The sequence below is a fragment of the Onychostoma macrolepis genome, chromosome 01 (assembly GCF_012432095.1).
Source record: "Onychostoma macrolepis isolate SWU-2019 chromosome 01, ASM1243209v1, whole genome shotgun sequence".
Classification (NCBI taxonomy): domain Eukaryota; kingdom Metazoa; phylum Chordata; class Actinopteri; order Cypriniformes; family Cyprinidae; genus Onychostoma; species Onychostoma macrolepis.
The window spans coordinates 17,380,975-17,453,063 of NC_081155.1; the positions used below are offsets into that span (position 1 = coordinate 17,380,975).

Here is a 72,089-nt window from a genome sequence, read left to right on the forward strand (position 1 = left end):
CTGTAAAAGTCATATATTTGGTCTTTGTTTGCTGTGTAGACTCCTATTATTTGCACATCTTAAATCACTTAATTATTTGTTAATGTTTTTGCATACCCAATCTAAAGTGTAAACTATTCATCAATTGTAAAGGTTTATAAACATTTACTAATCATTAGTACCTTCATGAGCAGTCATTTTGATGGCAATAAGTTTCCCAAATGACCAGAATTCACCCTATTTTCACATCTTTACAAATAATTTATTAATCATTTGTTCATGTTTTTGCAGTACCCAATCTAAAGTTGAGACGATTCATCATTTGTAAATGTTTATAAATATTTACAAATTTTTTAGTATCTTTATTGTCACTGGACTTTTAGCTACTGTAACTATGTTTGTGTAAAGGGTGGTTAGTTAAGTTTAGCTAAATGCTTGGTAAAGACATAAACACATTGTAATTTTGGTGCAAAACATGTTTTTATTACACTTATATTAGTATACTGGTGTGTATCATTAAACAGAATATTCTTTGAATCATACATCAACAGGAGGGGGGAAACAAATTTTCAGGAAAATATATGTATCATTTACCAAAGCAATGAAATATAAACGGATTGAATCATGTTCCCTTATCAAATTGACCCCTGTACACTGCTGACCCCTTACCCAACCTTAAACCACCAAACCTGTCCCTAACCCTACCCGTATACCTCAACAGCAGCAAAAGTGTTGTACATTAAGAAAAGCTATTAATGATTGAATAACATGTTAAAATCCTTTGTAGATTTTCGAGATGTCCATAATCATATGAATAACTCATTTTAGTCAATCTCTGCAAGACAGACTTTTTAGGATAGGAGATGGAATAAAACTGAGCTCCTAAAACTTACTGCCAGATTCTGGAAGATACATTTTTCAAACAGTGGTACAAGAGGATGTGATGCTGGTCCTTCAAGAGTCACTCCCAACTTATCTGTCCATAAAGCCTATACAAAATCAGTCTTCATGTATTTCACAACACTTCAGCATGTTATTCATATTAAGTGAGGGTTATTTTTTAGCATTTTTTACCCAAGCAAGGTCTCTGAGAACCTGACACATTGCACTTCTGGAGACTCCAGGAAGGTTGCAGTTCTGGAAAATGCTGGCGATGGAGACTAAATGATTCCTGATGGTTTCACACCTAATTCTTCACCTTAATTCTTGTGAAGTTAACGTGTCTTTTCTTCTCCACCTGTTTTTTCTGACCCTGCTGACCCAATGAGCATTTCGCTGCCCGATGGTCATGCCTTAACTTTGCTAATTCTATTATTGAATTAGTATTGCATCCTTCTCATGGGCATTTAATTATTATTATTTAATTTTTTTTACTTGGTCTGAGTTCAATCTCTTTTTTTGGCTCATTTTATCTGTAAAAGAAAGCCTGTCTAATAATTCAGCACACCTGAAATAAGGAGTTTTTGACTTTCAGCCTTCATAGACAATTATATATAACTTAGAAATTATTAAATACAAAATCAATAGTAGTTATTAAGATTGATGTGGTTTGGAATTGGTAAAATGTTCTTGGGAAAAAAAATACGACCAGGATATTAACTTGCCTAATAATTCTGCACACAGTGTACAGTTATTAGTAAACATTAACAAGCACGTTATTTCACGTTTCTTTATATGTGAATTTACGTAAACTAATGATCTGTTAACCATTAGGCCTATATAATGTTTGTTAATGATCTATTAATAAAAGTTATTATAAAGTGTTACCCGGTGAATGAAAAACAGTGATTAACCTACCTTACAATTGTGTCTTCCACAATATCGAGGTCCGGGTTTAATGTTGACAAAATATGACGATAAAAGTGATCCTGCACTGTACCAGAATTCTGTGAGCCATGGTGGTCATCTAGGTGCTACATGGTGCTATAGAGGTAACATTACACAGCTGCTAAAATGAACAACAACTTACATCCCTTAGACATCACATAAATTGTACCACACCACTGATCTAGAATAGAGAGTTTATCAGACCCATTTCTTTAATGAACCTTAACCACATACAATTAAACATGTTTAATATTTAATATGTTTAATGTGTTTTGTGGGGGAAAAAATAATACCTATGTGGCAGCAGTGCCTTACCGTAATACCCCAAATCCTATGGACAAAGCATGACAGACTCAAGCCCTATGAAGTGAGCACATGCTTTGGACGTGCCATTTTGAGAACACTAGAAGGGAGCACGTTCTTTTCGCCTGTCTAGATACATCAGACAGGCGTTTGCACTGCCAGATTGGTTTACCTGTTTACACGTTCATAACGTGCATTTTGTCGGACTCAAAACGCGAGTATTCGACGCCCATTTCTGTTATGATAAACGCCCGTCAAAAACGCGCGTTTTTGGTGACTCCAAAGCGCGTGTCAACAACGAGCGTTTTTACAGCAAATCACACGTCGTGGATGCGCGTTTTGATTAAAAGAAACACACGTTTCCGTCGCGCGTGTTCCAAGAACCCAAAGCGCACGTCAACAACGCGCGTTTTTATGGCAAATCACACGTCGAGGACGCGCCTGTTGCTGATAAAACGCACGCTTTTGACGTGTCAGTGTGCAATCAGACGCCCGAGCAGGCGTTTATGAATACTTTGGCTTGCCATAGTAATCGCCCTAGGCCAGTTATCATTCAGTTCGCGCTCCGAGTTTTCAGAGAGAAAGTTTGGAGAGCTGCACGGGAGCATCCTGCACTTAAGGAAAGAGGTGTTCGTCTGACAGACGATCTGACGTTTGCAGAAAGACAACAGAGGAGGTTGCTATGGCCAAAGGTAAAAGCGGCGAGAGAAGAGGGGAAGAGAGCCTACTTTCGTGGAGCAGATGCCTTTATAGATGGAAAAAAACTGTCTGTCGAGTTTCAAGATGAATACTGACTGAAAATAGTTTATGAAATTGTACACCCAGTCTTCAGTCCACAGGTGATGTGACTCTTCTAAGCTAGGAGTTGATCGATATCTGCTTTGTGAATTTCATTGTTTCAGGGTTCTTTATATAATATTGTTCTGACATCCAAATAAGATCTTTTTATGTCTGATTTTGTTTTTAGTTGTTTAAAGATTGTTTCTCTTAACGTTAGGAGTTTACGAGACAGCACTAAAAGAAAATCTATGTTTATTTTTGTTAGACGTACTAATGCAAATATGATTTTTTTTTTTTTTTACAAGAGACTTATTCGTGTGAAACTGATGTTAAATGGTGGCGTTCTCAGTGGGGAGATCAAATCTTTTGTCATGCTTTTCATCATTCGGCAGGTGTCGCTATTCTTTTAAATAAGTTTAAACGTTCTAGAATCGGTTCGTTCAACAGAAGGGAGATGGTTACTTATAGTTACATTTACATTTACATTTAGTCATTTTGCAGACGCTTTTATCCAAAGCGACTTACAATTTGGGGAACACATGAAGCGATTCATCTTGAAGAGGCAATCCGACAAAGGAAGTGCTTGTAACACCAAGTCTCAGGCATTGTTTAAATAAGTACAAGCTAGCAAGGGAAGGAATAAGTAAGGAGAAAGATTTTTTTTTTTTTTTTTATGTGTAGGTTGAAGTCAAGTAGTGTCGAAAGAGATGAGTTTTCAGCTGTTGCTTGAAGATTGACAGGGATCCAGCACTCCGAATATGGGTGGGAAGATCATTCCACCAGCCAGGAATGGTGAACGAGAATGTTCTGGAGAGTGATTTTGAGCCTCTTTGTGATGGTACCACGAGGCGTCGCTCACTAGCAGATCTCAGACTTCTGGAGGGGATGTTGATTCTTAATAGTGAGTGCAGATAGGCGGGTGCTGAGCCTGTGGTTGTTCTATGAGCAAGCATCAGTGTCTTGAACTTGATGCGAGCTGCGATTGGTAGCCAATGCAATGAGATAAAGAGAGGTGTTACATGGGCTCTTTTGGGTTCCTTGAATGAGTTGTCAAGTTTGATAATTCCGTTTTTATTTTAGGTAATGTTTATGAATATAATTCTTCTGCCCAAACCAAGAATATGTCCACGGAGGTCACCCATTCTATATCAGTGTTAATGAAGAAATATCAAGGTGCCCTTTTGATAATGGGTGGTGACTTTAATGATGCCCCAGATTACTTTTTAGATCGTTTCCCTCCACATACGTCAACCTCTTCAAAGTTTAAATTTACTACGTTTTTGTCTTCCCATTTGTCTATTGTGGATATTTGGAGATTCTTAAATTTTAATGAAAAATGTTACTCTTGGAGTAATTCATCTAGATCCCTACAATCAAGGATTGACCTATGGTTGGTCAGCCCTGACTGTGTCCAATATGTAACAGAAGTTGCATATTCCTATGCACCCCTTTCAGATCATAAAATGGTTGTTTTGGCACTTTCTGGTTGTACAATTAAAAATAATAGTTTAAGAGTTAAGTTAAATAATAATCTGCTTAGTAATGAGAGTTTTGTAAATCAGGTTAGAGAAATAGCACAACACTTTTAGAAATAAGCAAATGACATATATTAATAAATGGGAGTTATTCAAGTTTAAAGTAATAGCCTACAGAGGATGAACCTTACAGAGGATGAAAAGGTTAAACTGGAGACTATTAAAACTCAAATTGATCAAATATATATTGATACAGCAAAAGGCGCATTTATTCGTTCAAGAGCTAAATGGTTAGAGAAAGGAAAAAAATACAAGCTATTTTTTTTCGCTAGAAAAACGAAACTGTAAAAGTAATGATGTAATTACTTCAAATCCAAAATTAATTTCAAATTATGTAGAATCCTTTTACTCTCAGTTAAATAAATCTGTATTTCAAATAGATAAATGTTCTACATTTTTTGAGTCAGTTGAGCTATTTGTCTCACCTATTTCAACTCAATTTAAAGACCTTTGTGATGAAGAACTAAGGAAATATGAGATGGTCACAGCTATCCGTTCAATGAAAAAAAAAAATAAGTCGCCAGGTACAGATGGTCTTTCAGTGGAGTTTTATCTTTGTTTCTGGGATATAATAGAAAATCCTTTATTTGAGATGTATAAGGAATGTATTGAAACGAATGAACTAACAACTTCTATGAAACAAGGATTAATAACCCTATTGCCTAAACCTGATAAAGATCATTTGATTTTAGACAACTGGCATCCTATAACATTATTGAATGTAGATTATAAATGATCTCATATTTATGCAAATCGCTTAAAAAAAGGTCTAAATGAAATCATTAGTGAGTGTCAAACGGGATTTATGGCTGGTTGACACATAAACTGGAACATTAGACTAATTTTGGATTTGTTAGATTATTCAAATCTGGTGGAGTCAGAGGCTTTAATGGTCTTTCTAGATTTCCACAAAGCATTTGATACAATCGAGCATCACTTTATGTTTAGGGCTTTAAAGTTTTTTGGTTTTGGGGAGAGATTTATCTCTATTATAGAAATGTTTCATAAAGGTATTAATAGCTCCATTAACTTACAAACAAATACTTCTAAAAGATTTCCTATTTGTAGAGGAGTGTGTCAAGGTTGTCCTATATCCCCTTTTTTGTTTCTTATAGTTGTAGAGTTTCTTTCCATTAAAATCCTGAACTCTCCAACTGTTCAAGGAATAACCATCTTTAGTAGATAAATTAGATTATCTCAGCTTGCGGATGATACTGTTCTTTTTTTGAGAGATAAAGAACAGTTGCCCGCAACGCTGCAGTTAGTAAATGAATTCTCTGGTGCTTCTGGATTAATGCTAAATGTTACGAAATGTGAAATAATGGGCCTTTATGATTCAAATGAAAAAATTTTGTGCAATATCCCAATAAAAAATAAGATCAAATATTTAGGAATAAGTATTACAAAGGATCTAACAGAGAGGCAAGAATTAAATTTTTCCCTTAAAATAAAAAAGGCTCAAAGTATATTTAATAATTGGCTTCAAAGAGATTTGACTATTATTGGCAGAGTTCTATTGACCAAAGTAGAAGGGGTATCTAGATTTATTTATCCAGCATTATCTCTTTTTGTTCAAGATTTTACTTGTAAAAAAAATTAATGATTTGTTTACACAATTTGTTTGGAAGAATAAGCATCATTTAAGAAAGGAAATTCTTCAAGGGCCAAGAAATGAAGGTGGATTTGAACTTTTGGATTTTTTAATTTAAATTATACCTTTAAAGTAAAATGGCTTAGAAACTGCCTACTTAAATCAGACTCAGTATGGTTTTTTATACCATACAGTATTTTTTAAAAGGTTGGAGGATTGCGTTTCTTGTTACTGTGTGATTACTCCGTTAATAAATTACCTGTGGCATTGTCCAATTTCCATCAACAAGCTCTTAAGGCTTGGAAATTATGTTATGTACACAACTTTTCCCCACATAAAGTAATCCTGTGGAATAATGCTTATATTACAGTTAACCGGAAATCTCTTTATTTACAAAGCTGGATGGATAAAGGTATTTATTATTCATGCAATATTTTAGATCAATCAGCGCATTTGCTTTCCTATGAAAATTTCATGAACAAATGGTTATTTCCTATTAAATATAAAGAATACAATTCTGTAATGAAAGCCATCCCCACAGGTCTACTGATGTTGATGACAAGTCATATGTTGTCATATAATATCTGTCGATCTGAACCTGTAATTTGTCTAAATGGGGTTGACATTAACAGTAAAAAGTGTATAAATAAATTTATTAGACAAATATTTTATAAAAATAGATCCCTAAAGCCTAGAGGGAAATTTTTCTGGAATGTTTTCTTCACAGATATTATGTGGAGAAAAGCTTGGTTGCTCCCTTATCGATTCTGTATTTCTAACAAACTTAGGGAATTACATTTGAAAATCCTTCATAACATTTATGTTAGTAATTATACTCTGTCAAAATTTATGAATATTGATGGAAAATGCTCATTTTGTTCAGATCAGCCAGAAAAATTGGTACATCTTTTTTATGAATGCTACCGTTCAAAAACGTTTTGGGGAGACTTATCCTTGTATGTCCAAGAAAAAACTGGTTATAGTTGTGATTTGAATTCAAAAGATGTTTAATTTTATTTTGAATCAAAAAGTATATCTGTTAACTTTATGCTGAATCTTATGATTTTATTTGGTAAGTTTTATATCCATAAAAGTAAAATAAATAATTCTAAACCTTGTTTGAAGGTTATGATTGATGCACATTCATATATGGATTCTCTTCAGTTTATTGATACACAGTAAATTTTGCAGTGTTAAAATAACTCTTTAAGAGTTAAATTCAACACTGGACTCGAGTGTATTTGGTCCCACTCAGAATAGGTGATAAAATTACTCTCGTCATAGTGTTCAATTTTCAGAGTAAAATTAACTCCGTTTGGAGTAAAAAATTAACACTGCTCAACACTGAATAGTGTTACTACAATTTAACACTAAAGGAAATTAACACCAATTAGTGTTAATATTTTACTTTTGTAGAGTTACTTTAAAAAGAGTTTTTATTGGTGAAAAAAAATCCCACTCAGGGAGTACAATTTTAAAACCCATTTGGTGTTGCAATAGGTTAAAATGTTGATCAAACAACAGTAAGTGTCAATATTTCACTTTGTGGTGTAACTACTTTTCTCTGCTATAGTGCAAAGTCAACTCTTACAGAGTTTTTTTTTTTTTTTGGGGGGGACATTGAATACATGGAATAGAACAGAAAACAACTTCATCAATGTACCATTTAAAACATTTATTAAAACACTGTCAGGCTTAAAACAAATACATCACATCTGAAAAAAAAACATCACATCTGCATAAAATGGCAATAGGGCACTATATGCAGTGCAGAATCTGTTGTGCCATATTTCATTTGAAGATCAAATGGTTTGAAATAACAGCTCGTTAACATTCGCTACCTTTAAAACTTGGTCTGGATGCAGTCTAACTGTAAATGCATGGTAATGGTCATCAAAACAGAGTGTTTCCATCAGTGTTCCACATAACAGTACATTTTCATCTTTCACAGCAATAGTCTTGATCTTACAAAACACAGGCATCTCGCATGCTACTTCAGTACAGATAATAAAGTTAGGGCGATACTCTGTGCCATGATGTTTGATCCATTTTACAGAATAGACAAGTTCTGATACTTCCACTCCTAGTTTGGAAGCCATGTCCATCCCACCTTTAAGTTCACTGAGTTCCATCATCTTCCCTGGCCCAAGAGTCAATCTGTACTGGCTAAAAGACTCCCAGTGCATTGCCATACAACTCTGGTGCTTTTTGGCTAGTGTTTTAGTGATGTTTTTGAAGCTTTTTAATTGTGTTTTAAAAAACTTGTGTTTAGCCTCATAACGCATACAACACATGTGCAGAATTGGTCCAATTTTTCTTATACACTGTGGGTAATGTATCATTATGTGATGCTTTGGCAACAGATTTTTTTCGGGAAATAATTTTTTGAATAGCTGGTGATGTTCAATTATTAAATGTTTAAGATAAATGGTCATGCCTTCTGTTAGGACTGGTGAAAATACGATGTTAACAATCTGCAGAAGTAAAAGCAAAAGATACCAGTGTTTATCATCTCTCTGCACTAAATCACCAAATAACAGAGGCATGTTGCGCAACAAGCACCAAGATTGGATGGCATTTAAACCCAAATCGTTACTGCCACCAAACAATTTGACCATTGGAGGACGGTTTCTCTGCTGATTGTAACCATAATCAAAAGCATGTATTCTACCAGCAAGATCATCAGCACTCAAAAAATTATGCTGAATGTACTGCAGAACAAGTTTTACCTCTAGCTGAGCGACACCTTCTAAAATGTTGTGCATTATATCCACAGCAAAATTGTTTGCGGTGTTGAAATACTTGAGTGAATTTAGCAAACACACCCGTTTGACGCCATAGACATGAGGTAGTGTAGAGTCATCTTGTAACCTTTTACAGTGCATAGCATGCATCTCAGTTGTTCTTAGTACAACCTCAGGGTTATCTTCAGAAAACACAAACTGAAAGCGATCTTTCTCAAGAACACAGAAACGACAACAATATTGAGCCCCAAATGACTCCAGAAAGCCTAATAAGCTGTGTAAGCCAAGGTTATCCCCTGTGACTTGAACAATTGTACCCCTAACACAACTTCCAGATACTGGATTCTTAACCCCCTCAATCTCAAGCACTTTTAGATCGTTTACTAGAGGCTCAATTATAGAATTAAAACCATACCGTCTAATATCCTGTGCATGAAAGAGGGCACATAAATGAATATTATCCAATGAGGAGTTAAAAATGGGGGGGAAATTCCTTAACGTAAAATAGATAGCACCCAATTTGTGTATACCTTTTTTGGAACCCAATGGATTAGCGGTCTTGAAATCATCGTAAAATAACTGAATTTGTAAGGCATCTTTTTCTGTGCAAAATAAAAGATTACTTTTAAAATGTGCCGCATCACTTAAGTCAACATAAACACCTTCCTTTGGAACATGCCTGGGTTTAAACAAATCAGTAAGATGCGGATTTTGCAAAATTGAATTTAGTGTTTCTAAAATTGGTATATAAGCATATTTATCTGTTACAACAACTTGATCAAATGTTCCAGTGGTTTTATTTCTCCTGCTGTCAAATCTTGTGCCAAGCACTATTTCGGTTGGTTCAACAGTTCCCCATTTCTCTGTAAAAAGTCTCTTTCGTTTGGCTTCAGAATTTAACAAAGTAAAAGGATTTTCCAAATGTTGAATTGAACTTTCTATTTTCCTTTTAGTAGCAATGTCATGTGGAGACAGACATAGCAAAGCTGCATCCTGGGCCTGATTGTGAATCTCAAAAACGACTTCCTCCATAGATGAAACAAAACCACTTATAGCAGACTGACTCAACCCAGCAACTTTTAGTTGTGCAACAGCAGACGCACACATATCCAAAGTGCTCTTATTTGACTTTAACAATACAGATGTTGTGGCCACCTCTCCAACAGTGCCAATCTGATCAAATGTTTGAGCACTACTTTGTCCTTCTGCCTCAGCAGTCTCACGATTGTCAATGGTGTCAAAATTCTGGTCACTTTGCTCAGTATGTTTTGTATTCAAGTGTTTTCTAAAACCTGAAAAAGTACCAAACACAGAACTACACCCTGCCTCTACACATTTAAGGCGAAGATTCTTTCCAGGAACAAAACCATGAACTAATCTGAAGTGCCTAAGAAGCAATTTTGAACCGTATAACTCAGCCTGACAAACAAAACACTTCATGAGGACAGAAAACTTAAAGCACCTAGCTAAGCAGCCTTGCTCTAACCTCAGCAACACGAGGACTCTCTTTCACTTTGCCAACATCTATGTTGTACACAGTGGTCTGAATGAAAGTGTACATGTTGTGTAGCATAATGTTGTAAGATGTGCCAAAAACAAAGTGTGCCTTAAACAGCTCGTCAAAGGCACCAAGAGAGGAGGTTGACTTGCATGGAATGGCATGCTGATCAAGAACGATGAAGTACTGGTGAACTGAATTCTTCTGAGGTCCCACGGCCAGGAGGTAGGGCTGAGCAATAGCTGTCATTTCTCGAAGATGCTCCTCAATGTTTGTTCCACTCTGAGAAAACCAAGCAAATTGAAGAGAACTATCACTGATGTGTTAAATATAAAACAGAAAAATAAATAAAAAGAAAAACAAACAAACCTTCTTGAATACAACAAGGTGTTTTTCTGCTTGAGAGGCAGACACCTTTCCTGGTCTTTTCCGGCCTTGGGCAGAAGGTGGGATCAGATGCAACAGAAGTATTATGGAAGAGAGGTCGCTGTCCCAAGCTGTTTAAACACATTTTATGTTAGCAAAATCTGATCAATAATGCAAACTGGAAGTGAAAAATAGAATAAAGAACATAAAAAAAAAAGGCATGGGGAATAAATCTTTCACCCTTAAATTCCTTAGATAATTTGTTCAATATTTCAAATTAATATTTAAAGTATAAAATTAATCTTAAACATTTTACCAAAATTAACACCCTCTTCTGAGTCAACAGTAGGAGATTCAGCTGCTAGCAGTAGTTCTTCCAAATCACTGGTGTTTGGAAGCTTTTTGCACTGCTGAAGCACTTTTTTCTTGAATGCAGTGGTCCACTTCTCCAGTAGCTTGCCTGACACTCCTTCTCCAAACATCAGAACAAAGTCTTGCTCAATCTAAGAAGAGGCAGAAAAGGATGACCAACATTTATTTTTCTAAGTACCAGACAAATCATTATGGATATAAACCCATGTAGGCATTGAATAAACTTGTATTTAAACATTAGTACATTTTATTGTATTGTTAAATTGTTAAAAGTATGATTATAAACACTTTACCAAGCCTTTAATGTCTTTGAATCGTGGAAAGATTGTCAGTATCTCATTTGACTGCATGGGGTCAAGAACCATGTTGCGGCGATAGTCGAATGTCAACTTCATTTTCTTCTTGATGGCGTCCTCATCAGAAGAATGGCGCATGAATGCAATTGCTTCTTTGCATTCATCCTCATTCAAGATGGTCTCTGGATTAAACTCTGACTGCCGTCTTACAGTTGGTCCTCCAGACCCCACTTCAGCAGACGTTCCTTGTCCTGATAACAACAAAAACATTCTAAAAGCTTCAACACTGCTTAAAAGAATGATAAATGAAGTTAATCCTTAAAAAGGAAACTTAGCAACAGAACTCCTGTGAAAGATGGCAAAATGAGCTATATAAAAAAACAAAAAGGTAGAAGATTTCAGAATTTCATTGTGTACCTTCAAATGATGCACGTCGTTCTTTAGCTAAGCCTCTCTGTATAGTTTTGACTCTCCATGCTAAGTACCCAGTACCGCTTTCACCATCATAATAATGTTCCTTAGAGAAAAATACAGATAAAAAGTCTTTAAATTCAACAGCAAAATACACCACCTGTAGTTTGGGTATGTGAGACCAGCAGCATTTAAAATATCAACACAGAATTAGAATTCAAAGCTGACTTACGTAGCCATTTTTGGAAAAGGGGTCACTGAGGTAAGGGAACAAAGCCACAATTCCTCTGGCATATTTTTCTTTCACCTGCCTTGGTGGTGATGTACTGCAGTACAAAAAAAAAAGGAAAAAGATTTTTAGTGTCCTTTGCATGAGTTTAAACAACAACAACAAAAAAGGTTAGAACTAGAGATCATATACACCAGATAATGATTATAAAGATTACCCATTATTTTCTATCATGTCAGCTGCCAAGATGTTAACCATTTTCCTCCTCGTTTCATCCCCCAAAGACTTAGTTCGGTTGTATTCATTTATTACACGCTCTCCACCAGGTTTCTGGACAAGAATGGTTTCCACCAACTGAAAGATTACAATAAAAAAATAAATATAAATCAGTCTTAAAAATCATAACTTCAATCAGAAATGTCAAATTCATGTAAATTTTTAAAAATAGATTTAATAGTTTCAACAGTCGTTTTTCTTTCTTTTTTTTTACTTTTTCCCCCCAAAATGTAAAAGTACTAAAAATTGAATACCCACCTTTTTAGCTTCGCCATCTAGCCTTATTCGTTTGCTGGAGGTGCTTTCTTCAATTATGACTGTATCCTGTGAGTCACTGGAGTCAACGGGTGAAGACAGGATTGACTGCCCATGAGAGGCTTGTGGAGAGGCAGAATCCAAGTCTGGTTGCAGATACATTTTTATGGGGAATTATTAATTAGTAGTATTAAATAAATGAGTAATGTAATAAATACAAACCTGCACCATGTTTTATGGTAAGAACTCCAACTGAGGGATCACTGACTACATCCTCAAAAACATCATCATCCACCTCAGTCCCTGATTCATCAAAAACCTTCACATTCTCAGGTACAGCTGGGACACCAAACTTTAAAAATGCTTAAAAAAAAAAAAAAAGTATTACATTTTATGAGAAAGGATACATGACTTGCAAGGTTTTACATAGCGATGATGAACTTTGAACATCAAGGCACATGCAACATGTGATTTTATAGTATATTCTCATAAAATTACTAGACATCCATCAAGTAACATAGATAAAAAAATAAAAAAAAAAACTTAAAAAAAACTTTCTAAAATAATACAATGAAAGTATATTTTTTTACCAGCAGACAAAAACTCCTCCAGTCTCAGCTCAGTTATCTTGACAAATTTTTGGGCATCCCCAACCCACATAGCGAGCACACTCGGGCCGATTCTGGCTGAAATGCGGCACTGTCGGCTCAGTCACGACGTCGGTGAGAAGATAATGGGCCAGAGCCGCGCCGACTCTACAAAACACTTCTGGTTGACAGACGGCTTTTTCTCTCTGGGCCGATCTCGGCTGAAAGCTGTTGTACGCGCGGCAGGTCCACACTCGGTGTAGTTGTGTGTCTCTACCTTCGGCCCGAGCTGGTTTTTGTCTCCGGCGGCCGCTGCTAGAATGAAGATCCGCCTGAGAGAGAGATTTGGCGGTTAATCCTGAGGAGATTTCGGCGGCACAGGTCTCAAGAGGAATACTTCAGCTGCAAAAGGTAAATTAAGTTATTTAATGATCGATCTAGTGTTGTTTGATGTTTAAATGCCAGGAGGAGTATAGTTTTAGATGGTTTCTGTTAGGTTTGCGATGATAATAGCGTCAGAAAAATCATTCGGTCCGGATATATTGAGTGTTGATGAGTAACGTTAGGCCTAACTGTCAGGCGCGGTCTCTTTAGGAAAACAATATGTAATTTTTTTAATATGAAAAACCGATGAGCTGTATCCAGTGCACGATAATGTAAGGTAATTAAATTTTAATGAGTTAAATTCCATTTTGTTTGCTAGAATTCATTCGATTCATCTTTTCAACGAGTGATTGCTATTGAATCAAAGGAGTCGGACGCTGCTGGAGCCATAAACATCTATACGAGTGACTCTGTCTGATTCGATTCACTGAACCATTCAAATGAGTCATTTGTTTGTAAGTCAAACTGAGCACGCTATAGTAGCATTACACCTGCTAAGATAATTCAATATGTGCAATCTGAATTTAATAATAATATTTATTTTGTGGTAACACTGCCGTGTGGGCAGCTCTGACAGAGAAAACACATATGTAATCTGACATTTATTTATTTTATTTTTTTACAGAAATTCTGAGCTGCTGCATGAACATTCATCAAACATATAAGGTGCGAATTCTGGCTCTCGTCCTAATGATTGTAAAAAGCTGTAATGCTTAAGATTAAATAATTACCTTACAATATATATTTGTACATATTTCAAGGCTGCAATTTGGAAAAAAACTTTCAAGCTAATGCTGCTGAAATGGAGGTCAAGGGGACTATGAAGAGGTGGCTCCAGCTGATCAGAAGAGAGGACTTCAGGAGGCAGACACACTCTGTGAGTTTAAAAGACCATCTCTTTAACCTTCAATACACATGACACACTATCACATTTCTATAATTCAAATCTCTTAAAGGATTTTTATGCTGCACCAATTAGGGTAAGCAGCAACACTTCCTATAATATCTAATGTACATGTTAATTTGTAAGAAGAATGACATCATTGCTTATATTAGTTGCTTATATACTGTCTCACCCTTATCCCTAGGTTACAATAATCAGCTGATCCAGTCGGTATCCAGACCAGACGGTGGACCTGCACCAGGAGTGACCACAACACATCCCTGACTGTCAGCGGAGACCATGTCAGCTAGATGACAGATCCCTGTGAAGACCTCATTGATGGCCCCAGCACAGATCCTCAGCAAAGACTACGAGAACCAGACAAGCCCTCTGCACAGACCCTTTTACCAGCTTCACCTGCTGGCGTGATGTTTCCTCATGCAGAAGAAGTTGGACGAAATATTCTGAATGATATCAATCCACAATCTGACTTGTGATGCAGCCTGGAATAATCACACCACGTTCATTCGTTTGGCCAGACGAGACTGTTTCCTGACTGAGCCGGGTCTTGTTTGGGTTTGGGTTCCTTGTCACTGTTGCCTTTTGTCTTGCTTGGTTGAAGACACCTAATATTCAGCAATATTATTGACTTGACTGCACTGACACCATTTGATAAGAACTGAACTGAATTATGACACACAATGTTTTATATATGAAGAGTTTATTTGCAAAAACGGATAACGGATAAAATTTTGTTTTTTGTTATCATGTTTTTGTTTTATTGTGTTAGTTAGCTAGTATTTATTAGTTATTCTTTACCTAATCAAAATAACCTGCATGCAGTTTGATTGAGATTAATTGGAATGCACAATGAAAAACATGATTTTTAAAATTGTTAAAACGAAGTTATCTGTTTCTGCAAATGAACTCTTCATTTTATATATATATATATATATATATATGCAGTAAATATAATTTACTTGTTACTGTGTGGTTTAAAAAGTGTGAATGTTTATACTGTAGTGCATTTGTTCATGTATATTTAAAGTATTTGGTAATTTTATAATTAAAGCCTTTTTAATGTTTTTAAATGGTTGTATTTGTGTTTTACTGCTGAATTACATTTAGCAGTTTCTGGGCCACATTCGGCCCGGGGACCAAGCCGAGTCTCAGCCAGATCTGGCTTAAAGTGTCTGGGCCAGACCTGGGCCACATAAAATAATAGAAGTCACTCTACAGTATGCGGGCCAGATCTGGGCCACGTCAATAAATAAGAGTCATTTTACAGGTTGTGGGCCACATCTGGGCCAGAGGAAATTGTTTGAGTCGGTTTTCAGTGTGTGTGCCAGTTTTGGGCCGGGGACCCAGCCAGAACTGGGCCAGAAGTGAAGCAAGGTTGTGGCCCAGAGGTGGGCCAGACAAATTTTGCTATCTGGGAAGTTTCACCTTAACCAGCATGATCTGTAAGAAGTGACAGAGTATTACACAGATTACAGTGTAAAAAGGTTTAATGCCCAACATATAAATAAGTACAGAAATTGTGTTGCAATAGTTTGCATAGTCACCTCAGTATTTGTGATTAGATCTAAGAATTGGTCATACAAGTTCAAACACTCTCAAATACTTTAGTAAATACTTAACTTTACAGTGGTTAGTGTTTCACTTCATTTAGTGATGCCATACAGTTTCTGATCCAAGTTGCCTAAAATAGAGAATTTAAAACTGTGACAATAATACGTTAATTGTGCAATATATGTGCTATGCCATGCCAATTATATTGCTACACTCGGTTTCATTTTCAAGATTAAAGCGCGTTTTCGTTATTTTCTAATATACAACGTTTAAACACGTCACTCCTTACAAACAGGTTGAAGTTCTAACACCTACTTATACTAGCACTAACACAGCTCTGATCATGTCGGCTAATTGAGAGTCTAACAGCAATAACATAAAACTATAATACCGATAACATTAAGAAAGGTTAGATAAACAATTTAGCGGGTGTTTTTTCCTTCGTTGCACAGCGTTGAACCATAACTAAGGCCGCGCCATCTAACTTTGTGTGACTTAAAAAAAATGCAATGGTGGCGATCGAATAAATGTCTTCAAAAAATGTGTTAAATGTCGTTGGACATATTTAATCTGTGAGCTGAACAGTTGCAAATAAGTAGTTCATATAACATTACAACAGTGTCAATTACAAGACTATATATTATATTGTTATTTTTATTATTATATTTAGTCGGACTGCATCTAACGTCGTAATACATGCTCAAAATAAAAAAAACCTACATCAGCAACGATATTAAGTTACATGAATTACACATGCTAAACATTGACATATAACGTATGATGCAAACTTACACAGCCCAAGCTGGAACATCGCAATTTCAACCATCCGACACATAAAAATGCTGATGCCCCATTGTGACATTAGATAATTCAACATTAACATATTAGTCGGATAACAATGCTAATTGCAAATGAAAAAAAAAAAAAAAAGTTAGATCATTGGAATAATTTAAGCTTTAGCACTACATTGTGACGGAAAAACAACTCTACAACGCATGAGCCATGTACGAAGTTACCTATTCGGAATTTCCGAAATTAAATCAACAAAACTAAACAACTTGCATCAAAATACAACCTATGCAGTAATATTAGCACATTTATTCACATAAAATATTAAAACTGTGTTTCAGTACGTTACTTAAAAGAGCTTACCTGTCGGTTGGCGCTTAAAGAAAATGGCGATCAGAAAACTCCTGTTCAGATCTTCACAGGGGGTAAATTGAGGGGCGGAGCTTACCAGAGTCAAGTTAAAGGGTTAGTTTGCCCATTTAAGACATGAAGTTGTATGCAATCCTTACCAGCACATAGTGCATACACACTGACCCACCCTTTAGTCACCTCCCTGGTCAGAGTTCTGGCCGCTGGAAGTTTTCAAGATAGTACTCGGTTAGTTTCCGGGCCTCAAAACTGTGCGTTTTACGTGAAAAAAGTATTTGCGTTTCAAAGCTTGAATAATTTACATCACAAAAAACACGCCTGACAAAATTCATACCTCAGTTTTAATCGGCACTATTTTCTTTCCATTTCTATCAATCCGCGCTGCTGTCAACGTCAACAGTCGTGTGGGTCCAGAAAGGGTGCTTATGTCTGGATACCACTGCACAAATCTTTCAGCCACGAGAAATGCAGTTCCAGCATGTCTTCAAAAGAAAGGTATAAAAATGTATCTCAAGGTTAACGGTTAACGTTAAGGTTACCTCGACCGCCTCATGAGACTGCTCGTGAGCTAATTAAACGAACAGGGCATTTATTTATTAAATTAAATTAGAAAACCTACAAAAATGCAAAACACTACTCATCTTGGTGACATCTAACGTTATAAATCAGGACTATAGTTATAGGACTATATCATGGCCACGAATTAAGAATTTGTTCCTCAGACTGAATTCGTGAGCCGCTCATGACACAGCTCTGTTCTGCCCGAAGTACTCAGAGATGCCGTCACCAAGCGTTTGATAGGAACTTAATCTAATTCGTCATAAAAAAAAAAACACTTAAAAAAACAACAACAAAAAAACAAAAAAAACAAACACATTTGCTAATTGATTCCAACTAAAATCGCTGTTGTTAGCACTTAATATTTCTGTAGTACAGCCAAACAGCGTAGCTCATTCATAAAAACATATAAAAGAATGCTCATGCGCAAATGTCTACACTAATAAGCTCTGCTGTATTATAAACCAATGAAATTGAAGGTGGGCGGAGCAACACTTGTCGCCCCATCGTCCAGGGTGCACTCTGGAGCTACTCATTTGTCCCGTGCCCTCTTTCAATAAATCTCATTCTCAGTCAGTATATTTTCCAAAATATAGGCTATCCAAATGGTATCTTAACACGATAATACATGTAGTGCAATAATATGAAAAGTTATCATGAGACCAGCTGACCGCGTCGCTACAACGTTCTTCACGGGACTAAGCGACGTCTTTTGAGCAGCGGTGCCAACTAATTTTCAGAAAAAGTTGCTAAGGGAAGGTGGATTTGTTGCTAAAAGTTGCTAAATGACCTGATGTCATTGCGCGAAGACGTCATTGCGTAATCACCACGCAAAATTGTCACATCAAATCTCAACAAAAAATATATTTTACATATGTTAATTTAAATTTGTTTGTAAAATAATATGCATAATTTTAAAATATAAATAACTATTTTAATTACACTGAATTATTGAACACTTGCACAATTATGAATTATTACAATTTAAGTTTTTTAATAGCCAGTAAACTAGTAATACTACACATTCTCAACAACTATGCTTTAAGTAGTGTATTAGTAGTTAGTTAGTATGCTACACTCTAAAGTCTGTAAAAATAGGGCACAATCTACTATGTTAAAATAAAAGAATTTTCCGTATTGGTTTTTTACCTGCATTTTAAATTATGCATTGTGTTTTGGGGTTACAGGGTTACAATGGATAATTTCCTGGACAATTACTAATAACTTTTCCATTTTTCTGACAATTGCAGGTAAGCTACTGTATCATAAATGAACAATTATTCAATTATTATTATTAAATGTAACAATTGCAAATAGCAGCTAACTCAGATCACGTGATGTGTGTACCGCTAGGCATCTTTGGTTTCCTCTTTTTGTGTAATTTGGATGGAAAATGTGTGCCTTTTTATTGTCTGAGTCACTTATCAAAAATTGCTAAAAGTTGCCAAATAAATTTTAAACATTGCTGAATTTGTTGCTAGTTGCTTTTGGAAGAAAAAGTTGCTAGGGTAGTCTGAATATAAATATAGCAACAAAATTGCTAAGTTGGCAACACTGCTTTTGAGGACGTGCCCACGACGTTTCTGGGACGTCAGCCAAGATTCTAAAAAATGGAACTTTACCACGACGTCCTCACAACGTCGCCATAACGTAATGTCGCGCTGACCAAAGGACGACGAACTGGCGACGTCGTCACAACGTTCTGTGTTTGCTGGGTAGTTTTTAATAAAAAATAAACCCAGGCAGGGCCATGATATCTATTTGTACATGCATTCACATTCATAGCCCCAATACAAAAACTGTAAAATAAAAACAAAAGTATAAGTTAAAATAAAATAGCTAAGTTATAAGTTAAAAATAAAAGCTGAGTAGCTATTTGTCGTTACAGCGCCTCACAAACCCGTGTCCTAATTTGAAGTTGCACACAAAGTAACAAACTGGTAAAATACATAAATGCAACAACAGACAGAAACAGAAACTAGATTTAAAACAAACAAACAAAAGGTTGATACTAACCTTAGGTTTGCTTGAGAAAGCTTAGCCTGAAAGTTTGGACAGTTTTTAAGATTGAAAGTTTAGAGAGAGAGAGAGAAAGAGATAGGGGATGCAGTTTGAAGCTGTTTTAAATTTAAAGTATAAAAGCTCAAAGTTGGACGGTTTTAAGATTCTCAGACATATAGATGCAGCTGTGTTCTGGCTGGTTCTGAATGGTTGCAATGGTTTAGCTAGCTAGGTTTCTGCTTTGAACATCTCTTTCCGAGGATATAGGTGCAATTCTATAGAGGAGCTACTTCACTATTGTTTACATGTATTAATATGAAAGATAATAAACAAAATAAATGTAATAACTTAATAGCTACTGATCTTCTTATGTGCAGGTGAAAACATGTAAACGTCTGCGGAGTAGTATGAAAACGCGCTGCGTTATTTTAATTGATCAGCGTCGCGCTGCTGAGATTAGTTCACACGAGATTGAGCCGAGACAGGTCAGTGTAGCGCGAAGTCTTTAATGCTGTTTCGTCCCATTTTTTTTATTTATTTATTTTGGTGTGTTTCGCTTCCCTTAACGTTATGGTTAGGGTGAGTACTGAGCACTTAGATCATTCTCTAAAGGTTTTGCTTTGGGACCCGATATAGTTTACATTGTAATTTGAAGAATCGCGAGTTCATGCATTCGTTGGTTTTATGGTCGTGTTTTTCCCGGTAGTCTAGTTTTATTCTCCACACAGGTCACATATGTGCAAAATTCTCCTCGTTCGGGGCTTATATCATTAGATATTATAATTATAAAATTAGACTGAGATCGGTCATGAGACTGTCAATCGGTAGGCTATAGATTGTTTTATCGTTTATTAAATATCTAGCTTTAAACTGCTTAACATTAGCCTGACAGGAGCGAAATAAAATTAATGGATAAAAAATGAAAACCATGAGTTTGAGGTGCTTTATTAGGTAGCTTATAAGCAACTTGTGTTCTGTTACTTGTCAAATATGATGCACGGGAACTTTCATTCATGTTATTTTTTTTTTATATATATTTTTTTATTTTAATAATGATTTCAGTTTTAATAGACTTAAACTATGTACGTGCACTTAACGTACTTTCTCAGATGTTCCAGTATTTGAGTGGTAACCACGCCAATATGATTTACATTTGACTAATTAAATGTTGATATTTAAATTAAGTACTGTTATTAAAATATTTCAAGACCACCCATTCTTAGTATTTTATTATTTTTTTTTAAAGGAGCACAACACAACACCAAAAGCTTATTTGTCCCACTTTAGCTGATGTCCCACTTTTGCTGACTTCACCCATATATATATATATATATATATATATATATATATATATATATATATATATATATATTCTTTTGGGACAGTAAGAAATCAACAATTGCTACTATAATTTAGAATATTTAATTTCACCAACAACACTGTTTGGTAAACTAAATTGTTCCATTGGCTCAATATATTGTTTCTGATTGAACCTACTGCTTCCACTGATACAGTTCAATTCACAGAAATTCATTTAGACCAGGGATCATTAAACTTGATCCTGGAGGGCCGGTGTCCTGCAGAGTTTAGCTCCAACTTGCCTCAACACACCTGCCTGGAAGTTTCAAGTATACCTAGGAAGAGCTTGATTAGCTGCTTCAGGTGTGTTTGATTAGGGTTGGAGCTAACCTCTCCAGTACTGAATTTGGTGACCCCTGATTTAGACCAACTAGAAAATTTTGAAAACTGAAATTTTGAAGCGAGTGCCTGAGATAATTATTAAATCAGGGCCTTGGCATTCAATGTGAACAGCCTCCATGTATGTCCAGTTCACACAGTGATCATCTACCAGTGATTTAAACTCTCACATCCAATCTGAAACAGATTGCAACTTCACATGATAATGAAAACATCACAACGTGTAAACATCACAAAAGCAAAACAAATCTATATTATGACATTGGTTATGATGACATATATCCTATATCCCAGTTTAAAAAGAATATTCTTGAAGTAGCTGCTGACCTGTGTCCAAGAAGCGTGTGTCATCAGAACAGTGCTTTAAAGGTTTATGCACTGTATAATCAATTATTATTATTATAATGACTACACGATTAAGAACACATTTTACTCCATAAGTTTGTAGCTACAGAAAAACTGGCTATACAAGAAAGTAAGAATGACACAGAATACTTACACCAGGCTAGCTTATGTACATTTTATTAAGCCACGGATAGATTTGTTGAGGTTTATTTCAGGCATTGTTGTCAACTGTCACGAATCCGGTCTATGAACTTCCATTCACTCAGCACCAGAGGTCACTCGCTCACTACATTGACTCTCACAACACCCATCACACTGGACTCCATTTCCCATCATTCATTGCACTGATTGCACACATGGCTGATTGCACTAATCACAGGCACACCTGATCCTATGCACACACTGATTACACGCCTTATTTAAACCCTGGACTTTCTTTCCTCTCTGTTGAGTATTGTATGTGCTTATCGTTCCCCTAGCCTTAGCTACGTTACAGAGCCCCTGATAGTTTTCCTAGTCTTCCCCTGCCTGGACTATTGCTTCGTTTTCAGATAACCTCTCTCGTCAAGCCCCTTTGGATACTGTTCGCTGTCGACCGACCCAGGCCAGTTTTGGATTACTCTTTGCCTTGCCTGTATTTATGACCATGCCTTTAAATAAAAGCTTGCACATGGATCTGCACGTCTCACGTCTCGTCAGCCCCGTTACATCAACACACTGCAGTACTGTTGTCACCAAACAACACTAAACTAATCAGACTATTCAAATAAAAGTCAAGGCCTCACAAATTAAATAAAAATGCTAAGTAAAAACGGTATAGGTTTTTCTCTCATTGTTTGCACTGCTGTAATCAATTAAAAAAAGGCCTGCAATAAATCAGGCAAAACAGTTTATCATTATTTTTGTTTATCATATTACACAAACTATGCATTATTTTGAAACTGCTGCAGTTATTGTTTAACACAAAAAACTTTAACTTTTCAAAATAATCCATAAAACAATTAAGTGCGATTTTAAAACAACGTGCAATTATACTTCAGTTCCATTTGTTTGTCTTGCTGGGACTGTTTTTCACAGGAACTGAATATTACATTTATATTTGTGTGAAGTTGAAGTTGAATGTGAATGTGAAGTTGAAATGTTTCTGTTTTCTTTCAGTGTGACACAGCTCAAAAATTCTGATCTGATTTGTTTACTCATCTAAGCTTTCTCAAATGACTCTGCTTTAACTTGTACTGTAACTTTTTACAAAATATTTTTTTAAAAACACATAAACAAAAGTTCGCCTGATGTACTCCATTCAGGAACTCGAGCTGCGTCGAAATGCTTTGGGAATGCCTTCAGTGTGACCACGCTCTGAATCACGTGTGTAATCAGACCAATGGATGGGCGAGACGTCACGGGCAGGGTGACGTAGAGAACAGGAAGCATAAAAGCACGTGCGGTGGAACCGGCGTCAGCTTTCTGACATTCAGCAAGCGCTCTGTGTGTGTCGGTCTTATTTGGTGTTGTCTGTCTATTATCACTCTTTATTTTACCAATACGAGTGAAGACAAACATAGGTGAGAGCGGGCAGAATCTCAGGCTGTGTGTTCTTCCCTGTCCGCGTTACATTACGGGTGGGTATACACACAGTTTGTGTGTTGTCTGCTTGGGAGCAAAACACGCAGAGTCAGCTCTCGAGGGAGCTGACTGCCCGCATTACGAAGCGTTTGTCGTATGCTTTGCTCTCGGAGGGCTCTGGATCTGGCGGACAGGTTGGAGACGGGCTCACCCTATATCCACCTGCATTCCCCAGATCTAGCCCGCGCTGCGGTTCTTCCCCCTTTTAGTGAGAGTGCGCTGCTGCAGCTATCTTTCTCCAAAGAGTTTGATATTGTTTTTATCCGAGTGGCTCGCGTGTTACCGAGGCAACGCGTGCATTACGGTCATTCTTAGTTCATTATATGAATCTTTTCACATCAGACCGTGTTTACTTGTCTGGTTGTTTGGCTGCATTTAATTTTGAGGAATTAAATGATGTATTGCATCTGACTATGAGAAGTTAGATATATATTATATATACAATTTTATATATATATATATATGTATACAGGAGCCTCTTGGGATAATTTCTCGAGTGAGAGCACGATGTTTACCTCTTTTCCTCCGAGGAGGTTGAGGTGGTCAGCAGGGGCTGCTGGGCGGGAGTAGGCTCAATCGTGTTCCAGCTCCTCTTTCAGGGAATGTCACTTCTCATACTCCCCAGAATTTTGGAGTCAGAGTGGCACTCCCAGGCCGAAGGCTTCTAGCAGAAGGCGGATCTGCGGGCCGTCATTCTCGCTGGATAGTCTTCGGCTAGAACGCCCTGATGCCTATGGCCAAGGGCTTTTGAGGGCCAGCTCCCTCTGGGGAAGAGCAGTGTACACCGCATCACACGTCTCCCGCGAGCGCTTCTCTCAGTTACCACCCGGAAACGTAGCGGTACTAAGAGGCTCGCCATCTCCACGGAGGTCCCTAGAGCAGCTAGATCAGCCGTCTCCTGCTGGTCCTCCTCTTCAGGGCATCGAACTAGCCGCTCTAAGTACACCAGAGGCAAGTCTTGGAAGACTGGTTCCCTTAGTAGGTCACTTGGCGGTGTGGGAGCCCCTGCCAAGTGTGTCTCATTGGGTCTTGCCTAGCAGGCTCTGGTTCTACCAGTTTAGTCTTCCTGGGAGATGACGCGGGTCTGAGGACCGTCATTTCAATAGAAGACTTCAGTAAGAGAGTCCGGATGCTTATGGCTTAGGACTTCGGGGTGCAGGCCCCTCTGGGGAAGACCAGTGTACACCGCATCACACAGTGCCCGTCTCTCCTCAGTGCCCTCAGGAGATCAGTCTGACAACCCTGCTGATGTTCCAGGGCGCAACGGTCTCCTGCGAGCACTTCTCTCAGTTACCACCCGGAAACGTAGCGGTACTAAGAGACTCGCCACCTCCACGGAGGTCTCTAGAGCAGCTAGATCGGCCATCCCCTGCCGGTCCTCCGCTTCAGGGCACCGAGCTAGCAGTTCTAAGTATACCAGAGACCAGTCTTGGAAGACTGGTTCCCTTAGTAGGTCACTTGGCGGTGTGGGAGCCCCTGCCAAGTGTGTCTCATTGGGTCTTGCCTAGCAGGCTCTGGTTCTACCAGTTTAGTCTTCCTGGGAGATGACGCGGGTCTGAGGACCGTCATTTCAATAGAAGACTTCAGTAAGAGAGTCCGGATGCTTATGGCTTAGGACTTCGGGGTGCAGGCCCCTCTGGGGAAGACCAGTGTACACCGCATCACACAGTGCCCGTCTCTCCTCAGTGCCCTCAGGAGATCAGTCTGACAACCCTGCTGATGTTCCAGGGCGCAACGGTCTCCTGCGAGCACTTCTCTCAGTTACCACCCGGAAACGTAGCGGTACTAAGAGACTCGCCACCTCCACGGAGGTCTCTAGAGCAGCTAGATCGGCCATCCCCTGCCGGTCCTCCGCTTCAGGGCACCGAGCTAGCAGTTCTAAGTATACCAGAGACCAGTCTCGAGAGACTGATTCCCTTAGTAGACTATTTGGAAGCGTGTAAACTACTGCCAAATGTGTCCCAGTGGGTCCTGCACACTGTAGAGCGAGGCTATAGAATCCAGTTCGGTTCTCCTCCGCCTTAGTTTAAGGGGTCATCCCCACTTTGGTGGGTCCCGAGCAGGCTCTGGTCATGGAACAGAAGTATTACTCCTTTGAGAAAGGAGGCCATCAAGGTGGTCCCTCCTCACATAGTAGAGTCCGGGTTCTACAGCCAGTACTTCACCGTTCCGAGGAAGGATGGAGGTTGCGTCCTATTTTAGATCTGCATCATTTGAACCGCTCAGTCAGGTGACTGAAGTTCAGCATGCTCACACTCAAACAAGGTCCGAGGACTGGTTTGTCACGATCGATCTAAAAGGTGCACATGTCTTCATACTTCCTCATCACAGGAAGTTCCTGAGGTTTGCTTTTGGGGGCAAAAGCTTACCAATACCAAGTTCTTCCTTTTGGCCTTGCACTCTCACCCCACACTTTCACGAAGTGTGTGGATGCTGCTCTGGCTCCTCCATGATCCCAGGGCATCCACATACTCAACCACATCATATGGCAGTTCGACATCGAGATGTTGTTCTCGCTCAGATGAAAGAGCTGGGGGTTGAGACTAAACTCCAAGAAAGGTGTGCTTTCTCCATTACAGAGGACCACTTGTCTCGGCGTGGTGTGGGATTCGACCACGATGCAGGCATGTGTGCCCCCTGCTCGGTTCGGTTTGCGACTCGAGAGACATCGCACTGTCCCCTCTGGTTCTCTCTGACTCATCCTGCTCCATAAAAGAGCCCCGTTCTGGCCGGTTCTGATTTCCCTTCTCGATGGCTCTCTGTGGAGATTTCCGTCAGGAGGGATCTCCTCTCTCAGGCGGAGGGTACGATCTCACCCCCGCTCAGAGCGGTGGAAGTTATGGATGTGACCCCCGAGGGGGCACATCCTGTAGCTTCTGGTCTCTCAACCGAGGTTGTTGAGACCATCCTCCAACCCAGAGCTCCCTCTACAAGGAAACTGTACGCCTTGAAGTGGAAGCTTTCAGCTCGACCCAGTCAACTGCCCAATTGCTACAGTTCTGGAATTCCTGCAGACCTGTTTCTCCGCAGGGTTGACCCACTCCACCCTAAAGGTCTACATGGCGGCCATTGCGGTCTACCACGCCCCTTATGGTGGCCAGTCAGTGGGCAGACACCACCTAGTTACATGTTTCCTCCACGGTGCACTGAGGCTGAGGCCTCCGGCCAGAGAAGCTTATGCTAAGTGGTGGATTAGGATACTACTCCATAGCCTCGAGTCCTCTGATCTCCCCTCTCCTCGGGGGTCAAGGCTCACTCTCCAGAAGCTGGCCTTCGGGACACGGTCCCCGCCTACTTTAGCACTTATGCTTCCTGGTCTCTACGTCACCCAGCCTGTGACGTCTCGCCAATCCAATGGTCTGATTACACACGTGATTCAGAGCGTGGTCACACTGAAGGCGTTCCCAAAGCATTTTGACGCAGCTCGAGTTCCCTTGAGGAACTAGGGTTACATATACTGAACAAAATGATAAACGCAACACTTTTGTTTTTGCCCCCATTTTTCATGAGCTGAACTCAAAGATCTAAGACTTTTTCTATGTACACAAAAGGCCTATTTTTTCTCAAATATTGTTCACAAATCTGTCAGTGAGCACTTCTTCTTTGCCGAGATAATCCATCCACCTCACAGGTGTGGCATATCAAGATGCTGATTAGACAGCATGATTATTGCACAGGTGTGCCTTAGGCTGGCCACAATAAAAGGCCGCTCTAAAATGTGCAGTTTTGTCACACAGCACAATGCCACAGATGTCGCAAGTTTTGAGGGAGCGTGCAATTGGCATGCTGATTGCAGGAATGTCCACCAGAGCTGTTGCCCGTGAATTGAATGTTCATTTCTCTAGCGTAAGCCGTCTCCAAAGGCGTTTCAGAGAATTTGGCAGTATATCCAACTGGCCTTTTTGGTTTGCTGATCGAGTGGCCCATGGTGGCGGTGGGGTTATGGTATGGGCTGGCGTATGTTATGGACAACGAACACAGGTGCAATTTATTGATGGCATTTTAAATGCACAGAGATACCATGACGAGATCCTGAGGCCCATTGCTGTGCCATTCATCCACGGCCATCACCTCATGTTGCAGCATGATAATGCGAGGCCCCATGTTGCAAGGATCTGTACACAATTCCTGGAAGCTGAAAACATCCCAGTTCTTGCATGGCCAGCATACTCACCGGACATTTCACCCATTGAGCATGTTTGGGATGCTCTGGATCGGCGTATACGACAGCGCGTTCCAGTTCCTGCCAATATCCAGCAACTTCGCACAGCCATTGAAGAGGAGTGGACCAACATTCCACAGGCCGCAATCAACAACCAGATCAACTCTATGCGAAGGATATGTGCTGCACTGCGTGAGGCAAATGGTGGTCACACCAGATACTGACTGGTTTTCGGACCCCTCCGGACCTCCCCAATACAGTAAAACTGCACTTTTTAGAGTGGCCTTTTATTGTGGCCAGCCTAAGGCACACCTGTGCAATAATCATGCTGTCTAATCAGCATCTTGATATGCCACACCTGTGAGGTGGATGGAGTATCGCGGCAAAGGAGAAGTGCTCACTAACACAGATTTAGACAGATTTGTGAACAATATTTGAGAGAAATAGGCCTTTTGTGTACATAGAAAAAGTCTTAGATCTTTGAGTTCAGCTCATGAAAAATGGGGGCAAAAACAAAAGTGTTGCGTTTATCATTTTGTTCAGTGTATGTAACCTTGAGACGTTTTAGCTTATATGTGTTTTGTCTGAAGGTATAGCCTATAATTTTCTTTCCTTTAATAAAAATAATGTTTTTGTTGTTTTGTTTCTAACAAATTATTTGCTATCATTTGAAAGTAATTTTCTATGGAAGCTTCTGCTAAAAGTAAACATTTGTTTCTGTTCTCATGTTGGTATAGGCCTAATGTTGTTTATATACTGTAGGTATATAATATTGATATCCTGAAATGTCTGTAAATGTACTATACAATAAAATGTTCAGTGCACAAAAGTAGTTGGGAATATTTGGTATTACCAAGGATGAGTGGCAAATCGTGGTGGTTTAACTAATTTCCAGTCAAACTCTGGAGTGTATACAGTCTTTTCTGTTATTTGTATTTTAGGTTAATTAATGATCCTTTATTGATAGATTAATTGGTCCATTAATTTACCAGACATACACCCTGTGATTGTTAAAATGAAGTTAAAAAGTTAAAATTGTTAAAATGATATATAAAATGATAAATATATAAAATGATATATATATAGGTGAGACTCATTGTCAGCTTGAAACTAATGTTGATCTATAGCGATTCACTGTTGTTTCATAGTCTGTTCTTCACCAGCTCTCCAGCATTCATAGCAGTCAATGCTAAAACCACAAAAGCTTGTTAGGCCTGTTTCATTTATTCAAAATTTTGAAAAAAAAAAAAAAAAAAACCTCACTCAATCAATCTTCACTCAATAGGTGTTGCATCATCGTTTAGTTTTTGAGTCAATCACTTTATTATACTTTTATTTATGATTTAAATAATATGATATTACTTATAACGTTCATTAATAAACAGTTATAAAATTTAGTAAAAAAAACCCCCAAAATTTACAGCTGTGTGATCTAAAACGTAGGACTGAACCAGCAACTATTTCTTCACACTAGGCCCATCCCAAGTGAGATATTTCTACCCAGTGCAGTCCACACCCTCTTATGTTGGAGCTAAGCAAAGTTTTAGAATTTTATATCATAGGTAAATTATCTTATTTTATGTCATTATTATTTTTTCAGTTGTTATTAGACCATAATTGTTAAATGGAATAGTGTGAATATTAAATAAAAACATGTGAACTGCATGATTAGTCTGCATATGCACAAACAGTGAATGAGCAGTGAAATAAGTGAATAAACACCTTATATAGAAGTAAAAAGTATATGAATTGACACTAAATGGTTTACACTTGTAGCTTATGCTTAGATTGTACAAAATGATTGTTGTATTGAAATGTTACTGTTCATTTTCATGCTGTATTATCCTGTAGTCTACAGTTAACAAATAAAATCTAGTCTACACATTTACTTATGGTTTTCCCCACATTCTTAATTAAGTAATATTGTATATAGTTGTTTGTGTTTTATATTAAAGCCTATCTGAGCCACTTTGAAAATTTGAAAGATACAGCACACCAAGCCTATAAAAACCTTTCCTATTCGAAAGCATGTCCTGTGACAAAATAAGTGTTATTGTGGATGTCAGTAGTGTAATGTCAGTTCAAACTCAATTCAAAATTTGCACGAAATAAGGCATCACAGGAATGGGTGTGTCTGCCTTTGCCGTCACGGGAAACAGCCTACCAATAAAAAAATATATTTATGTTATAATTAGTTATGCGGGATGTATTAAACATGAGCACGCATCAAAATACAACTGCAAATCTGCAATTCTGTATTTGACACTGGCTTTTACTGACATATTAATTCACGCTACTGGGTTTATTTTACATTTTATAGACGTTTTATACAGTAGATGGTTTTTTACAAGGTGCTGTACAAACAGTTAGCCTACTGAGATGGTCAGTTTGAATGTGATTAAAATGACAGATAAGTAATTAATAGTAATTCAACTGGAAATTATCTCGCTTTAAACAACTAAACTTGAATAGAGCTTTGGGATACAAGTCAGTTGAGATATGCTGTTGTATTGTTGAAAAAGCTGCATAGCCTAAATTAAGATTGTAGTGATTGTTCATTCTGAATAACCTCAAAAGGTTTGTCTACGTAAATTGCTGTGTATTGATGTTAGTTTGTGCGTTGCTGAACATTCCAAGACACACCCTATACCAGTGTAACAACAGAACATGAGAGCAATCACATTTTTATGTGATAGACATTATTCTTGCACATGCATCAAAGATATTTTGTGATATTGAGGCTCACACCCTAAATCTATTATTATAAGAAAGAATATGAGATTAGTTTGTGGCTAGTATTTTTGCAGCTGTTTCAGTATCAGCATGAAGGTTATGTGCACACAATTATTAATTCAACACATTTAATTTATTACTCATTAGCCTAAAAAGGAATTTGACTGGAGAGCATATTATCATAGTCAAAATAATGATTTCATTGCACATTTGATGATTATCATTTCACCAAATGTCACTTCCTCTCTACTTCCAATTCTGAGATTTCAAGATGATAAGTTTGGGCAGAGAGGTGATGTGGAATCCCAGATCTTGTGATAGCATACAGTGACAAAACATTTGCTGTAGAAACAATTTTCACTCAGAAATTGCTAGTAAATGTCACAAACAATTAGAAAGTAACAGCAAGTAATGCTGAATTAAACATTAAATTTGTAAGTAAAGAAACTGAAATAGTATTTTCTTGTTAAACATACTCTAATAATCTCTAACAAACTTCACATCTTAAGACCAAAAAAACTAATTGTTATAGTATTGGCATGAATTTACTAATCAAATAAAAATATTAATAATACATATATGTGACCCTGGACCACAAAACCAGTCTTAAGTCGCTGGGGTATATTTGTAGCAGTAGCCAAAAATACATTGCATGGGTCAAAATTATTGATTTTTCTTTTATGCCAAAAATCATTAGGATATTAAGTGAAGATCATGTTCCATGAAGATATTTTGTAAATTTCCTACTATAAATATATAAAAACTTAATTTTTGATTAGTAATATCCATTGCTAAGAACTTAATTTAGACAACTTTAAAGATGATTTTCTCAGTATTTAGATTTTTTATTTTTTATTTTTTTTTGCACCCTCAGATTCCAGAACTTCAAATAGTTGTATCTCGGCCAAATATTGTCATATCCAATCAAACCATACATCAATGGAAAGCTTATTTATTCAGCTTTCAGATGATGTATACATCTCAATTTAAAAAAATCGACCCTTATGACTGGTTTTGTGGTCCAGGGTCACATAATGTAATTAAATAATTTTATCTGTCCATTGTATAATGTTGCTGACAATATAGCTTTGTTAACAATAATAATTGATCAACTTTTGAAACAAATTATCTTTAATGAAACGTTTATGGGCTAATGAATATGGCTAGACCTTTGAATATGTAATATATGTAGTAAATAAAATCAGATTTATTCTATTTCCTATATATCTATTTCATTAAGCCTTAGTTTTAGTTGACCTTCTTTATGCTTTATTTTATTTTACATCAAAATAGGAACAGTGTTGTCACCAAAACACCTTTTATTATCCTCACAAAAAATGAATTCTTGACATTCATGTTAGCAGTAATCAGCATTGTATTTACACCCTTCATTGTGGATAGGGAATAATACCATCATGCTTCTGTATTGCGTATTACAGGGTTTGGTCACAGAACTACACTTTTTTACCACACCCTATACGTCAACATACCTTTGATATAGTATCGCCCAAAATTGCTCTTTTCAGTCTCTTACTTTTGAACTAAGAAGACAAATCGCACAGAGCTTTGCAATACCGTTTGGTGTACATGGTTATGACTTTAAACAGCAGAAGGAGGTAGGTGAATGATTACATATTAAATGATTGAAATCATACAGCATATAATACTGTATAGCATTCAATGATATATAATATTCAATACAACAACATTTATACTAAATGTTATGTAAATTTATTTATGTAAAAAAAGTGTATATGTTTAAAATAGCCCCTGTGTCTGCTTTTGTGATTTGTTGTCAACTTATATTAACTTTAAATTAAAGCAATTAAGAATTTAATAAGTGATGCCTTTTAAATTAAATTCTTAAATTCTTAAATTCAATTCAATTCTTAAAGTTGAATTTCAAATGAGGTACCAAGTAAAGAAGTAGAATTAAACTGAATTAAAAGTTAAAAAAAAAAAAAAAACTGTAATTTTCATCTAGAAAAGCAAGAATGCTGGCTTGACAAAGCCTTGTTTGATGAAAAGTAGAGTAAAAGAAAGTAAAACAGAGAGAATGACAGAATGATAGATAGACAGACAGGCTGACTGACGATAGATAGATAGATAGATAGATAGATAGATAGATCGATAGATCGATAGATCGATAGATAGATAGATAGATAGATAGATAGATAGATAGATAGATAGATAGAATTGCTGCTAAATTATTAAATGTAAATGTAAATTGAGGCCAATTAGATTAAATTAAAATTCCATCTCACAAATTGAAGGAACCCAGTTATTAAATTTGGAATTATGTCAAACCCATTTTGAGCTTTAATAGATGATAATTAAAGCAGTAATTATTAATAATTACTGGTGACATCACATTCATACATTGGTGACCTAATGTTGTAGACTGGTAGTACACTGGATAGATGGCAAAAGTATGCATTGAGGCTACGTATTCAGTCACCAGGGGGTGCTCATGAGCAGAGTTTTGAAATCTTTTTTTTTTTATTAATGCTTGAACAGACAGTACAAGAAGAACATAGCCAAGGGATCACATACAAATCCAAAAAATACTGACCTATAGTTATAAATTAAACATAAATGACAAACACACACACATACACATTAATAATAAAATAAAAATTGTTACAAAAAAAAAGAAAAAGAAAATAAATAAAACCATCAGATGTGAATGACATTACAATGACATTGCAAAGATATACAAACAATCGTACATAAGGAAAGCATCTAAATACAAGGATTTTCTTTAAATACCTCTGTATAATATTTCAGGAATCTTAGTTTTTTAAAATTCTTTATAAGATGAAGATATTTTAGAAGTGAGTTTAATTCAATTTTAAAAAGGGGATAGGATGGGTAACTATTTGCAAATTTTTGTTTGTGAATGAAAAATTTACCATATAAAAGGAAAAAATTAATAGTATGTTCCAGGGGTTTATTTTTAGTATTATCATGTATTTTAAACTAAAAGAATGTACAACATTGGCAGAATCAAATATATGAGAACCTAGGTCAGACCAAAATTGCTTGGATATAGGGCTTTCAAAAAACAGATGTACTAATGTCTCCTCTGCTTGTTTGCAAAAAGAACATGAGCTGTCAATGTCCAAATACTTAGAAATATTAAAATTAACAGGATATATTTTATGTAAAATTTTTAAATGTGTTTCCTTTGCCTTATTAGAAATACAATATTTCCCAGGTAAAAGCCAGGATCTTTTCCAGTCTATATCATCAACCAAGGACCTCCAGTAGAACTTTCCTCTTGAAGAAATTTTCCTTTTAAACTGAAAAATTTGGCGCACATGCCTATTATTACATTTCTTATCTAACAGATCAACACCTTCCAACAGCAAAGTAGATTGAGTAATAACTGAACTCCTTGGATTAAATAAAGAGTGACTTTTAACAAGGTGAAGTAATCCAGGTGAAATTGCTTTAACCACTTTATTAAATTCGTTTGGAGGAGTCGGGAAACTATGGTATCTCATAAATTGCTCATAAGAGAGAATATTTCCCGAGTCATCAAATAAGCAAAGGATACAATTAATATTATTTTGAAACCACCTGGGGAAAAATAATGATTTATTTCTGATGGTAATATCCCTGTTATTCCAGAGTTTTGAAATCTAAAATAACAAATAGGATACCCTATGACAGTGGTTCCCAATCCTGGTCCTGGAGAACCCCCAACATTGCATATTTTAAATGTCTTTAAAACACACCTGACTGAACTCATCAGTTCATTAGTAAAAACTCCAAGACCTCAAAACTTGAGATTTATACATCATCTGAAAGCTGAATAAATAAGCTTTCCTTTGTTCCTAACCTTTCTGGTTTGTTAGGATCGGACAATATTTGGCCGAGATACAACTATTTAAAAATATGGAATCTGAGGGTGCAAAAAAAATCTAAATATTGAGAAAAACACCTTTAAAGTTGTCCAAATGAAGTTCTTAGCAATGCATATTACTAAACAAAAATTAAGTTTTGATACATTTACGGTAAGAAATTTACAAAATATCTTCATGGAACATGATCTTTACTTAATATCCTAATGATTTTTGGCATAAAAGAAAAAGCGACAATTTTGACCCATACAATGTATTTTTGCCTATTGCTACAAATATACCCCAGCGACTTAAGACTGGTTTTGTGGTCCAGGGTCACAAATGTGTGTGTTAGATAAGAGAGACATAAAAATGTGCGTTGTTGGGGGTTCTCCAGGACCAGCATTGGGAACCACTGCACTATGGTGTTGTGGACTTCACAGGCATTAGCATGTGGCAGTCATTGTAAAACCATGAATACACATCAGATGTTTCATGAGCATTGATTACAGCTGATAAAACTGCAAATTCATGCCAAACAAAGTTACGAAACAATAGTCGTCTGGATCAGCATTTTCCTCTGTGTTAATCAGGAACAGCTTTCAGCTAACCTTAAAGAACACTGTAAAAAATTACCATTATGAATTTAACGGTAAAAGACTGTAAAAATGCTACAGTAAAAACCCGTTAAATGATTAATGGTAAGTTCCCCTACTATATATGGTGAAAAACTGAATTTGATATTACATGTAATTTTACGGTAGTATACCATTTTTGGAAGTGAGAAAAAGAATGTATAATTTACAGTGAATAACTATAAATTGACATTTCCAGAATTAATTGTTACATTTCAAATGTGATGTTTTTTGTTGAAATAACTATGTTTCTTCTTAGTTTTTTCTTATCAGTTTTATATATTAGGGTTGTATGTTAAATCTAATGTTGTTAAATTAATGTTTATTGCATTATTTCAGTTTCATGTGTGTTACCATGATGGTGTTTGGTGTTTGTGTGAATGACACTGTGCATGGGCTTGACTCCCAGGGAATGCAAGCTGATAGAAATGTATATACCTTCAATGCAGAGACCAACTGGTCCCTAACATACAATATAAACGGGGCTAACTGAGAGCTTTGTCTTGACTAACAGTGCTTCTTCGTATCATTATACTCCTTAAATACAATTACAGTTTTTTATTTAATAAAAACAATGAAGTTTCTTTCAGTAGCATGAATACATGAATGTTTTGTAATTTATTAAAGCCATAATATAAATGATTTATCTTCTATTTTAGGTGGTGTTTCATTTCAAAATATGAGGCCAGATGGACCGTATTCCTCACCATATGTACGTATACTCTTAATCTCGAAATTGTTAAATAAAAATTTGACATTTAATCAAACAATATTAAAATGTTAATTTAATAATAGTCTAATTTGAATTTTAAATGGTCAAAAGTTAATACAGTAATGAAATATGTTTTTTTTTCTTCTTTTTTTCTTGACAGTATATGTATGGTGCATCGTTTGTGGAGGTACATCCTCCATAACACCAACAACAGCAGTTTCAACAGCCAATGAAGTTTGTATAATAAGAACTAAAGCATCTATTACCACAGCTATGACTCCCAAACAAAATAAATGCATAGCTGTGACTTTCACAACTACATCTCCTACAACTACTGATTCAACATCAATTGCATCTACAACTGAGGCTTCTACAGAAAATGCACCTTCAACAACAGCTACAGGTCAAACAGAAATGTCATCTTCAATGACAACAAAAACTGGAGCTTCCACAACCATAGATGTGATCCCCACAACCACTCTCATATCCTCACCAAGTACAACTGCACCTTCAACAGCAACAAATGTTGATTCAACAACAACAGCACCGTCAACAGAAACTGAAGCTTCCACGACCATAAAGGTGACCCCCACAACCACTCTCATATCCTCACCAAGTACAACTGCACCTTCAACAGCAACAAATGCTGATTCAACAACAACAGCACCATCAACAGAAACTGAAGCTTCCACAACCATAGAGGTGACCCCCACAACCACTCTCATATCCTCACCAAGTACAACTGCACCTTCAACAGCAACAAATGCTGATTCAACAACAACAGCACCATCAACAGAAACTGAAGCTTCCACAACCATAGAGGTGACCCCACAACCACTCTCATATCCTCACCAAGTACAACTGCACCTTCAACAGCAACAAATGCTGATTCAAAACAACAGCACCATCAACAGAAACTGAAGCTTCCACAACCATAAAGGTGACCCCACAACCACCCTCATATCCTCACCAGTACAACTGCACCTTCAACAGCAACAAATGCTGATTCAACAACAACAGCACCGTTAACAGAAAATGAAGCTTCCACAACCATAGAGGTGACCCCCACAACCACTCTCATATCCTCACCAAGTACAACTGCACCTTCAACAGCAACAAATGCTGATTCAACAACAACAGCACCGTTAACAGAAAATGAAGCTTCCACAACCATAGAGGTGACCCCCACAACCACTCTCATATCCTCACCAAGTACAACTGCACCTTCAACAGCAACAAATGCTGATTCAACAACAACAGCACCGTCAACAGAAACTGAAGCTTCCACAACCATAGAGGTGACCCCCACAACCACTCTCATATCCTCACCAAGTACAACTGCACCTTCAACAGCAACAAATGCTGATTCAACAACAACAGCACCGTTAACAGAAAATGAAGCTTCCACAACCATAGAGGTGACCCCCACAACCACTCTCATATCCTCACCAAGTACAACTGCACCTTCAACAGCAACAAATGCTGATTCAACAACAACAGCACCGTTAATAGAAACTGAAGCTTCCACAACCATAGAGGTGACCCCACAACCACTCTCATATCCTCACCAAGTACAACTGCACCTTCAACAGCAACAAATGCTGATTCAACAACAACAGCACCGTTAACAGAAAATGAAGCTTCCACAACCATAGAGGTGACCCCCACAACCACTCTCATATCCTCACCAAGTACAACTGCACCTTCAACAGCAACAAATGCTGATTCAACAACAACAGCACCGTTAACAGAAAATGAAGCTTCCACAACCATAGGTGACCCCACAACCACTCTCATATCCTCACCAAGTACAACTGCACCTTCAACAGCAACAAATGCTGATTCAACAACAACAGCACCGTCAACAGAAACTGAAGCTTCCACAACCATAGGGTGACCCCACAACCACTCTCATATCCTCACCAAGTACAACTGCACCTTCAACAGCAACAAATGCTGATTCAACAACAACAGCACCGTTAACAGAAAATGAAGCTTCCACAACCATAGAGGTGACCCCCACAACCACTCTCATATCCTCACCAAGTACAACTGCACCTTCAACAGCAACAAATGCTGATTCAACAACAACAGCACCGTTAATAGAAACTGAAGCTTCCACAACCATAGAGGTGACCCCACAACCACTCTCATATCCTCACCAAGTACAACTGCACCTTCAACAGCAACAAATGCTGATTCAACAACAACAGCACCGTTAACAGAAAATGAAGCTTCCACAACCATAGAGGTGACCCCCACAACCACTCTCATATCCTCACCAAGTACAACTGCACCTTCAACAGCAACAAATGCTGATTCAACAACAACAGCACCGTTAACAGAAAATGAAGCTTCCACAACCATAGAGGTGACCCCCACAACCACTCTCATATCCTCACCAAGTACAACTGCACCTTCAACAGCAACAAATGCTGATTCAACAACAACAGCACCGTTAACAGAAAATGAAGCTTCCACAACCATAGAGGTGACCCCCACAACCACTCTCATATCCTCACCAAGTACAACTGCACCTTCAACAGCAACAAATGCTGATTCAACAACAACAGCACCGTTAACAGAAAATGAAGCTTCCACAACCATAGGTGACCCCACAACCACTCTCATATCCTCACCACGTACAACTGCACCTTCAACAGCAACAAATGCTGATTCAACAACAACAGCACCGTTAACAGAAAATGAAGCTTCCACAACCATAGAGGTGACCCCCACAACCACTCTCATATCCTCACCAAGTACAACTGCACCTTCAACAGCAACAAATGCTGATTCAACAACAACAGCACCGTAACAGAAAATGAAGCTTCCACAACCATAGAGGTGACCCCACAACCACTCTCATATCCTCACCAAGTACAACTGCACCTTCAACAGCAACAAATGCTGATTCAACAACAACAGCACCGTCAACAGAAACTGAAGCTTCCACAACCATAGGGTGACCCCACAACCACTCTCATATCCTCACCAAGTACAACTGCACCTTCAACAGCAACAAATGCTGATTCAACAACAACAGCACCATCAACAGAAACTGAAGCTTCCACAACCATAGAGGTGACCCCACAACCACTCATATCCTCACCAAGTACAACTGAACCTTCAACAGCAACAAATGCTGCTTCAAAACAACAGCACCGTCAATAGAAACTGAAGCTTCCACAACCATAGAGGTGACCCCCACAACCACTCTCATATCCTCACCAAGTACAACTGCACCTTCAACAGCAACAAATGCTGATTCAACAACAACAGCACCGTCAACAGAAAATGAAGCTTCCACAACCATAGAGGTGACCCCACAACCACTCTCATATCCTCACCAAGTACAACTGCACCTTCAACAGCAACAAATGCTGATTCAACAACAACAGCACCGTCAACAGAAACTGAAGCTTCCACAACCATAGGGGTGACCCCCACAACCACTCTCATATCCTCACCAAGTACAACTGCACCTTCAACAGCAACAAATGCTGATTCAACAACAACAGCACCGTTAACAGAAAATGAAGCTTCCACAACCATAGAGGTGACCCCACAACCACTCATATCCTCACCACGTACAACTGCACCTTCAACAGCAACAAATGCTGATTCAACAACAACAGCACCGTTAACAGAAAATGAAGCTTCCACAACCATAGAGGTGACCCCCACAACCACTCTCATATCCTCACCAAGTACAACTGAACCTTCAACAGCAACAAATGCTGATTCAACAACAACAGCACCGTAACAGAAAATGAAGCTTCCACAACCATAGAGGTGACCCCCACAACCACTCTCATATCCTCACCAAGTACAACTGCACCTTCAACAGCAACAAATGCTGATTCAACAACAACAGCACCGTTAACAGAAAATGAAGCTTCCACAACCATAGAGGTGACCCCCACAACCACTCTCATATCCTCACCAAGTACAACTGCACCTTCAACAGCAACAAATGCTGATTCAACAACAACAGCACCGTTAACAGAAAATGAAGCTTCCACAACCATAGAGGTGACCCCCACAACCACTCTCATATCCTCACCACGTACAACTGCACCTTCAACAGCAACAAATGCTGATTCAACAACAACAGCACCGTTAACAGAAACTGAAGCTTCCACAACCATAGGGTGACCCCACAACCACTCTCATATCCTCACCAAGTACAACTGCACCTTCAACAGCAACAAATGCTGATTCAACAACAACAGCACCGTTAACAGAAAATGAAGCTTCCACAACCATAGAGGTGACCCCCACAACCACTCTCATATCCTCACCAAGTACAACTGCACCTTCAACAGCAACAAATGCTGATTCAACAACAACAGCACCGTTAACAGAAAATGAAGCTTCCACAACCATAGAGGTGACCCCCACAACCACTCTCATATCCTCACCAAGTACAACTGAACCTTCAACAGCAACAAATGCTGCTTCAAAAACAACAGCACCGTCAATAGAAACTGAAGCTTCCACAACCATAGAGGTGACCCCCACAACCACCCTCATATCTTCAGAATCTACAACAACAGCAAAAGCTGCTCCAACAACACCACTGTCAACAACAAATGAAGGATCAACTACCACAGCAGTGAATCCCACATCCACACCTTTCTCTTTAGCAAATTCAAGTCCACCTATTACAACAAGAAGTGCCGCTCCAACATCATCTTCAGTCAGTAAAGGTTATACAACCACAGCTGTGACACTCACATCCTTGCGTGTTTTCTCAGGACCTACAATTGCACCTCCAGCAACAGAAAATGCTGGTCTTACCACAACACTTCTTTCAATATCTCCAACTTCTTCTCTTGTATCACCAAGCACAACAACCATATCTCCAACCACAATACCACTTTTCACCAAAACCAGAACTGCTGCGGCAACAACATTTGTCACACCCACAACCATGCCAATGTTATCAGAATTTACGAAATCATTTCTAACATCCTCATCTTTGATGAATGCAACAACAAATGCAGTGACTCCGACTAGACTTTCAGAAACACAAAATCCCGCTCCAACTGCATTTGTATCTCAAAGCACAAAAACTGTGTCTTTAGCAACCACTGAAACCACTGCACCAACCATTATAATTGTAACTCAAGAAACAACTATGCCATTATCAATGTCAGCTACTGGTGCTTCCCCAATTACCACAAGTGTGACTCCACTGACTACATCTGGAGCTACAGCAAGTATTAGTATAAACTCAGCTGCTACAGTTGCATCAACTAAAACAACAGCAGTGGTGGCAAGCAAACTGCTATTCAACTCCTCGTCTCCAGTCACCAGTGAATCTCAGGTCCTCAGAGCTATCAATACTCTCCTGAAATCCAGAGAGTCACAGCTCAGTGAATCAGTGAAGGTCATTAATGTCAACTATGAGAGTAAGTGTCATGAGTTTCACATTCAAAAAATAAATAAATAAATAAAAATAAAAATGAATTAATAATTGAAATGAGAATAAATCAAACAGTAAAATATACTGCAGGCTTTTGGCGAATCTAAAAAGTAGCATTTATCTTTAAACAGAAATATCAGAAACCTCCTATGCTGTGGTCATTACATTTAGCCTGGTTAATATCAGCATGCCAGAGGACCCTGAGCTCAGAGGTGACACATACCAGCAAGTGCAGGACACCATCAATAACGCGGTAAAAATTGGAAATGAACAGTCTAAAAAGGTTTAGGTCCAATGCCATTCTTCCCCATAGGTTGATGAATGGTTTGATTTTTTTCTCCTGCAGCTGAACACTCTTCTGAATGAACCTGGCAAGAACGTTTTTGAACCCAAGTCTTCCAATTTTATGTAAGATGCAATCTGATTTCTTATTATGAATCATATTTTTCATCCACAATGTTTATTTAGTGTCTCATAACTTTCCAGGACATTAAAATAAGACAATATTAAAAAAAAAAAAGAAAGAAAAAAATCTAAAAGTCTCATTAAAGCTGTATTATGCATAGGAATGTAAGCCCTTTGCAAATACAATATAAAGTATTTTCTGCTTTTCTTGTAGGAGCTCTTCAAACCAGATTGATGGCAGGATGGACTACACCTTCCAGGATGGAGATGCCATACAACCAGTCAGCTTCCTAAATGAACTACGTCTGCCAACCACTACAACAGTGCCTCCAGAAAGAACAACCAGTTTTTCTGTCACTACTCCCAACCTCATGTAAGTTTTGGTTTTCTATTTTGAGAACAATCAAAAATGCTAAAGCCATTTTATTGTAAAAATTTGATGTGCATTAAACAAAACTGGTTTTATTTATAGATCTGGTTCAGCAATGGTCACAAGCAAGCTAGAGTTCAACTCCTCATCTCCAGTCCCCAGTGAAGATCTGGTCCTCAGCGCTATCAACACTCTCCGCAATTCCAGAGAGTCACAGCTGAATGAATCAGTGAAGGTGGTGAATGTCATCTATCAGAGTAAGTGCCATCATTTTCATTTGGAAAGCCTTGAAATGAGATCGAGCCAAACAATGATGTATTACAGGTTTTTGGCAAATCTTAAACTTACAATTTTTTTCCAAACAGAAATCTCAGAAACTTCCTATGCTGTGATCTTTACATTTAACGTGATTAACATCAGCATGTCAGAGGACCCTGAGCTCAGACGCGACACCAACCAGCAAGTGCAGGACATCATCAATAACGCGGTAAAAATTGGAAATGAACAGTCTAAAAAGGTTTAGGTCCAATGCCATTCTTCCCCATAGGTTGATGAATGGTTTGATTTTTTCTCCTGCAGCTGAACACTCTTCTGAATGAACCTGGCAAGAACGTTTTTGAACCCAAGTCTTCCAATTTTATGTAAGATGCAATCTGATTTCTTATTATGAATCATATTTTTCATCCACACTGTTTATTTACTGTCTCATGGCTTTCCAGGACATTAAAATAAGACAATATTTAAAAAAAAAAAGAAAGAAAAAAATCTAAAAGTCTCATTAAAGCTGTATTATGCATAGGAATGTAAGCCGTTTGCAAAATATAATATATTTTCTGCTTTTCTTGTAGGAGCTCTTCAAACCAGATTGATGGCAGGATGGACTACACCTTCCAGGATGGAGATGCCATACAACCAGTCAGCTTCCTAAATGAACTACGTCTGCCAACCACTACAACAGTGCCTCCAGAAAGAACAACCAGTTTTTCTGTCACTACTCCCAACCTCATGTAAGTTTTGGTTTTCTATTTTGAGAACAATCAAAAATGCTGAAGCCATTTTATTGTAAAAATTTGATGTGCATTAAACAAAACTGGTTTTATTTATAGATCTGGTTCAGCAATGGTCACAAGCAAGCTAGAGTTCAACTCCTCATCTCCAGTCCCCAGTGAAGATCGGGTCCTCAGCGCTATCAACACTCTCCGCAATTCCAGAGAGTCACAGCTGAATGAATCAGTGAAGGTGGTGAATGTCATCTATCAGAGTAAGTGCCATCATTTTCATTTGGAAAGCCTTGAAATGAGATCGAGCCAAACAATGATGTATTACAGGTTTTGGCAAATCTTAAACTTACAATTTTTTCCAAACAGAAATCTCAGAAACTTCCTATGCTGTGATCTTTACATTTAACGTGATTAACATCAGCATGTCAAAGGACCCTGAGCTCAGACGCGACACCAACCAGCAAGTGCAGGACATCATCAATAACGCGGTAAAAATTGGAAATGAACAGTCTAAAAAGGTTTAGGTCCAATGCCATTCTTCCCCATAGGTTGATGAATGGTTTGATTTTTCTCCTGCAGCTGAACACTCTTCTGAATGAACCTGGCAAGAACGTTTTTGAACCCAAGTCTTCCAATTTTATGTAAGATGCAATCTGATTTCTTATTATGAATCATATTTTTCATCCACAATGTTTATTTAGTGTCTCATAACTTTCCAGGACATTAAAATAAGACAATATTAAAAAAAAAAAAGAAAGAAAAAAATCTAAAAGTCTCATTAAAGCTGTATTATGCATAGGAATGTAAGCCCTTTGCAAATACAATATAAAGTATTTTCTGCTTTTCTTGTAGGAGCTCTTCAAACCAGATTGATGGCAGGATGGACTACACCTTCCAGGATGGAGATGCCATACAACCAGTCAGCTTCCTAAATGAACTACGTCTGCCAACCTCTACACCAGTGCCTCCAGAAAGAACAACCAGTTTTTCTGTCACTACTCCCAACCTCATGTAAGTTTTGGTTTTCTATTTTGAGAACAATCAAAAATGCTGAAGCCATTTTATTGTAAAAATTTGATGTGCATTAAACAAAACTGGTTTTATTTACAGATCTGGTTCAGCAATGGTCACAAGCAAGCTAGAGTTCAACTCCTCATCTCCAGTCCCCAGTGAAGATCTGGTCCTCAGCGCTATCAACACTCTCCGCAATTCCAGAGAGTCACAGCTGAATGAATCAGTGAAGGTGGTGAATGTCATCTATCAGAGTAAGTGCCATCATTTTCATTTGGAAAGCCTTGAAATGAGATCGAGCCAAACAATGATGTATTACAGGTTTTTGGCAAATCTTAAACTTACAATTTTTTTCCAAACAGAAATCTCAGAAACTTCCTATGCTGTGATCTTTACATTTAACGTGATTAACATCAGCATGTCAGAGGACCCTGAGCTCAGACGCGACACCAACCAGCAAGTGCAGGACATCATCAATAACGCGGTAAAAATTGGAAATGAACAGTCTAAAAAGGTTTAGGTCCAATGCCATTCTTCCCCATAGGTTGATGAATGGTTTGATTTTTCTCCTGCAGCTGAACACTCTTCTGAATGAACCTGGCAAGAACGTTTTTGAACCCAAGTCTTCCAATTTTATGTAAGATGCAATCTGATTTCTTATTATGAATCATATTTTTCATCCACACTGTTTATTTACTGTCTCATGGCTTTCCAGGACATTAAAATAAGACAATATTTTAAAAAAAAAGAAAGAAAAAAATCTAAAAGTCTCATTAAAGCTGTATTATGCATAGGAATGTAAGCCGTTTGCAAAATATAATATATTTTCTGCTTTTCTTGTAGGAGCTCTTCAAACCAGATTGATGGCAGGATGGACTACACCTTCCAGGATGGAGATGCCATACAACCAGTCAGCTTCCTAAATGAACTACGTCTGCCAACCACTACAACAGTGCCTCCAGAAAGAACAACCAGTTTTTCTGTCACTACTCCCAACCTCATGTAAGTTTTGGTTTTCTATTTTGAGAACAATCAAAAATGCTGAAGCCATTTTATTGTAAAAATTTGATGTGCATTAAACAAAACTGGTTTTATTTATAGATCTGGTTCAGCAATGGTCACAAGCAAGCTAGAGTTCAACTCCTCATCTCCAGTCCCCAGTGAAGATCGGGTCCTCAGCGCTATCAACACTCTCCGCAATTCCAGAGAGTCACAGCTGAATGAATCAGTGAAGGTGGTGAATGTCATCTATCAGAGTAAGTGCCATCATTTTCATTTGGAAAGCCTTGAAATGAGATCGAGCCAAACAATGATGTATTACAGGTTTTTGGCAAATCTTAAACTTACAATTTTTTTCCAAACAGAAATCTCAGAAACTTCCTATGCTGTGATCTTTACATTTAACGTGATTAACATCAGCATGTCAAAGGACCCTGAGCTCAGACGACACCAACCAGCAAGTGCAGGACATCATCAATAACGCGGTAAAATTGGAAATGAACAGTCTAAAAAGGTTTAGGTCCAATGCCATTCTTCCCCATAGGTTGATGAATGGTTTGATTTTTTCTCCTGCAGCTGAACACTCTTCTGAATGAACCTGGCAAGAACGTTTTTGAACCCAAGTCTTCCAATTTTATGTAAGATGCAATCTGATTTCTTATTATGAATCATATTTTTCATCCACAATGTTTATTTAGTGTCTCATAACTTTCCAGGACATTAAAATAAGACAATATTAAAAAAAAAAAAGAAAGAAAAAAATCTAAAAGTCTCATTAAAGCTGTATTATGCATAGGAATGTAAGCCCTTTGCAAATACAATATAAAGTATTTTCTGCTTTTCTTGTAGGAGCTCTTCAAACCAGATTGATGGCAGGATGGACTACACCTTCCAGGATGGAGATGCCATACAACCAGTCAGCTTCCTAAATGAACTACGTCTGCCAACCACTACAACAGTGCCTCCAGAAAGAACAACCAGTTTTTCTGTCACTACTCCCAACCTCATGTAAGTTTTGGTTTTCTATTTTGAGAACAATCAAAAATGCTGAAGCCATTTTATTGTAAAAATTTGATGTGCATTAAACAAAACTGGTTTTATTTATAGATCTGGTTCAGCAATGGTCACAAGCAAGCTAGAGTTCAACTCCTCATCTCCAGTCCCCAGTGAAGATCGGGTCCTCAGCGCTATCAACACTCTCCGCAATTCCAGAGAGTCACAGCTGAATGAATCAGTGAAGGTGGTGAATGTCATCTATCAGAGTAAGTGCCATCATTTTCATTTGGAAAGCCTTGAAATGAGATCGAGCCAAACAATGATGTATTACAGGTTTTTGGCAAATCTTAAACTTACAATTTTTTTCCAAACAGAAATCTCAGAAACTTCCTATGCTGTGATCTTTACATTTAACGTGATTAACATCAGCATGTCAAAGGACCCTGAGCTCAGACGCGACACCAACCAGCAAGTGCAGGACATCATCAATAACGCGGTAAAAATTGGAAATGAACAGTCTAAAAAGGTTTAGGTCCAATGCCATTCTTCCCCATAGGTTGATGAATGGTTTGATTTTTTCTCCTGCAGCTGAACACTCTTCTGAATGAACCTGGCAAGAACGTTTTTGAACCCAAGTCTTCCAATTTTATGTAAGATGCAATCTGATTTCTTATTATGAATCATATTTTTCATCCACAATGTTTATTTAGTGTCTCATAACTTTCCAGGACATTAAAATAAGACAATATTAAAAAAAAAAAAGAAAGAAAAAAATCTAAAAGTCTCATTAAAGCTGTATTATGCATAGGAATGTAAGCCGTTTGCAAATACAATATAAAGTATTTTCTGCTTTTCTTGTAGGAGCTCTTCAAACCAGATTGATGGCAGGATGGACTACACCTTCCAGGATGGAGATGCCATACAACCAGTCAGCTTCCTAAATGAACTACGTCTGCCAACCACTACAACAGTGCCTCCAGAAAGAACAACCAGTTTTTCTGTCACTACTCCCAACCTCATGTAAGTTTTGGTTTTCTATTTTGAGAACAATCAAAAATGCTGAAGCCATTTTATTGTAAAAATTTGATGTGCATTAAACAAAACTGGTTTTATTTATAGATCTGGTTCAGCAATGGTCACAAGCAAGCTAGAGTTCAACTCCTCATCTCCAGTCCCCAGTGAAGATCTGGTCCTCAGCGCTATCAACACTCTCCGCAATTCCAGAGAGTCACAGCTGAATGAATCAGTGAAGGTGGTGAATGTCATCTATCAGAGTAAGTGCCATCATTTTCATTTGGAAAGCCTTGAAATGAGATCGAGCCAAACAATGATGTATTACAGGTTTTTGGCAAATCTTAAACTTACAATTTTTTTCCAAACAGAAATCTCAGAAACTTCCTATGCTGTGATCTTTACATTTAACGTGATTAACATCAGCATGTCAGAGGACCCTGAGCTCAGACGCGACACCAACCAGCAAGTGCAGGACATCATCAATAACGCGGTAAAAATTGGAAATGAACAGTCTAAAAAGGTTTAGGTCCAATGCCATTCTTCCCCATAGGTTGATGAATGGTTTGATTTTTTCTCCTGCAGCTGAACACTCTTCTGAATGAACCTGGCAAGAACGTTTTTGAACCCAAGTCTTCCAATTTTATGTAAGATGCAATCTGATTTCTTATTATGAATCATATTTTTCATCCACAATGTTTATTTAGTGTCTCATAACTTTCCAGGACATTAAAATAAGACAATATTAAAAAAAAAAAAGAAAGAAAAAAATCTAAAAGTCTCATTAAAGCTGTATTATGCATAGGAATGTAAGCCCTTTGCAAATACAATATAAAGTATTTTCTGCTTTTCTTGTAGGAGCTCTTCAAACCAGATTGATGGCAGGATGGACTACACCTTCCAGGATGGAGATGCCATACAACCAGTCAGCTTCCTAAATGAACTACGTCTGCCAACCACTACAACAGTGCCTCCAGAAAGAACAACCAGTTTTTCTGTCACTACTCCCAACCTCATGTAAGTTTTGGTTTTCTATTTTGAGAACAATCAAAAATGCTGAAGCCATTTTATTGTAAAAATTTGATGTGCATTAAACAAAACTGGTTTTATTTATAGATCTGGTTCAGCAATGGTCACAAGCAAGCTAGAGTTCAACTCCTCATCTCCAGTCCCCAGTGAAGATCGGGTCCTCAGCGCTATCAACACTCTCCGCAATTCCAGAGAGTCACAGCTGAATGAATCAGTGAAGGTGGTGAATGTCATCTATCAGAGTAAGTGCCATCATTTTCATTTGGAAAGCCTTGAAATGAGATCGAGCCAAACAATGATGTATTACAGGTTTTTGGCAAATCTTAAACTTACAATTTTTTTCCAAACAGAAATCTCAGAAACTTCCTATGCTGTGATCTTTACATTTAACGTGATTAACATCAGCATGTCAAAGGACCCTGAGCTCAGACGCGACACCAACCAGCAAGTGCAGGACATCATCAATAACGCGGTAAAAATTGGAAATGAACAGTCTAAAAAGGTTTAGGTCCAATGCCATTCTTCCCCATAGGTTGATGAATGGTTTGATTTTTTCTCCTGCAGCTGAACACTCTTCTGAATGAACCTGGCAAGAACGTTTTTGAACCCAAGTCTTCCAATTTTATGTAAGATGCAATCTGATTTCTTATTATGAATCATATTTTTCATCCACAATGTTTATTTACTGTCTCATGGCTTTCCAGGACATTAAAATAAGACAATATTAAAAAAAAGAAAGAAAAAATCTAAAAGTCTCATTAAAGCTGTATTATGCATAGGAATGTAAGCCGTTTGCAAAATATAATATATTTTCTGCTTTTCTTGTAGGAGCTCTTCAAACCAGATTGATGGCAGGATGGACTACACCTTCCAGGATGGAGATGCCATACAACCAGTCAGCTTCCTAAATGAACTACGTCTGCCAACCACTACAACAGTGCCTCCAGAAAGAACAACCAGTTTTTCTGTCACTACTCCCAACCTCATGTAAGTTTTGGTTTTCTATTTTGAGAACAATCAAAAATGCTGAAGCCATTTTATTGTAAAAATTTGATGTGCATTAAACAAAACTGGTTTTATTTATAGATCTGGTTCAGCAATGGTCACAAGCAAGCTAGAGTTCAACTCCTCATCTCCAGTCCCCAGTGAAGATCTGGTCCTCAGCGCTATCAACACTCTCCGCAATTCCAGAGAGTCACAGCTGAATGAATCAGTGAAGGTGGTGAATGTCATCTATCAGAGTAAGTGCCATCATTTTCATTTGGAAAGCCTTGAAATGAGATCGAGCCAAACAATGATGTATTACAGGTTTTTGGCAAATCTTAAACTTACAATTTTTTTCCAAACAGAAATCTCAGAAACTTCCTATGCTGTGATCTTTACATTTAACGTGATTAACATCAGCATGTCAAAGGACCCTGAGCTCAGACGACACCAACCAGCAAGTGCAGGACATCATCAATAACGCGGTAAAATTGGAAATGAACAGTCTAAAAGGTTTAGGTCCAATGCCATTCTTCCCCATAGGTTGATGAATGGTTTGATTTTTTCTCCTGCAGCTGAACACTCTTCTGAATGAACCTGGCAAGAACGTTTTTGAACCCAAGTCTTCCAATTTTATGTAAGATGCAATCTGATTTCTTATTATGAATCATATTTTTCATCCACAATGTTTATTTACTGTCTCATGGCTTTCCAGGACATTAAAATAAGACAATATTAAAAAAAAGAAAGAAAAAATCTAAAAGTCTCATTAAAGCTGTATTATGCATAGGAATGTAAGCCGTTTGCAAAATATAATATATTTTCTGCTTTTCTTGTAGGAGCTCTTCAAACCAGATTGATGGCAGGATGGACTACACCTTCCAGGATGGAGATGCCATACAACCAGTCAGCTTCCTAAATGAACTACGTCTGCCAACCACTACAACAGTGCCTCCAGAAAGAACAACCAGTTTTTCTGTCACTACTCCCAACCTCATGTAAGTTTTGGTTTTCTATTTTGAGAACAATCAAAAATGCTGAAGCCATTTTATTGTAAAAATTTGATGTGCATTAAACAAAACTGGTTTTATTTATAGATCTGGTTCAGCAATGGTCACAAGCAAGCTAGAGTTCAACTCCTCATCTCCAGTCCCCAGTGAAGATCTGGTCCTCAGCGCTATCAACACTCTCCGCAATTCCAGAGAGTCACAGCTGAATGAATCAGTGAAGGTGGTGAATGTCATCTATCAGAGTAAGTGCCATCATTTTCATTTGGAAAGCCTTGAAATGAGATCGAGCCAAACAATGATGTATTACAGGTTTTTGGCAAATCTTAAACTTACAATTTTTTTCCAAACAGAAATCTCAGAAACTTCCTATGCTGTGATCTTTACATTTAACGTGATTAACATCAGCATGTCAAAGGACCCTGAGCTCAGACGACACCAACCAGCAAGTGCAGGACATCATCAATAACGCGGTAAAATTGGAAATGAACAGTCTAAAAGGTTTAGGTCCAATGCCATTCTTCCCCATAGGTTGATGAATGGTTTGATTTTTTCTCCTGCAGCTGAACACTCTTCTGAATGAACCTGGCAAGAACGTTTTTGAACCCAAGTCTTCCAATTTTATGTAAGATGCAATCTGATTTCTTATTATGAATCATATTTTTCATCCACAATGTTTATTTAGTGTCTCATAACTTTCCAGGACATTAAAATAAGACAATATTAAAAAAAAGAAAGAAAAAATCTAAAAGTCTCATTAAAGCTGTATTATGCATAGGAATGTAAGCCGTTTGCAAAATATAATATATTTTCTGCTTTTCTTGTAGGAGCTCTTCAAACCAGATTGATGGCAGGATGGACTACACCTTCCAGGATGGAGATGCCATACAACCAGTCAGCTTCCTAAATGAACTACGTCTGCCAACCACTACAACAGTGCCTCCAGAAAGAACAACCAGTTTTTCTGTCACTACTCCCAACCTCATGTAAGTTTTGGTTTTCTATTTTGAGAACAATCAAAAATGCTGAAGCCATTTTATTGTAAAAATTTGATGTGCATTAAACAAAACTGGTTTTATTTATAGATCTGGTTCAGCAATGGTCACAAGCAAGCTAGAGTTCAACTCCTCATCTCCAGTCCCCAGTGAAGATCTGGTCCTCAGCGCTATCAACACTCTCCGCAATTCCAGAGAGTCACAGCTGAATGAATCAGTGAAGGTGGTGAATGTCATCTATCAGAGTAAGTGCCATCATTTTCATTTGGAAAGCCTTGAAATGAGATCGAGCCAAACAATGATGTATTACAGGTTTTTGGCAAATCTTAAACTTACAATTTTTTTCCAAACAGAAATCTCAGAAACTTCCTATGCTGTGATCTTTACATTTAACGTGATTAACATCAGCATGTCAAAGGACCCTGAGCTCAGACGCGACACCAACCAGCAAGTGCAGGACATCATCAATAACGGTAAAATTGGAAATGAACAGTCTAAAAGGTTTAGGTCCAATGCCATTCTTCCCCATAGGTTGATGAATGGTTTGATTTTTCTCCTGCAGCTGAACACTCTTCTGAATGAACCTGGCAAGAACGTTTTTGAACCCAAGTCTTCCAATTTTATGTAAGATGCAATCTGATTTCTTATTATGAATCATATTTTTCATCCACACTGTTTATTTACTGTCTCATGGCTTTCCAGGACATTAAAATAAGACAATATTAAAAAAAAGAAAGAAAAAATCTAAAAGTCTCATTAAAGCTGTATTATGCATAGGAATGTAAGCCGTTTGCAAAATATAATATATTTTCTGCTTTTCTTGTAGGAGCTCTTCAAACCAGATTGATGGCAGGATGGACTACACCTTCCAGGATGGAGATGCCATACAACCAGTCAGCTTCCTAAATGAACTACGTCTGCCAACCACTACAACAGTGCCTCCAGAAAGAACAACCAGTTTTTCTGTCACTACTCCCAACCTCATGTAAGTTTTGGTTTTCTATTTTGAGAACAATCAAAAATGCTGAAGCCATTTTATTGTAAAAATTTGATGTGCATTAAACAAAACTGGTTTTATTTATAGATCTGGTTCAGCAATGGTCACAAGCAAGCTAGAGTTCAACTCCTCATCTCCAGTCCCCAGTGAAGATCGGGTCCTCAGCGCTATCAACACTCTCCGCAATTCCAGAGAGTCACAGCTGAATGAATCAGTGAAGGTGGTGAATGTCATCTATCAGAGTAAGTGCCATCATTTTCATTTGGAAAGCCTTGAAATGAGATCGAGCCAAACAATGATGTATTACAGGTTTTGGCAAATCTTAAACTTACAATTTTTTCCAAACAGAAATCTCAGAAACTTCCTATGCTGTGATCTTTACATTTAACGTGATTAACATCAGCATGTCAAAGGACCCTGAGCTCAGACGCGACACCAACCAGCAAGTGCAGGACATCATCAATAACGCGGTAAAAATTGGAAATGAACAGTCTAAAAAGGTTTAGGTCCAATGCCATTCTTCCCCATAGGTTGATGAATGGTTTGATTTTTCTCCTGCAGCTGAACACTCTTCTGAATGAACCTGGCAAGAACGTTTTTGAACCCAAGTCTTCCAATTTTATGTAAGATGCAATCTGATTTCTTATTATGAATCATATTTTTCATCCACAATGTTTATTTAGTGTCTCATAACTTTCCAGGACATTAAAATAAGACAATATTAAAAAAAAAAAGAAAGAAAAAAATCTAAAAGTCTCATTAAAGCTGTATTATGCATAGGAATGTAAGCCGTTTGCAAATACAATATAAAGTATTTTCTGCTTTTCTTGTAGGAGCTCTTCAAACCAGATTGATGGCAGGATGGACTACACCTTCCAGGATGGAGATGCCATACAACCAGTCAGCTTCCTAAATGAACTACGTCTGCCAACCACTACAACAGTGCCTCCAGAAAGAACAACCAGTTTTTCTGTCACTACTCCCAACCTCATGTAAGTTTTGGTTTTCTATTTTGAGAACAATCAAAAATGCTGAAGCCATTTTATTGTAAAAATTTGATGTGCATTAAACAAAACTGGTTTTATTTATAGATCTGGTTCAGCAATGGTCACAAGCAAGCTAGAGTTCAACTCCTCATCTCCAGTCCCCAGTGAAGATCTGGTCCTCAGCGCTATCAACACTCTCCGCAATTCCAGAGAGTCACAGCTGAATGAATCAGTGAAGGTGGTGAATGTCATCTATCAGAGTAAGTGCCATCATTTTCATTTGGAAAGCCTTGAAATGAGATCGAGCCAAACAATGATGTATTACAGGTTTTGGCAAATCTTAAACTTACAATTTTTTCCAAACAGAAATCTCAGAAACTTCCTATGCTGTGATCTTTACATTTAACGTGATTAACATCAGCATGTCAGAGGACCCTGAGCTCAGACGCGACACCAACCAGCAAGTGCAGGACATCATCAATAACGCGGTAAAAATTGGAAATGAACAGTCTAAAAAGGTTTAGGTCCAATGCCATTCTTCCCCATAGGTTGATGAATGGTTTGATTTTTTCTCCTGCAGCTGAACACTCTTCTGAATGAACCTGGCAAGAACGTTTTTGAACCCAAGTCTTCCAATTTTATGTAAGATGCAATCTGATTTCTTATTATGAATCATATTTTTCATCTATAATGTTTATTTAGTGTCTCATGGCTTTCCAGGACATTAAAATAAGACAATATTTAAAAAAAAAGAAAGAAAAAAATCTAAAAGTCTCATTAAAGCTGTATTATGCATAGGAATGTAAGCCCTTTGCAAATACAATATAAAGTATTTTCTGCTTTTCTTGTAGGAGCTCTTCAAACCAGATTGATGGCAGGATGGACTACACCTTCCAGGATGGAGATGCCATACAACCAGTCAGCTTCCTAAATGAACTACGTCTGCCAACCACTACAACAGTGCCTCCAGAAAGAACAACCAGTTTTTCTGTCACTACTCCCAACCTCATGTAAGTTTTGGTTTTCTATTTTGAGAACAATCAAAAATGCTAAAGCCATTTTATTGTAAAAATTTGATGTGCATTAAACAAAACTGGTTTTATTTATAGATCTGGTTCAGCAATGGTCACAAGCAAGCTAGAGTTCAACTCCTCATCTCCAGTCCCCAGTGAAGATCTGGTCCTCAGCGCTATCAACACTCTCCGCAATTCCAGAGAGTCACAGCTGAATGAATCAGTGAAGGTGGTGAATGTCATCTATCAGAGTAAGTGCCATCATTTTCATTTGGAAAGCCTTGAAATGAGATCGAGCCAAACAATGATGTATTACAGGTTTTTGGCAAATCTTAAACTTACAATTTTTTTCCAAACAGAAATCTCAGAAACCTCCTATGCTGTGATCTTTACATTTAATGTGATTAACATCAGCATGTCAGAGGACCCTGAGCTCAGACGCGACACCAACCAGCAAGTGCAGGACATCATCAATAATGCGGTAAACTTCAAAATTGAACAATTTAAAAAGGATTAATTCCAATGCCAGTCTTCACCAGAAACTGATGAATGGTTTGATTTTTCTCCTGCAGCTGAACACTCTTCTGAATGAACTTAGAAGTCCAACTTTACAGCCCAATTCATCAAACTTCACGTAAGATGCAAATCAACATTGCAAATCTTCACTTTGTCTCCATACATTTTAGTTTATCAAAGTAATGGAAATCATTTTCATTATTATTATTATAATTATTTGCTGTGTAATTTTCATGAATTACATTTCAATATGGATTGAAGTCCTTAAAGTGTATATTTTGTTTGTTCTACAGGAGCACTTCAAACCAGATTGATGGCAGAATGGAATACACCTTCCAGGATGGAGATGCCATACAACCAGTCAGCTTCCTAAATGAGCTACGTGTGCCAACCTCTACAACAGTGCTTCCAGAAAGACCTACCAGTTTTTCTGTCACTACTCTCAACCTCATGTAAGTTTAGGTTTTCTATTTTGAGAACAATCAAAAATGGAGAATCATTTTATTGCAAAAATTTGATGTGCATTAAACAAAACTGGTTTTATTTACAGATCTGGTTCAGCAATGGTCATAAGCAAGCTAGAGTTCAACTCCTCATCTCCAGTCCCCAGTGAAGATCTGGTCCTCAGCGCTATCAACACTCTCCGCAATTCCAGAGAGTCACAGCTGAATGAATCAGTGAAGGTGGTGCATGTCACCTATGAGAGTAAGTGTCATCATCTTCACCTGAAAAGCTTTTAAAATATTAAAGTGTCCAATTTTCGACCAAATTAAAAAATAAATAAAAATGAACTTTTATATCCAAACAGAAATCACAGCAACCTCCTATGCTGTCATTTTTAAATTTAATTTGAGTAATATCAGCATGTCAAAGGATCCTGAGCTAAGAAACGGCACATATCTACAAGCTCAGGGTGTCATCAATAATGCGGTAAGCATACAATATTACCCAAGTAAAGGTTTTTAGGTCCAATATAATTGTTCTCCAGAGTTTCATGAATGTTTGATTTTTCTTCTGTAGCTGAACACTCTTCTGAATGAACCTGGCAGACCAACTTTAAATCCCAAGTCATCCAACTTCATGTAAGATGCAAACAGACTTATTGTATATCATGTGCACTCACATTTTACATTATTAAGTGCATTTAAATAATTGTTTACTAAAAAAACAAAAAAACAAAATACATCTTTGCACATATGGATCCTTAAAAGATATCTTCTGTTTATCCTGCAGAAGCACATCAAACCAAATTGATGGCAGGATGGACTACACCTTCCAGGATAAAGATGCCATTCAACCAGTCAGCTTCCTAAATGAGCTTCGTTCACAGACAGGTTTGTCAAAGCTCACAATGGATTGCTAATGTTGTAATTGTAGAAAAAAATTGCAAGCTTCCTCCAGTAATCATTACTTCCTTTTACTTCCTTAACAACAGCTAGTACTCTGACAACTACTCCACCGACAGTGTAAGAGCAGTGATTTCACTCTGATATTTATTTTTTTCTTTCATTTTTATTTTCATTTCCTATGTTTATGTATATTATTTATTGTCTTTGTAGGCGTGGCAGAGCACTTATATCCATTCGCCTCGTGTTCGTCACACTGGGCCCCCTGCCAAATCCAGATAAGGTTCTTGAGGTGGTCAACAATATGCTGAAAACACGTCTCACAACTAAACAAGACACCACAACACAAGACCTGAGTGATTCTGTGAACTTTGCCAATGTCACATATACGAGTGAGTTTTTCTCTCCTGGCTTTGCTTCTTTTTGTTCTGAATATGTTATTAAAATTCTAATGTTGTAGATCTGTAGCTTTTATAGCCTAGAAGTTAAATTAACAAATAAATAATATTAAGGAATGCATTAGTGAAATTTCACCACCCACATATAACCACACAACTAATTCATTTTATTATATATTTTTAAGAAATAAATGAGACAGCCTATGCTCTCAACTTTGGATTTGAAATCAGCAATATAACCATGTCTGGGAAACTTGAACTCAGGAATGGCACCCACCTGGTAATACAAGACTCTATAAACTCATTGGTGAGTTGGAGACATTTCAGTAAAGTAGTCTTTTACAAACATTTTTTTCTCCTTCTTCTCTCTCTCTTTCTCTTTCTCTTTCTCTCTCTCTCTCATTTACCACATTAACCTCAACATATTTGTAAACAAATTAATCTCATTTCTTCAGCTGGGCAAGATCCTCCTCAGTAACTCCTCAGCTCCTCTCATTAAGTTCCAAGCAGCTGATTTCAAGTAAGTTCTGACTCACTTTTTACTTTGATTTGAGCAAATATGTCCTGATGACTCTTCGTTGGTGTTAGTTGGGAAGTTTTTGTACATGAGTACATGGCTTGTGACTAAAAAATAATTTTTAGCTATTGCCTTTAGTTTCTCATTGTACATTTTAATCTCCCCACAGGGGTAATTCCACTGTGATTCAGGCCAACGTAGAGTATGTTTTCTCACCAAGTGACATCACGCAACCGAGCATCTTTGTTCAGCAACTTCTCCAACTTGCCGAAGGTATTACCATATCCACACCTGCTGCACTGTCAACCATCTGTTCCCCCACAGTTTATATGGCCAAACTGACAATCAAATGTTAAACTTCCATTTTTTTAAAAGTTTTTAAGTCATGTTTTATATGTCTTGCTTCAAAAACACCAAATGCTGTAACTGGAAGTCTAATTCTCCTTCATTAATTATTAATTTATTTTACAGCGAGCAGTCTGACAACAACCTCACCACCGATCTTGTAAGACCAATGAATTATTATTATTATTTTTTTAAAGCTAGTTGTTTTAATTTTCTTTGTTTATATTTAAATTATTTATCATGTTTTTATGCAGGACTAGGAGGGCAATTATTAAGATTCGTCTCGAGTTTATCACACTGGGCCCAAGACCAAGTGAGAAGAGTGTTCTAGACGTGGTTAAATCTATGCTGGCTTCAAATCTCACAACTAAACAAACCGCCAGAACAGTAAGCGTGAGTGACCCTGTGACCGTGGATAATGTCATTTATTTGGGTGAGTTTTGCTCTATTTTCATGCTCCATTTTTGTTGTGAATATAACATTTGTATGCAAATGGTGTATCTGTTGTAATCATTTAGTCCTTATTTATGACTTCCTTTGAAGGAAAATAATAATTAAAAAAACAGTCAATAATTATGCATAAAGAAAATGAATAATGAAATACCATGACCCATATATAGTCACAACTAATTATGTTTGTCATATATTTTATAGGAATTAATGACACCGCCTACGCACTCATCTTTACATTTGAAATCAACAAAGTATCACTGACAGAATTGAAAAGGAATGAAACCTATCAAGTAATCCAAAAGAAGATAAATGACTTGGTGAGTTGGAGAGGCTTGGATATTGTTGTCCTGAAATTGCCCTATTTGAATCATTAACCTATTGTTTTTTTTAATTGATGCTCTCTGCAGGTGATCAAGATCCTAAAAGACCCCTCAGTTAATCTGCTCATTCCTGCCGAATTCAAGTGAGTTCAGATCCACTGCTTTTTACTTTGAGAAGAATTGTCTAAATAAAACTCTTTTCTGATACATAGGCAAATGAATGGTAAGATCATTTTTAGATATTTCCTTTTGTTTCTCATTGTACGTTTTAATCTCTCCACAGGGATAATCTCACCGTGATCGAGGCCAATGTTATGTTTGTTTTCTCGCAACATGACAGCAACTCGGCTGCTGGTTACTTGGTCAGTACCCTTTTCAAGGTTTTTACCACACCAGTTCCAACCACCATGAACACTACAATCTCAAACAACGGTACAAACGTAGCATGGATTGTGGCTATCATTGTCCCCTGCGCTATTGTCATCGGGCTCGTACCTTGCTGGATTCTCCTTTGCGTAAGTATTATGATGACTGAATGCATTGGTAGTGAAGCAATTAATGACAACAGACATGTTATTCATATGGTAATAACAGATATAGATCTGCCTTTTAAATGTGGTATATAATTGTGCATGTACAGCTCTATAAAATTCCCTTCCATGATGCTAACTCTCACTTTCTCTGTTTATGTGTTTAGTGTTTGTTGTGTGGTTGCTGTGCAGCAATCAGGAGACGTTGGCACAGAAGACAGTCGTACAATGTACAGTACACAACTCGAAACAGCCTCTTCTAGAGATATTCAAGACCAAACTTTGATACTTAAAATATTATTAATTTTCCTGTATTGCTGGGCATACAGAACCTCTCTAAATGGGATGCAACTGTGATTAAAAGAAAAACAACAACAACAACTACTATTTAAGGAATGATTTTATTTATTTAAAATCTGTTATGTAAAGTAATGATAATCTTGTTTTATAAATGAAAGATTTATTTGGTAGTATGTATTTAACGTCAAGGGAAAAATGTAGAATGTGTTGATCACTTCTTTATTCACACTTTATGTACTTTATCTAAGATAATATATTGTACCTTGATGACATATTTATGTACAAATCCACAATTAATGTTTTAAGACTGTGTAGTTAAAAACTATAATTTAATAAAAACAAGTAAATATCAATTTGAGAACATTATTGTAGCCATAATTGTCGGTATATACAATAGAGAACTTTACAGTTTTAATATGTTGGAAAATTCATTTGGGCCCATCCTACCAGTCTTTACTGTCTGATAAATGCTCTACCAAAGACAGAATTATGATGATTAATAAAACATCTTCAACACAAACTAACACTCCATTTCCAATACACTAAATGGAGTGTCAGCCATTTTATAGTGCTGTCTGACTTCTTTGTGAACAATTTAACAGACACACCTGAAAACAACACAGCACTGTAAACAATCGACATTTGGTTCTATTGTTCATATACAGGTAGAACATTTCTGAGTTAAGATCTGGTAGACTTGAATGGCTAACATCGCAGCACCTTTAAATGTGTGGATCTAACATAATCGAGTTCATTTAAAATAATTTTATTATATACACAGGGAATTGGCTTGGTAACAAGCTTCCAGTAGGTATATACATACATACACAGCAGAGGTCCTCAGCGTTTCACTTCATGTATCAGCCATCCCTTCGGTAAAGGTAGACATGTAGCCTACATAAAATACAATATTTTTTGTTCTATTAATGATTAACATGCATTGAAGGCTGAGCTGCACCCACAATTAGTTACACCACGCTGTGAAGTTTATATGCTGCACTCCCTTTTTTCCTGTTTAGGTTTTATTTAATGTTTTGGACTGCTTTGGAATGTACAGTTAAAAAAAAAAATAATAATAAAAATAAATAATAATCTGAGTACATTCCTGAGGACAGGCCATCAAAACCAGATAATGTCTCTTGAAAACGGGGGTGTGCATTCACCTTATTTATTTATTTGTACTGTGTAGGCTATGTGTGTGGCAAAGTGATTTAGTACAGCCTTTGGCACCTCTGAAAGACATTCCTTTCTTTTTCTGGAGACTCATTTGACATCTCACTATGGGAACCTGCCCCTAACCTGTTGTACAGGATCAGGTCCACATTCACTACAGCTTCTCCAAATAGGTGGTGAGATGTCTCACTTTGAAGGAATTTATTTTACTGGGTGTAAAGATAAAGCAGGATGGCTTCCTCTCTGTGTGGACCCTGTGGCACTTAAACACCTCTAAATGCTCAGCAGAAATGTATGTACATAGCTGCAATGCTCAACACTTTAAAACATGTTTGTATAAAGTATTGACTGTACATTTGCCAACAATGTGAGGACATGGATGATATATTTAGGCTGGCTTCAGTGACGTGTTCAGACAGGGGTTGCAAGGGCCCCGTTTGCTGTTGAACTAAAGGCCTTTTGAAGCAAAGCCTTTATCATTAAGAAAAGTAGGCCTAACAACAGTAAACAACAGCTGAGTTTCAATATGTGAGGCAAAGCGTGAATGTGAATTTTATGAATGTCCTCTGAAACAAAGCAGAACGCTGCAATCTGACCATTCCAAGTTTCGCCAGGTATTATGTTTATGTCTGCTAGTGGGATATTACCAATATGATTTATTATATAACTTTTGTAACAGAGTTGCAGGGGAAATCAATCCCATAAGACCGAATTAACTTATGAACTACAATTACAGCCGATTTTTTATATATATAAAACAGCACAATTTATTTATTTATTTTTTTTATTAGTTTTTGAAAACTCAAATCTTGGCTAGGCTAAAAATAAATAGGCTATGTAATACAATTTTATAGTTGTTTTTTACACAATGACTCAATGATTTGACGCATTTGATGTGGGTTGGGCTGTGGCCCAACTGGCTTTACCAGTTCCACGCTGTGACAGTTTAGCAACAGATCTCAGCAACTTCAAAACAAACAACAGACAGACAAAAAAAAAGACTGTTTTCAGATAAACTTATTTTCATCATGTTTAAACAGCACAAAACTCAATTGCTAAACCACATTTCTGATTACGTGTTAATCTGTTAAGTGAGTCAAAATTTCATATGGTCTTATGTTGCTTCTTGTTCAGCTGCTAGACCACCTAAACATTTTATGGAACGTATACCTTTTTCTATCTCTGATGCATTCATAGCACTAAAAACAGTGAAAGGGTCTGCCACTAAATGAGCTATTTTTATCCCCTTTTATCTCTTGTCTTTATGATTCACAAAGGGTTCTCACAGACCATTATGTGTGTTTATTTTACGATAATCCCCTTTGTTCTAATTGGTCTGCTACATGCATGTCTGTCTCTGCAGCTGGGTATTGTTTTGAGCATGGTCAAAGAGATGAAAGGAACGAGGGTAGTGACAGTAATAAGCAGTGGTTGCCATTGAATAGGTCATATATATTACTTCCGGCTGAGAGGGACCTACCTAAGCTAGTGGCTAGATAACAGAACGCAAATATGTCAAGTTAGGGGCTGCCATAACAATTGGATTGAGAACAATTGTATGGGATCAGATTCCCGACAAAAGTATTGCAGCCACGGATAAAAAAATAACAAGTGTGAAAACAAAATTTAAAAACGCAAGTAGAAATATATTGCACAAGATTTAAAAGCGTAAATCAAAAAATTAATAACGCATTTTTAAATATAATAAGCATGAATAAAAACTTCATATTGCACAAAATTGAAATATTAATGCAAAATTATTTGACTTGCGCACAAAATCATGTTTTCCTTGGTTATATTTCTCTGTTTTCTCTGCTCTCAGACATTTTCTGCTCATATTTTTATTTTTTGTATGCTTATGCTGTTTTTCCCTTCGCGCTTGTTTCCACGTTCTGTGCTTGCTTTTCCAAATGTTGCGGTTAGAGTCTCATGTAAATCAGGGAGGGCTCAAGCGTCATACTTGGTCCAGTGGTTCTTGATTGACATAATTATATATAAATATATATAATTATATATGTAGCTTGTTGCATATTGTGATTATGTAAATAAACACAATATGCAAATAAATCATTGTGTATGTCAAATCCACCATTCATAATTAATTTACCAATTTACTCATTTAACAACGATTCGCCAGGCAGGCGTAGCCTACCGTAAATGACAGTGGTTTTCTGAAGTACTCCTGAGCACAAGTGGCTATATTCAACACCGCAGCATGATGGTTGCTTATGCAATGCCATCTTAGGACAAGGTGTTCTGCCTTGTCCTACATGTACTGTGAATTGCCTGAATCTGTTCACAATATTATGTATGGTACTTGGTGAAAGACTGAAATTCTTTGCAATTTTGCATTGCGAAATGTAATTTTTGACTTATTTGACACTTCTCTCGTGAAATTGGGAACAAACTGATGAGCCACGATCCAGCTTTGCTTGCAAAGACTCAGATGCGCCTTTTATACCCAAACATGATACATTGACCTATTACCAATTTACCTGCTTACTGTGAACTGCTTCAAAAGAGAATTAACAAATCACAGATTCTTGATTTTATTGCATTTTACTAAACATCCCAACTTCTCTGTAATTGGGGTTGTAATGTTTCTGCAGGAATTAAGTTTTAATAGTATGCAGTCAAATAATCTCTGAAAGAGAAAACAGCTACACAGCTGTAATTCAGAATTGTTTATTATGGTGGAAGAAACCATTTAAAACATGGGTGGTTTTCTGACTGCGACTGCATCAGCGTTAAAATATGTTTGGATTCTGTCAGAGCTCATTTTTGTCATTCTGCTTCTTCATCTCCAACGTGCTTATGTGACATTGCCTTACTGCATCATCATGCAAGTTTGTCTTTTTTGCATGCCTTTTTAAGACTTGTCAGTTTAAACTTTCAAATGATTTTTAAACCATTTAAGTGCAATAAGACCACAAAAAGAATACTACTTTGTGTGGCTTATTCCATTTAAAGCATCAAATAAACAAATTCTAGTCTTGGAGTGGTTATTTGAGTGTTGTTTGGAAACTGTGTATGCTAGTTTTCTTTTGTGTATTTTTCTGTTTGTTCTTCTTTGGTTCTAATTGCTTACAGGTGGAGTTGTTCACGAGGATGGATTTGATTGACGACAGGAGTGATTGCCTCTTGGCTTCCTCCGTTGTCAGAATTATTTTCTACTGTGTAATGAGTGATTGTTAAAGAATCTCTAAACTAGACATTTGTTGTTATCTGTTGAATTAAGTGAGCTATTAAGTTGTGATTTATGATTGTTACATTTGGCTCCTTTCTTCCTGATCATAGTTAAGTTTAGTTAAGCCCAATTACCTAATATCCTGTCCTTAACCCTAATTATTCTCATTCCTGCTTATTTACAAAGCTGCAAGTATCTTGTGGAAAGCAACAGGTGGCCTGCCTGAAACTCATCTGACACACGAGGATGCATATACTTAAAATAAAAGGTTTTTAGTCTAGCTACAGTCCTGGCACAGAATTGCTCATTATATGGGACATGTAGCAGAACTTGCTGTGATGGAACCAAGTTGAGCAGCTTACAGGCCCTCAGCACTGTACAGAACATGGCAAGCTGCACTTGCATATACAGGTGCATCTCAATAAATTAGAATGTCGTGGAAAAGTTCATTTATTTCAGTAATTCAACTCAAATTGTGAAACTCGTGTATTAAATAAATTCAATGCACACAGACTGAAGTAGTTTAAGCCTTTTGTTCTTTTAATTGTGATGATTTTGGCTCACATTTAACAAAAACCCACCAATTCACTATCTCAACAAATTAGAATACTTCATACTTCAACATTTTTAGTGAATTGTTGGCCTTTTGGAAAGTATGTTCATTTACTGTATATGTACTCAGTACTTGGTAGGGGCTCCTTTTGATTGAATTACTGCCTCAATTCGGCGTGGCATGGAGGTGATCAGTTTGTGGCACTGCTGAAGTGGTATGGAAGCCCAGGTTTCTTTGACAGTGGCCTTCAGCTCATCTGCATTGTTGGGTCTGGTGTCTCTCATCTTCCTCTTGACAATACCCCATAGATTCTCTATGGGGTTCAGGTCAGGCGAGTTTGCTGGCCAGTAAAGCACACCAACACCATGGCAGTGTGGGCAGGTGCCAAGTCCTGCTGGAAAATGAAATCAGCATCTCCATAAAGCTTGTCAGCAGAAGGAAGCATGAAGTGCTCTAAAATCTCCTGGTAGATGGCTGCGTTGACTGTGGACTTCAGAAAACACAGTGGACCAACACCAGCAGATGACATGGCAGCCCAAATCATCACAGACTGTGGAAACTTCACACTGGACTTCAAGCAACATGGATTCTGTGCCTCTCCACTCTTCCTCCAGACTCTGGGACCTTGATTTCCAAATGAAATGCAAAATTTACTTTCATCTGAAAAGAGGACTTTGGACCACTGAGCAACAGTCCAGTTCTTTTTCTCCACAGCCCAGTTAAGATGCTTCTGATGTTGTTTCTGTTTCAGAAGTGACTTGGTAGCCCTTTTCCTGAAGATGTCTGAGCGTGGTGACTTGTGAAGCTCTCCCAAGTGTCTGAATCGGCTTTGCTTGACAGTATTCTCAAGCTTGCAGTCATCCCTGTTGCTTGTGCACCTTTTCCTACCCAAATTCCTCCTTCCAGTCAACTTTTCATTTAATATGCTTTGATACAGCACTCTGTAAACAGCCACACCTTTCAGTAATGACCCTCTGTGTCTTACCCTCTTTGTGGAGGGCGTCAATGTTTGTCTTCCTGGATCATTGCAAGTCAGCAGTCTTCTCCATTATTATGGTTTCAAAGAACAAGAGATACCCGGAATTTATACTGTAGGGATGGTCATTAATTGAAACTCAAATGTAAATATTCTAATATTTTGAGATACTGATTTTTGACTTTCATGAGCTGTAAGCTCCAATCATCAAAATTAAAACCAAAAAAAAAAACTTTTGAAATGTTTTACTTTACATGCAATGAATCTAAAATATATGAAAGTTTCACTTTTTGAAATAACTTACAAGAAAAAAAGAACTTTTTCACGAAATTTTATTTTATTGAGATGCACCTGTAAAAGCCCCATGGACCATTTGGCTGCAGCTGAGGTGTCCCCTCCACCATCCTCACATCACACCTCTGACTTCTGAACAGGTCCTCCAGAGACTCATCACTCTTAAGGAGAGGGCATTTGATCTCCAGCAGTTCCTCTGAGTTCAAAACTCCATTGGGGCTTGCTGACAGCCAAGGCTCGCTTGCACACACGACAGTGCCTCTGCGGCTCTCTGTAAACCCACAACCCTCTAGCCACTGTAAAGCAGATGCCTCGCTTTCTAAGCCATGGTGAGTTGCTGCATTCCCATGGAACCTGGGGTAGAGGTGCTCTCTGATAAAGGTCTGAGGGTTGCCTCTGATAGGAACCTTCTTTGCTGTGCTTGCAGTGATTCTAACCTTACAAGAGTCATGCCACAAGTGAGAGGAACTCTGCTCAAGGGTTACACGCTCCAATGCTGTACATTTGTTGGGATCAATGGCCACAAACTGTCATAAAACACCATACACCTCTGGCAGTTGTTGATGCCATCATGGTCAGCGTGTGGTGAGGACGCAGGATGTTCTGGCTCCTGTTCCTGCTCAGCACTCAGACATTTGTGCAGAAGGCTTGACACAGGCAGTCGAAGATGCTTGAAATCCTCTCTCAGCTCATCCTGATGCAAAATGAAGGAGTGGGAGGCAGAGGGACATTTTTGGGCATTACCTCTGGCATTTGCAGCACATCAGTAGCTCAGTGGTGGGAAAAGGTGATGTCCATTAGCCTCTAGGTACCCACATTCCAGAGCTACAAACACGAATAAAAAGCGTTAGAAAAACTACAAACGTGGCGGATGTGCGCAATCGACCGTTAGGTAGAGGTTTACAAAAAGGGGTTTGAGTTACTAATAATCTACATTTAAACTGGTAAAAACTATTTATTTATTGTTATCCGTGTTATATTTCATCTGCAACAGCAATGTGAACTTTTATAAACATCCATTTGGTCGTTAACTTTTAAATGCATCATTATGCAGAAAATATAAGCAGAGTTCTCCGCATGAAAGACCCGAGACTGGCAGATAAACGAGCTACTTCTTTTTTCTCCAGTAAGATAGGAAGTTAAATTAAATGAAATGTGGAGGATGTTAACTGTGACAAGATGACTGACAGACCAGTTTACAGTGACAGGGTGCGTGTAACAGGTGCGACAGAGCTGTTCATTAAAGATGCAGTTGTGTGACGTGTTAGTATGTCCCAAAGCTTGCCTACTCTTCTACTACACACTCAAAAGTGTGTACTTTTTCTTCACCAAAAGAGTACATACTTTAAGGGCGTAGTATAAGTAGGCACATTGGGACGCAGCAATAGATTATATAAAAAAATGGACGTAGTGTCCGTGACATCACTCGTAGGTTTCTGGACAGCATTTTTGAAGCCTAAAGTGGGTGCAGCCGACTGCCGCCATCTTGGCAGCGCGTCACCACGCGTCACTCCCGGATAATCGAAAATGGGCAAAAAGGCGGGACGTGGGTTAAGCTGAGCTGAAACCATATGTGATGTCTATAGTGGCATCACAGCTGTGCTGCCGTGCAAAGACAAAACACCATAACTTCGTTTCAGGTCAAAAATGAGTTATTGATCGTTTTGGGACATTAATGACCTCCTTTATCATGTGTTTAAGTATCATGGAGAAAAGCCCCGGAGAAACCAAGGCAGAACACAGTAGTTACCGCTCTTTGACTTTGTTTTGGAAAGCTCAAATTAAGTTACGATGCTCTGCATTTGTTTGCATTCGTTCGTCAATACTGTGCCAGCCTGGAGTTATGGTATACTGCCTTTGTTTTACTGTCCAAGTCTACTGCGTTTAAATTACGATGTGACTTGTGTACTTTTATACATCTGTCGGCACATCATTAGACAAACAAATTAGAGAGATCGCGATCTAACAAACTGTTCCATAAAACAAAGCACTGTATGCAAGCAACGACTAGATAACTTTTAGCATTGTGAAGTTGAATAAAAAAAACTTGTTCAAAAGTCAGGTAACACAGTCTCATAAGTTTAAATAATTTGTCTAGTTTTAAGGTCTGTAAGAGGACAAACTTAGATTACAAGAGAAATTGTTAATATTTTACATTTTTCCGACCTGCAATGAACAAATGTCATTTCCACCACATCTCCATATACAGCTGTTATTTAAAAATAGAATAACTTTTGCCACTCAAGAATTGTCTAAGATCATTTTTCTAACTAGTTTTACCAGTTTTTCCACAATGGACAATAATTATACATTTGCCAATGAGATAAATTAACTGCCCTAAGGACCAAATGCTGAACTGTACACCTGTCACACTCTGAAATTTAATATTGGTTTGGGTAAGAGCTTATTAGAAAATAAATAACTTGAATTTTTATATTAAGTAGAGCATGATCTCATAAATTGTGGATACATTTTTAATGTGTGATGAGAACTTTTTCAATATTTTAAAAAAATGTGTGGTGATGGAAATGACAGAGTGTTGTGGAAATGACAATGAATTAACGTGAATGTAGAGAAACAGCAGATATATTTATTAGAAAAAGTCTTAAACTCATCACACTCATTAAACTCAATTCACAAAGTCATTAAACATATCAATTGTACTTTGTAACCATAAATGTCATTTCCACCACAGAGGCAGTGTGGTGGAAATGACTGTGGTGGAAATGACATTTCTGTAGTTTTTTGTGAAAAAATGGAAGATAGCTTCACTGATTAGCTTTGAATTAATACTAAGCATTTCATGTATGAAAAATACTCTTATTTAACTTAAAATTTTTAGCTTTTTTAAAAACACCCTTGAAGGTACAGCATGATTGGAAAAGACGTAGAATAAATGTATTAACTGATCAAGCAATATTTACCTTGATTTTTCTTCCATTTGTTGTTGATGAAAATTTAAATTTCCTCCATGTCCAACATGTGCTCTGATGTTACTAAACATTTACACAGAAACCACCTAAACAATCTTTCACATAAACTTTTTTAAAGGGACATTACAGTGTTGTAGTGGAAATGACACCAATACTGTGCGACAGCTATATTTTGTATAAAAAGTAATATTGATAGTGGTCTCACGTTAAATATTATAATGTATTTTAATTATTTTACTAGTGCTTAATTCAGGTACATTAATAGTTACCAGATAAGTCATATTTTTTAACTGTATTTTCATTGTTGATGTTTAAAAGTCTGGGTGTGCGACAAGGAGAAAACAGTGATTTTGACACCTATAAGGAGGTTGAAAAGTATGAAAAAATCATAATAGAAAGGTTGTAAAAAGTTTTAAAGGTGGTTTTAATGTTAGTTTGACAAAGAAAGAGGAATTTGTCCAAAATTATATGTATTTTTAAAAATATGACCAAAGAACATAAAAGTGCCCATAGTCTAAGAATCACCCATATATATATATACAGTGGGGCAAAAAAGTATTTAGTCAGCCACCAATTGTGCAAGTTTTCCCACTTAAAAATATGAGAGAGGCCTGTAATTTTCATCATAGGTATACCTCAACTATGAGAGACAAAATGAGAAAAAAAAATCCAGAAAATCACATTGTAGGATTTTTAAAGAATTTATTTGCAAATTATGGTGGAAAATAAGTATTTGGTCAGTAACAAAATTTCTTCTCAATACTTTGTTATATACCCTTTGTTGGCAATGACAGAGGTCAAACGTTTTCTGTAAGTCTTCACACACTGTTGCTAGTATTTTGGCCCATTCCTCCATGCAGATCTCCTCCGCTGGGCAACACGGACTTTCAACTTAGCCACGTTTCATCTTCAATGCCCTTGCTGATTTCCTTGTTTTCACTCAAAATCTCACGATACATGGCTCAATTCATTCTTTCGTTTACACGGATCAGTCGTCCTGGTCCCTTTGCAGAAAAACAGCCCCAAAGCATGATGTTTCCACCCCCATGCTTCACAGTAGGTATGGTGTTCTTTGGATGCAACTCAGCATTCTTTCTCCTCCAAACACGACAAGTTGAGTTTTTACCAAAAAGTTATATTTTGGTTTCATCTGACCATATGACATTCTCCCAATCCTCTTCTGGATCATCCAAATGCTCTCTAGCAAACTTCAGACGGGCCCAGACATGTACTGGCTTAAACAGGGGGACACGTCTGGCACTGCAGGATTTGAGTCCCTGGCGGCGCAGTGTGTTACTGATGGTAGCCTTTGTTACTTTGGTCCCAGCTCTCTGCAGGTCATTCACTAGGTCCCCGTGTGGTTCTGGGATTTTGCTCAGTTCTTGTGATCATTTTGACCCCACGGGTGAGATCTTGCGTGGAGCCCCAGATCGAGGAGATTATCAGTGGTCTTGTATGTCTTCCATTTTCTAATAATTGCTCCCACAGTTGATTTCTTCACACCTAGCTGCTTACCTATTGCAGATTCAGTCTTCCCAGCCTGGTGCAGGTCTACAATTTTGTTTCTGGTGTCCTTTGACAGCTCTTTGGTCTTGGCCATGGTGGAGTTTGGAGTTGGACTGTTTGAGGTTGTGGACAGGTGTCTTTTATACTGATAACGAGTTCAAACAGATGCCATTAATACAGGTAACGAGTGGAGGACAGAGGAGCCTCTTAAAGAAGAAGTTACAGGTCTGTGAGAGCCAGAAATCTTGCTTGTTTGTAGGTGACCAAATACTTATTTTACCGAGGAATTTACCAATTAATTCTTTAAAAATCCTACAATGTGATTTTCTGGATTTTTTTTTCACATTTTGTCTCTCATAGTTGAGGTATACCTATGATGAAAATTACAGGCCTCTCTCATCTTTTTAAGTGGCTGACTAAATACTTTTTTGCCCCACTGTATATATATATATATATATATATATGTGTAATGCAGATTATTCACTCATATAATGATTCTGTAAATGGTGATCAGCACCCTATATAATGTGGAAGTTACTGCCTTTTGCCTTGGCGTGACATCTCGCTTTTTTCAGACAAAAGCAGAAGCAGAGTACAATATCAATATAGCGGTAAAAATCAAGTTTGAGATCATTTTCATTAAAACATCTAATTGCCAGATTCCCAGTGTCCTCCTACCTATAATTATTTTTTTCTGTACAAATACAAATCTTTAAAGCCAGTTTTCTAAGTTTCACACTAGCGAGTTTCACTCTGGAGCCCAGCAGCAGTCCACCTGTCACTCAAGTGGCCACGCCCTTAATTATGCAGAACTTTAAGGCTTAATATAATTTAAACGGATGAGTTATAAAAAATTCACCCCCCTAACCGTTGTCACGAAGGACAAAATTAGCTATATAGACCAAAACCACTTTTTGTACCAGGCTGTAAACATATTTTTCTTCTGCTGTAACGTTGGGTATTTTAACATGTGGAGTCTATGGGGCTGACTCCCTTTTGTAGCCAGCCTCTAGCGGCCAGTCGATGAATTGCAGTTTTAGTCACTTCCATGTTGGTTTCAAGAGAGGGAGCGGGAGGTTGCCTCTTGGTAAATCAGGGCGGGCTCAAGCGTCATCATTGGTCCAGTAGTGGTCCTTGATTGACAGCTCCTCCTCTAGCCAATCAGTCAAAGAGGGGCGTGGACTTCACTCCAATGTGCCTCATTAGCTGCCGATGCTCAGCCTTCACTTGTACAGGTGAAAATATTTAACTGTCAGCTGGGGTAACATCTTTCTATACAGGACACCATATATGTGTCTGCCTGTCATAGCTGTAGCCTGTAAATTACCACAGTATGCTGCTGCATCAAGAAATGCAACTTGAATATCTGTTACTCTAAGAGAAAGCTGGGCCAGAGCTCATCTCAGATAGTCAAAAAGACAGTGAAAATGTGTGCTGTACTCAGATGAGTACACATTTCAACTTGTTTCCGGGAAAAACGGATTTCGAGTTCTCAGTCTCCAGGGGCGATTCTAGGATTTTTTTAATGTAGCACAGGGGGGACCAAGAACCAGCCGGGGGGGCCCATAGGAAAAATCATGTGCCCCAAAACAAGTGGGATGACATAAAAATGGCACTACAGAAGTGCCTGGACATCAGACAATACTTGCAATTCCAGTGGTTTCCATTAAAATACAATTATGAACCATTTGCTTTTTCCAGTAAAACCATTACAAAATTCTATTTGTAGTGTGTTTTGGGCATTTTTCCAATAGGATTTAACATCCCACCAATAGAATCCATCACATACCAGTAGACACCATTATAGTTTCCATTAAAACCAATACAACTCCCATTATAACCATTAAAACCATTACATTTTCTATTGTGTTTTGGGCAGGGTTCTATTGTTTTTTTTCAACAGGGTGGCTAGCTCTGACCTGCCAATTTGCTGGCCAACTTGGCCCTGCTGGGTGGATTGGCTCTGACCTGCACTGCACTGTATCTACCTGTCTTTGACATGGTTTCTTCTTTTAAACAAATAGTATATTTAATAGCCATATTCTCATTTGATTAAAGATAAAATCATTTAAATGTGAAGTTGTTCTTGGACATTGCAAACGAAAATAAAAAATACAAGACTACCACGCAAAATCGTTTGTTTATTCAATACAAACAAGTGTTTACTATTCTACATCTTAAAATTCCAAGTGTCAGAACGCTAACATTATTAAAACCCCACATTTCAGCATCCAGTGGTGTTGAGCATTGTGAAATTGACAGCACTCTAATCCAATGGCATCGTATACGGGAAATAATTGGTAGCGAACCAGACAGTGAGTAGGTGTGCAGCGCGTGAGATTTTAAATGCACCCGAACTGCTCCTGCACCATACATGTTATGCTCTGATCAGTCTGTGCTGTTGGGGGGGCACAAGGAGGGGCCAAGCATATTTTGAGGGGGGCCGTTGCCACCCCGTGCCCCCCCCCTCTAGACACGCCCCTGTCAGTCCCAAAGACCAAAGTGACCATCCATACTTTCATTAGCGACAGAAGCAAAAGCAAACATCTGTCATCATGGTATGGGGTTGCATTGGTGCAAACGTCATGGGTGACTGACATATGTGTGAAGGTACTATTGACATGGAGGCATATACTGGGATTGTACAGAAATACTGCCATCAAGATAATGTCTTTCATGGGAAATCCATAGTTATTAGATCAAGACAATGCCAGGTCTCATTCTGCATGTGCTACAACATCGTGGTTTCGTAGAGTCAGAGTGAATGTGTCAGACTGGCCTGCAGTCCAGATCTGACTCATATTGAAAATGTATGACCAGTCATGAAAAGAAGAATCAGACAACGACGATCACAGACTGCTGAGCTTCTGAAGTCTTGTTTCAAGAGAGACTGGACAAAAATTTTGCTTGCAAAACTTTAACAATTAGTATCCTCAATTCCCAAACAATGAAACGTTGTAATTAAAAGGACTGTTGATGTGACACAGTGTTAAACGTGCCTCTGTCCCAACTTTTTTGGAGTGTGTTGCAGCCGTCAAAATCAAAATTTGTTCATATTTACAAAATACATTTATGTTGGTCAGTGAAAACTTTGCAAATCTTTTCTTTGTACTTTTGTAATTTAAATAAAAGTTAAAGAGAATGAACAA

General features: G+C 37.7%; 2 protein-coding genes and 1 long non-coding RNA gene across 6 annotated transcripts; 2 read left to right on the plus strand and 1 right to left on the minus strand.

The window, feature by feature from the left end:
• Window positions 1-7,675: 7,675 nt before the first annotated feature.
• Window positions 7,676-17,191, minus strand: LOC131538126 (uncharacterized). 4 transcript variants are annotated; one of them, XM_058772004.1, is made up of 12 exons: window positions 17,041-17,191; window positions 15,754-16,018; window positions 13,053-13,113; window positions 12,685-12,825; window positions 12,466-12,584; window positions 12,149-12,285; window positions 11,935-12,028; window positions 11,709-11,808; window positions 11,289-11,542; window positions 10,940-11,126; window positions 10,627-10,754; window positions 7,676-10,539 (listed from the first exon to the last, which is right to left on the minus strand). In XM_058772004.1, exons 2-12 carry the CDS (start codon window positions 15,835-15,837, stop codon window positions 10,222-10,224), a joined length of 1,623 nt encoding a protein of 540 aa, XP_058627987.1. In that variant the 5' UTR covers window positions 15,838-16,018; window positions 17,041-17,191; the 3' UTR covers window positions 7,676-10,221. The 4 variants fall into 4 exon arrangements, with proteins under 4 accessions (XP_058627987.1, XP_058627973.1, XP_058627981.1 ...); XM_058771990.1 differs by having other exon boundaries at window positions 12,466-12,608; window positions 17,041-17,190; XM_058771998.1 differs by lacking the exon at window positions 17,041-17,191 and adding an exon at window positions 16,681-17,013 and having other exon boundaries at window positions 12,466-12,608.
• Window positions 13,830-14,612, plus strand: LOC131538153 (uncharacterized). The gene is made up of 3 exons (XR_009270488.1): window positions 13,830-14,099; window positions 14,195-14,310; window positions 14,522-14,612. It is a non-coding gene; the product is annotated as an uncharacterized LOC131538153 (long non-coding RNA).
• Window positions 17,192-31,759: 14,568 nt separating the features above from the next.
• wu:fc34e06 (uncharacterized) lies at window positions 31,760-58,762 on the plus strand. The gene is made up of 56 exons (XM_058781382.1): window positions 31,760-31,782; window positions 35,306-35,358; window positions 35,519-36,233; window positions 36,332-36,810; window positions 37,545-38,120; window positions 38,733-39,068; window positions 39,209-39,427; window positions 39,567-40,526; window positions 40,602-40,775; window positions 40,921-41,042; window positions 41,136-41,197; window positions 41,409-41,567; window positions 41,667-41,821; window positions 41,930-42,051; window positions 42,144-42,205; window positions 42,413-42,571; window positions 43,676-43,830; window positions 43,939-44,060; window positions 44,152-44,213; window positions 44,420-44,578; window positions 44,678-44,832; window positions 45,946-46,067; window positions 46,160-46,221; window positions 46,433-46,591; window positions 46,691-46,845; window positions 46,954-47,075; window positions 47,168-47,229; window positions 47,441-47,549; window positions 49,040-49,080; window positions 49,693-49,847; window positions 51,943-52,064; window positions 52,156-52,217; window positions 52,428-52,586; window positions 52,686-52,840; window positions 52,947-53,068; window positions 53,161-53,222; window positions 53,432-53,590; window positions 53,690-53,844; window positions 53,953-54,074; window positions 54,166-54,227; window positions 54,403-54,561; window positions 54,660-54,814; window positions 54,918-55,039; window positions 55,130-55,191; window positions 55,343-55,443; window positions 55,545-55,575; window positions 55,669-55,847; window positions 56,039-56,160; window positions 56,309-56,373; window positions 56,540-56,643; window positions 56,842-56,875; window positions 56,970-57,148; window positions 57,370-57,485; window positions 57,576-57,631; window positions 57,772-58,003; window positions 58,186-58,762. Exons 1-56 carry the CDS (start codon window positions 31,760-31,762, stop codon window positions 58,279-58,281), a joined length of 9,009 nt encoding a protein of 3,002 aa, XP_058637365.1. The 3' UTR covers window positions 58,282-58,762.
• Window positions 58,763-72,089: the final 13,327 nt, after the last annotated feature.

Bases quoted from the DNA above. Each gene is read 5' to 3' on its own strand.
- LOC131538126 (XM_058771990.1), bottom strand. From the start codon at position 15,837: ATGTTGGGCATTAAACCTTTTTACACTGTAATCTGTGTAATACTCTGT. The intron at 12,609-12,684 runs GTTTGTATTTAT...ATCTGCAACCAG, and splicing joins TACCATAAAACATGGTGCAG to ACTTGGATTCTGCCTCTCCA. The intron at 11,543-11,708 runs GTACACAATGAA...TGTTGTTATCAG, and splicing joins ACGACGTGCATCATTTGAAG to GACAAGGAACGTCTGCTGAA.
- wu:fc34e06 (XM_058781382.1), top strand. From the start codon at position 31,760: ATGACTTTAAACAGCAGAAGGAG. The intron at 36,234-36,331 runs GCAACAAATGCT...TATCCTCACCAG, and splicing joins GTACAACTGCACCTTCAACA to TACAACTGCACCTTCAACAG. The intron at 52,587-52,685 runs GTAAGTTTTGGT...TTTTATTTATAG, and splicing joins GTCACTACTCCCAACCTCAT to ATCTGGTTCAGCAATGGTCA.